We start from the raw sequence: 72,089 nt of genomic DNA on the forward strand, positions 1-72,089 counted from the left end.
TCTAATTGAGTGTCTGTCATTTTAAGACGTTCGTGTAGGAATCCTTGCTATTAACATTAACACAGTTAAAAGGATGCTGATGTGTGGATGCAATACATAACGTAGTTAGTTCAAATAACGGTTCGTTCGCACTTTTGAGTCTTGGAAAACACTTTTCCATTTACATTGGGATTTTGCAAACATTCAGATTCAATAAAATGAGCATGCTAAACTTGACATCCAAACAGTATTCTAACGTTAGCTTTGAGATACTGCTTGATTGCATACTGTAACTTAACTTAGTTTAGTCTCCTCAATGTACTATGTTGTGATAAGACCTTAGCAGAGTTTACTTTAACTTTAATGCAGCGGTTTTGAACAAATTTGTGCAGCATGGTCACGATGCTAAGCGGATTTGATAGCAATTTAGCCCACTGTGTTCTATGCAGTGCTTCTATGTGGCAACAAAAATCTTTTAACAACCGTAAATATTTTGTTAAATGCACATGCAGAGGAGGAGCAGCGAGCTCGTTACGAGAGAGAGCGGGCGGGGCGAGGAAAGGCTGTGTGAGTAAAAAGTGCAGCTCAATGAAATTATTTTATCTTATCTTTAATTTAAATAGTAGGCCTACAACATAGAACATCAATGTGTGGTGGCCGGTTTTGATTTCGTGGTGCCCAGCCACAGATTAGTCAACGTATGGAAAACACTGAAGGTGTAAAATTAAAAATATTTAGCAGCACACGTTACGCTTGACGAATCGACGCTCATATTTTGCGTCAACGTATTTTTTGCGTCAACGTCATCGATTACGTCAACGCGTTGTCCCAGCCCTAATGCAAACAGAATAATGCTGGTAATTATGCAGTGTGTGGTGATTTTATCTAGACATAATACTTGTGTGTGTGTGCATGCTGGTTTATTAGAAACATTCCATCTGATATAAGGATTTTGTTTGTGCAACTGTTATGCAACATTTACTGGAAGTCATGAGACTGAACTGTCAGAGACTAAGAGTGAAACTGAGGAGGAATAGCAGTGAAAGTAAAACATATAACCAAAACAAACACACACTCTGCCTGGCAACAGATTACACATAGGACCTGGTCACATGTATTCTGCCTAGCAACACACATTTTTTAATGTTTAAATGAGAAGGGCTTTCCACCAATATCTCAAGTCCCAAAACGTTCTGATTGGCTAAAAGGGGCCTGGTGACGTTCCTGGTGAGAGGAACGCCTCCCAGGCCCCTGAGAGCATAAAAGGAAGAGCTCAGGCACATTCAGATCAGATCTCATCGGGGTAGCAGCTGCAACTCATCACTCTATTGCCTGACGGTTCAGTCCTGACGCTGTTTGGATTGTATTCTCACTGCAATACAGTGAATAAAGGATCAACAGTCTCCAGCATTTCTCATCTTGGTGTTCTCCTTCGGGTCTTTGACATCAGAGTGCTAGTTGGATTGGAGGTTTCGGGAAGTGGATAATTTCCACGACAAGTGCTTACAGGTTTTCATGGGCTCTGTGTTGAGGGCAACATCTTCTGGCTGAGGGGCATCACAATGTAGAGTAGCTTCCTCACACTCAGAGGCGTCCTCCATGGAGATAGAAGCCATCTCCTCTACATCTGAGTAATAGCTGGTGGAGGGGACAGGGGGATCTAACTCAGGAGGGGCATAGCTGGTGGAGGGGTAAGTGGCTTCCTCAGTCTCCGAGGCATCCTCTGTGGAGAAGGAAGCCATCTCCCCCACATCTGAGCCATAGCTGGTGAAGGGAACAGGGGGATCTAACTCAGGAGGGGCATAGCTGGTGAAGGGGATAGGGGGATCTAACTGAAGAGGGGCATAACTAGTGGAGGGGATAGGGGGATCTAACTCAGGAGGGGCATAACTAGTGGAGGGGTGAGTGGCTTCCTCAGTGTCCGAGGCATCCTCCGTGAAGGAAGGTATTTCGTCCACATCTTGGCCATAGCTGGAAGACGACACACCTACATGGCCATTTATGTGGAACCCGCTGTGTGGGCTCCACATATGCGCACAACTGGTCGAATGTTAACCTTCCTAATTGTCTTGCCTTTTGGAGTGATGAGGTCAACACTTTTTTCCCTCCACTGCAATAATAGTGTACGGGCCCAACATAGACGATTCGAGTTTCCCACCTTTCCGTTGCTCTTGCCGGATATTTTGATGCAGTACCTTGTCGCCAATGCCAAGGTGTTCCTCAACCCCTTCCTCTGCCTTTTTTGACTTATCCGCTCTTGGGCCCTTAACGAAAAAACTGTCGCCTGGAGGTGTTCATCCCATGTTTTGGGCTTATTGCCCACCAGCTTGGTCAGGACTCTGTGAAGTACAAATCATTTTTCAATGTGCTCTGTAAGAGAACAGACATTTAAAGGAGAATTCCGGTGTGATATTGACCTAAAGTGTGTTGAAACATGATACCAAGTGTGAACGTATGTCTCATAGTTCACCTCGGCTTGTCCCCTGCACTCAGAAATCTGGCGCTAGTTAGCCAATGCTACTAACACAGTGTTTCGTTGTGGTGCCTCGGGCATCGGCCTAGCCATGCAAATAAATCACTGTTTTACACCATTTACGAGGCTCAAAGTAGCTCCATACTTCATTGGTAGACTTCCGAGGGCCTTGACATTTAAAACGAGACATGGAGAACTTTGAAAAAGCACTGGTAGTTTATTTACAAGACGATTTATACAGACAGTACCTTAAGGAATTTTACCGTTCGACGCCATCTTGAATTTAGTCACAATAAGTCGAGCGACGAGTACGAACGAACAGGTATGATAAGGGATCAGATCATTCCAAAAATAATTCAGTGGAAATGCATGGATTCAGTTTCTTCCAGTAGCAGCAACTGGAATCCATGCATTTTTACGGATTCTTTTTTGAATCTGATCCCTTATCATACCTGTTTGTTCGTACTCGTCGCTCGACTTATCATGACTAAATTCAAGATGGCGTCGAACGGTAAAATTCTCAGACAGATATAGAGTTGTTCTGCCACGTGGAATAGCCGACTAATAATTTATAAGAAATGAAATAGGCTACAGCTGTCGCCTATTTTGGCCCTTTCCTGAATTTTGTTAGAATTATGTCAAGACAATGTTTACATGCTTTGATGTAAAGATATAATAATGGCCACAGCTGAGCTTAAATATAATTTGAGTATTTTATATCTATTTGCCAACTGGCACTGCAAAACGTCATTCCCATCACAACATCAAAAAGTCTCGTAATTCAAAGAATGTACCAAGGAGATCATTTAAACTCATTTATCTTAAGATTAAAGTAAATATTGTTAGCCTTCAACAATAAGTATAAAAAACTAAATGTTTCCATTCAGCGAATTACATATATTTTCTTGTTCTTACCATCAAAATGTGTTTTTCTGTGTTCATCAAAGCACACTTTTGTTTAATTTCTGGAAAATTAATTTTATATTTGTTTTCTTTGAATAGGTGGATGAATATTTCATTAGGCTTTTCATGTAGCATCTCAACATTGAACATAAAACGGTTTTAAACGTATTTTTGCTGTAAATTAAGCAACGTGGCGGTAATGACATATTGTTCTGGTAATGACATGTGAATGAAAATGAATGAAAAGTGCACTGATACATAAAGCAAATTTAAAGGTTTAAATGATGACTTCTGGTGAGTGTTATTGAAAGAAATGGTCAGATGTGAGGAGATATATATAAATATGTTTATTTCAATCATGAAGAAACCCATACAATATTTTCTGAAGAATCAATTGTCACAATGGGATAAAACAGCATTAAAATATCCTTCATAAATTTCAGAACTATTACCATTAGGTGAAAGATTATATGTTTGGGTTAAAAACGAACAACTCCATAACAGTGGTATTGGTTTAAAACTAACAATGCATAATGAAATGTGTTTGCTTTCAAACATGTATTTGAACATCCAAAATGTGAATTTGAGATGATAAAGGGAGATGGATGGGATGTGGAGAGAAAGAGATACTGGGCCCTAGTTTAAATGACAGGCATAGGGCCCGTCCCATTTCTCCCCCCTTAAAACTTCCACTTGGTTTTGATTGCCCTCAACATTAAAGCCCCCTCGACAAGGGAAGTGGAGGTGAAGATCTTTCCCTATGAATTGGGACACCACTAAATGCAAATTAGCGTAGCGAACGTGCTCACCTACGTCACGCGCAGCGCCGACGTGTCTACCGGTAGTAGCCTGCTACTATTTTCATTCAGGGACATGCCCATTCCAGCGGTCGTTGTTGTGTGGGCTGTGCTGGTTTATCTACGTCTAGTTAATCAACAAAGATATTCGTGTTCATGTGAACGCCAGAACACCCACCTTAAATATTGACGAAACTACCCAGATCAGATATATAACGTTATTTGATGGGCAGACTCTCTCAAAGCACTCAGCAGATATCATGAACATCGTCAGATAGCTTCGTGAGATATTTTCTAACATTAGTGTTCAAAACCCAACAGTCCATCAGATGTGCATCCAGCTAACATATTCCAACATATTCCGAAATTTGAATATGCTTATTTGCGAAAATATATGAAAAATGTGGCCGGCTCGCTGAGCTCGCACGGTATCCAGGGTAATTTCATCTCCCACTTCGTTTTAAGCCTGCATCGGTCCTGGCTATGTTTTGAGGGTTGATTTTAAGGGGAAAATAGCACTTCCCCTTGCTCCCTAAAGTAATGGGACACCCTAGCCCTACACGTGCACGCGCAAAAACGAGGGTTAGGGCAAAAATCTAGGGGTAGGGGAGGTATTGGGACGGGCCCATAGTGTAGTCACTCAAGTGTCCTGAAGATTAACTCCAGCCATGCCATTGTGTGTCATGTGGGAGTATTGTGGTGACCCAATGTTTTTGCTTAGGATCTTGCTCATGGTGTTAAAATAAGCTAATTTAATTTAATAAAGAATTGTCCTTGTTATAAAATTAGGTTTTATTTAGAATTTAGACTTTGCACTTTTCCTGCAATTTAAATTAGAGCCCACTGACAGAAAAAGAGGTAGCAAAAAAGTTGAGGGAGAAAGCACACAGATCTAACATGGATATCCAGAACTAAATATCTATGAGGACCGCCCTCTTGACAGATCTCTTATCAATGGGAGAACAATTTCTCGCAGACATCTACTGGCAGCATCATGTGCCTTTTCGTCACCGGCTGAGGTGGTGGGATAAGACCCAGAAAATCATGCGGCTGATACCACAGAATATCATCCCTCATAGGCCAAAAGAAGCGGTTCTGGCCTACACGACTCACCGTTTTAACAAGAATGCAATTCTCTGCATCCACATCTTGAACTATTCCTGGATATACATAACAAAATTTCAGTTGGTCTGTGATTTCAGTGACCCTAGAAAAACCTGTTTGTGCATCCATCAGAGGCACATCTACTGTATGTTTGAAGCTCCGTTGGATGTAGTGGGCCCTTTGCACATTGTCACCGACTGTGGACCATAGCATTTGCATTCATCTGGAGCTGAGCAGAAACAGCTAAGTATTCGCCACTTGAATTGTGCTGGAGTGTTGGTGAAAATCTGTTTCAGAGGGGGAAGACAGTTAGTGTTAAATTTCTGATTATCCACATTATATTTAAATAATTTTACCTGCAATTTACCTGATGAATCTTCATGGTCCCACGGACAGTGTCCAGTTGTTGGGGAATTAAGTCATCATTGGCTGCAATATCATCTTCTTTGATATAGAAGAGCTTTATTTTTGTTTGTTGTTCAGACAATGCTTCAAATAAGACCTCAGCAGATGGCAGATCCATTCCCCGTGAAACAAGGGCATCTGCTGTTCTTTTAACAGCTGCCCCTACCCCATCCGCAGGGCCCTTTCCATGTCCAGCTTCAAGGAAATTCCAAGTCAATTTTTTTAAATCCTAAATCAAATGGCACAGTGGAAAGTAAAAATAAATTATTTTTGGATCTGTACTGTGTTGTGGGGCCATCACTAATGACATGAAGTGTGGTAGCCAGTAGCGTGCGGTGACCATACATTTTGGTAGGGCAGAAAGCCTTGTCTGACTTTTTTGGGCTACATTAAAATTACATATTTTACAGGACTTTGTTGTATGCTTAAATCATGTCACAGTCAGAAATGTAAGTGGACTAAAATTGTAGATCAGAACCCATCAGTTAAGTTTGCATCGTCCTCATCACGTTAAACCAGCGAAGCATGGGTAAACAAAACTATTTGTTGTGTTCTGTCTGGCCTGTTAACTATCTAATATTTTTAAGTAGTTGGGTTTTATAAATGCAACTCAACACAGTTGGGTGTTATGGATAATTGTCTGACCACTCGCTGTAGAACTAGGCTATATTATAGGATATATAGTTCATTATGAATGCAGCAGCCTATACACGGGTTTCCTGTTTACAAACATTACTGGGTGCGTGCGCAACCAGGAGGCAGAAAGACAGATTGATGACTTGGTCCACTACTGTAATAACCTTAAGTATCAAGCTTTCCTTGTTGTTTGTATTGCATTGTTGTATTGTATTGTAACTGCTGACTCAATAAAACGTGATTTTAGTTGAATCTGTTTGTCTGTCTTTAATTTTGCAGTGTTACTGTGATATATGGCTATAATTATCATGTTAGGCTAGTAACATTAATGTTATAGCAATTTTAGCAGCAGTATCAATCGGACAGCCCAGATGAGCTTTTAAATAAAAGTTACAAAACCTTCGTTTTTCTTTAGCCACAGAGCTTATATGGCTTGCTCACATATAATGAACATTTAGATGAATTTACCTTTTTATAGATTTTGAGCTCATCTGTCCACGTCTGTCCACCTCTGACGTGCAGGCTACTTGCTAAGATATGTTGGCTAATGTTTACGTGACTTTACGACCTGCCACATTTAATAACTGCACACATACAACATACTGTACATAGGCTACTGTATACAGATTTGATCATGGATTATGTGGGAAGCCTTAGTACCTCCGATCGTGCCGATTATATTCAAAAACTCGCTCTCAGCAATGGTGAGATTTTGCCAGATCCCTACGCTATACAGGACGATCTGTGGATTGTGGATGACCAGAAATGGCCAGCAATTGAATGGCCTGATATATATAACTATCTCATTCAGACACCAAGTGTGTATACTAGAGAAAGAATTAAAGCGTACAAATCCCTTGATGCCTACAACTACGTGCTCTGTGGTCATGTGAAGCTAGTCAAATACTTTGATGCTGCACCGGATTTTTGCGTGTTGAGGTCAGGTGTGCTCCCTAGCCAAAAGCAAGGCATTAAAGCAAAGCCTTATGATGCCTGGGTGTATGTCCACAAGGCCCTTGGGTACATACTCACGGCTAACTGCACATGCATGGCAGGGTAAGTCTACCTATCAAAATGTATCTGCAATCACACAAAATAATGTATGCTAATTCTGCTTTTACTCACATTACCTTGTCCATCACAACAGCCTCGCCTCTTGTTGTAGTCATGCTGCTGCCATCATGTGTCAAGTTGAACTGTCAGGATGGAAAAATGCTACTGAGGAGGAGGTTGCATGCACCTCCAAGCCCAATCAGTGGAAGGATATGTCCCGGTCAAAAGCTGAGCCACAGAAACTAAAACTGATTAACTTTAGTCGTCCAAAAAGGCATCTAACCGAGTTACCCCAATCTCGTCGTGTTCCAACGCTCCAAAACGTACCAGGTAGGTTTCACACAGCGCCACGAGTGATATCTCAATCCTAGTAGGGGTTTTTTGTCAGTGCATCCTAATGGCTGATGATTGAACCAATCGGAGTACTTTCTGCCCTCAAGACATCGTTCAGTAAGCAAAACTTGCCAAAAGGCGCAACATTATGAGAAATAGTTTAACATACAACTTCCTCCTACTGTCCCACTCTTCCATTTGCCTAGATTTGGAATTACTTGCAACATGTAGGCCTGTCACGATAACAAATTTTGCTGGACGATAAATTGTCTCAGAAATTATTGCGATAAGCGATAATATTGTCGTTCTGAGATAATTTTCTTTAAGCATCTCTTTAACAATGAAGCGAACTACACTGTCTGTGAGTGTAATCCATTTCGCACTGTCCTGTTTGTACTTCGTTTGTCGACTAAACGCCCCAGTGACTGTGCTGTGTCGGGAAGAGGAAGACGGCCCACTTGTTTTTTTTCCCCAACTGGGAAAACTGCAGCGGATGATTGTGTTTTAGATGCATATGCATGTTTGTTGTGTTGCCGCTTTTAATTGCGACTGTTTTCCAACAAATGCGACACTCGACTCGCACACGTTCAGTGGTTCACCACGGGCATTCGGTTTAAATCCGAAATGCTCCCACACTGCAGCTGTCGCGTTTGGCTTAGAAACCAATTCCATCTTTTTTGTCTTTATTAGGCGTAGCATACTTGAACTCGCAACTAGCTTTCTCTCTGCCCATACTTCTCACGCGGCCCTTTAGCTGCACTCTGTGGTAGGCTACGCCAGTAGTCCCGCCTCCCCACACACCATGTGACTGACATGTGACTGACATGAGGGTTCACAAATCGTTACTCTAAGGACCCGAGAGAGGGAGAGAGAGAGACGAAGAAAACAAACAAGCATGCAAATGGCATTTATCGCGGCCAGAAAAATTATCGAGCTAATTTTAATTATCATGCGATTAATTGATTTATTGAATATCGCGACAGGCCTAGCAACATGTATAATTTCAATGAGCAGATAAACACAACAGATAGGCCTGCATGTAAATAAATTAAGAGTTTGGTTCCAAAACGCTATCTCAATTTTTAAAACCATTAAAGAGTTGTTTAAAATGTAAATATATATATATATATTGTGACCAGACGGCCCTCAAGTCGGTGTCATGCTGGGCTCACACCACCAAGAGTCGCTTCAGCACCCTCTGGTGGGCATGCACGGCTAAGACACAGGGTTTGTCAACAGAAGCACATGGCCAACACAAACGGCTTCAACGAGGCACGGCTGGCAGCCAATCATCGCCACCCACACCTGCATCGCATTCGACCTCGTTTGTCCAGGCACAAAAGGAGCAGTGCCGTCGAGGAGAGGGGAGTTCTTCTGGATTTTCTAACCCTCACTCCCACATCTGTTTTCCACAGAAGGCGACTAAACAAAAGACGACCCACGGACGACTGGAGCCCCGACTGGCCAAAGCTTGCGTACAGTGGTGACCTCCAGCCTCCCTTCCTCTCCTCAGTGGTGAGCCCCTCATCTGCACCTTGCCTGCCTGGCTGATTTCCCCAAGAACCTTCTCCCCACGCACCGGACCACGACGAGGGGTCTTCACTTTCACCCACCAAGCTACCACCGTGTTGAACACAAAATAAACACACCCGCGTTGTCGGGTTTTCACTTCATTACTGCCTTCGGTTCATTCTTGCCCTGCTACACTGGTGGAGAATGCGGGCATATTAAGAATGGACCCATCACAGCAACAATCCCCAAGGCCGGCGTCTCGACCAACTGCTGCTGCATCCCCTGGAGACCCGATGAATACGCTGCTCCAGACACTTGCTCAAAGCCAACGAGACTCCCAGCAGATAGCAACTGCAATTGGAACCTTAACCCAGCAGCTGCTGCGCATGCGAGACCCCGGAGGACCCCTGGCTCCTCCGACCGCCCGTGAGGCTGCAAGGACCCTCCTCACCAAGCTCACTGCTGATGACGACGTGGAGGCATATCTCTACACATTTGAACAGATCGGCAACCGTGAGCAATGGCCTCGAGCTGACTGGGCAGACATCCTTGCTCCCTACCTTACAGGGGAGGCCCAGCGAGCCTACCAAACCCTACCCTGGCCCAATGCCAGGAACTATGAAACCCTGAAACAGGAGATTCTGCTTCGGCTGGGTCTTTCTCCAGTGGCCGCTGCCCAGCAATACCATTCCTGGACTTACTCCCCAGACACGCCGGTTCGAGTGCAGATGACCCACCTCATCCGTATCACCCAGAGATGGCTACAACCTGACCGACTGACGGCGCAACAAATCACCGAGAGAGTTGCCATGGACCGCTTCCTGAGGGCTCTCCCCAAGCCCGAACGTCGCATTGTGAGTCAGTCTACTGCTGAAACCCCTGCTGAGATGGCCAATGCCACCGAGAGAGCCATTGCAACCAACTCCCTGATGCGAGATGGACACCCTGAGCGAGGAGCCACCTCTACAAGGTCAGTGAACCGGGACCTGGGAACCCTAACTCCACGGCCACCTCCTAGGAATCACCTTTCCACTCCACGTGGCCCTCCACAACCTCGAGATGAGCCCATGCCCACCGATCCAGGAGTCCAATCCCCTGTAAGAGGATGGCTGGCGGGCTGCTCCATTCACACCTCCCCGCCAGTGCAGGCACCCACCCACCTGGTGCACATCCAAGGCCAGCCGGTTCAAGCCTTGCTTGACTGACATCCTACCCAGCTCTCCTGAATTGAACACCACGCTTCCCATCTCTTGTGTCCATGGGGATGTGCGAGAGGTGTCGGCCACTCAGGTATGGGTCAAAGATGCGTCGGGGACCTGGCCGTTAACCGTTGGAGTGCTACCCGAGCTTCCTGTGCCGGCTCTCCTCGGACGTGACTGGCCCGGTTTCCCTGGTGCCTGGGACCGACCCCGAGGCAAGCGCACCGGGCGACGTCAAAGACGACCTCCACGGGCCCGGCTCCTACATCCTGACCACCACGTCCTCCTGGCACAAGACGCCGCTTCAGACGCAGATGAAGAAGGTGAGCGGGGACAGGGGGATGCTAACCTTTTTTCTGAGCTGTTCCATCAGATCACAAGAACAGACCAGTTCTCTAGGGACCAGAAGGAGGATGACAGACTCAAGCATGCCTGGAAGCAGGTCCTGGAGATTGAGGGGGAAAAACGGATTAGGGGTCCCCTTCCAGATCAGTACTTCAAGGTGCACAAGGGGCTCCTGTACTACAGGTCCATCCGCCGAGGGGTCCGCCGTGATCTACTGGTCATACCCAGGACAAAGATCGATGTCGTCCTGTCTCTGGCCCACACCCATCCGATGGCTGGACATCTCGGCGCCCAGAATACAGAAGCCAGGATCCGGGACCGCTTCCACTGGCCAGGGCTGACTGCGGAGGTGAGGAATTTCTGCCAACGTTGCCCCACCTGTCAACGCACCTCGCCTCGCCACCCACCTCCGAGCCCACTCATCCCTCTTCCCATCATTGATGTGCCCTTTGAACGGATTGGCATGGATCTGGTCGGCCCACTCCCAAGGTCAGGACGAGGACACGAGCACATCCTGGTCGTCGTGGACTACGCCACCCGGTACCCAGAAGCCATACCCCTGCGGAAGGCCAATGCAAAGAGCATCGCACGAGAGCTGTTCCTGTTGTTCACTAGGGTGGGCATCCCGAAGGACATCCTGACTGACAATGGTACTCCCTTCATGTCCAAGGTAACGCAAGCTCTCTGTGGTCTACTCAAGGTTCATCACCTCCACACCTCAGTTTATCATCCCCAAACAGACGGGCTTGTGGAACGATTTAACCAGACGTTGAAGAGAATGCTCCGAAGGGTGGTGGATGAAGATGGACGCAACTGGGACCTTCTCATCCCATACGTTCTTTTTGCCATACATGAAGTTCCCTAGGCATCGACGGGATTCAGCCCCTTTGAGTTGCTGTTCGGCCGACAGCCTAGAGGTCTCCTGGATGTAGCTCGGGAAGCCTGGGAGCAACGGCCATCACCGTTCAGAACCACCATTGAACATGTCCAGCAGATGCAAGAACGTATTGAGAAGGTGATGCCACTGGTGCGCGCCCATATGGAGGAAGCCCAACGTGCCCAACAGCAAACCTACAATCGCCCAGCACAGCCCCGGGAGTTCAGGACTGGTGACCGAGTACTGGTGCTGATACCCTCTGCAAATTGTAAATTTCTTGCAACCTGGCAGGGACCATATACAGTAGCTGAACGAGTGGGGCCAGTCAACTACAAAGTTCAACAACCAGGTCGACGACAGCCGGTAAAGACTTACCATGTCAACCTCCTCAAGCAATGGATCGAGCCTGTTCCCCTGCTGTCAGCCTGTGCCCGTGTGGAGGAAACCCCAGTCCACCTAGGTGAGCTCACCCCAGCCCAGCTTCAGGAGCTTCGGGAGCTGGTTTCCCAACACCGTGATGTCTTCTCCTCCACCCCTGGCCGGACGAATACCATCCAACATGAGATCTGCACACCCCCTGGAGTCATTGTCCGACAACGGCCTTACAGGATCCCTGAAGCCCGACGGCAGTTGGTGGAGGAAGAGGTCAAGAAAATGCTACAGCTGGGGGTAATCGAGCCATCTCACAGCCCTTGGTCAAATCCCATTGTGTTGGTACCAAAGCCTGATGGGTCCTGGAGATTCTGTAATGATTTCCGCCGCCTGAACGAAGTTTCCAAGTTTGACAGTTACCCACTTCCTCGTGTGGACGAGCTAGTGGAACGTCTTGGGAAAGCAAGGTTCATCTCCACCCTAGACCTCACTAAGGGGTATTGGCAAGTCCCCTTAAGCCCTGATGCCAAACCAAAAACAGCCTTCAGCACAGCTAGTGGGCACTGGCAGTACAGAATCCTCCCTTTCGGGGTGCATGGGGCCCCCGCCTCGTTCCAGAGGATGATGGACCAGATCCTGGCACCACACCGTGAGTATGCCGCCGCCTACATTGATGATGTGGTGATACATGCAGAGAGCTGGCCAGATCATGTCCTGCGGCTCAGGAAAGTTCTAGCTGCCCTCCGCCTGGCCGGCCTGACAGCTAACCCTTCCAAATGCCACCTTGGGCTCACAGAGGCTCGCTATCTTGGTTACAAGATTGGCCGCGGACTCATCAAACCCCAAGAAGCAAAGATTGCAGCAGTGCAGAACTTCCCTCGCCCAACCACTAAACGGCAGGTACGAGCCTTTTTAGGGTTGGCAGGGTACTACAGACGGTTCATTCCTGCTTTTTCATCTACAGCTGCAGTGCTCTCAGACCTGACTAAGAAGGGGTAGCCGGAGAAGATCTGCTGGAGCCCGGCTGCGGAAGCTGCTTTTGGTGAACTTAAAGACGCCCTGACACGTAAGCCGGTCCTCTGGGCCCCAGACTTCTCTAAACCTTTTCGCCTTTACACAGATGCTTCAGATGTCGGCCTGGGCGCAGTCCTGTCGCAAGACCAGGAGGGAGAGGAACATCCGGTCCTTTACCTTTCCCGCAAACTTAACTCGGCTGAAAGAAGGTATGCTACTGTTGAAAGAGAGGCCTTGGCAGTAAAGTGGGCCATACTTGAACTCCGGTACTATCTGTTGGGCCGGAAGTTCACGCTGCTGACAGACCATGCTCCTCTTAAATGGATGGCTCGTGCCAAGGACACCAATGCCCGTGTCACCAGGTGGTTTTTGGCACTTCAAGATTTTCAGTTTACTGTCGAGCATCGCCCGGGTACTGCCAATGCCAATGCTGATGGGTTGTCTCGGTGCTGGTCAGGGTGGGCTACCTCTGCTTGCCGGACGTGTTCCTTTTCACTCTCACCTGCTGCCTCTTCTCCTTATAGAGCCTCTCTTCACCCCGGCTCGACACCTGGGGGGGGGGAATGTGACCAGACGGCCCTCAAGTCGGTGTCATGCTGGGCTCACACCACCAAGAGTCGCTTCAGCACCATCTGGTGGGCATGCACGGCTAAGACACAGGGTTTGTCAACAGAAGCACATGGCCAACGCAAACGGCTTCAACGAGGCACGGCTGGCAGCCAATCATCGCCACCCACACCTGCATCGCATTCGACCTCGTTTGTCCAGGCACAAAAGGAGCAGCGCCGTCGAGGAGAGGGGAGTTTTTCTGGATTTTCTAACCCTCACTCCCACATCTGTTTTCCACAGAAGGCGACTAAACAAAAGACGACCCACGGACGACTGGAGCCCCGACTGGCCAAAGCTTGCGTACAGTGGTGACCTCCAGCCTCCCTTCCTCTCCTCAGTGGTGAGCCCCTCATCTGCACCTTGCCTGCCTGGCTGATTTCCCCAAGAACCTTCTCCCCACGCACCGGACCACGACGAGGGGTCTTCACTTTCACCCACCAAGCTACCACCGTGTTGAACACAAAATAAACACACCCGCGTTGTCGGGTTTTCACTTCATTACTGCCTTCGGTTCATTCTTGCCCTGCTACAATATATATATATATATATTAGGGTGCATCAAATTTGAATGGGAAATTTTAATTTCAAAATATCAATTTGGCTGGAATTGCATTTTGTTCCAATTAACATAAAAATGACTTTTGCACAGTTTTGAGTAATTCCATTGAGATTTAGGGGTGCCACCTAACACATTATCTTTAGTGAATTTTCGAAAAATGTGCAATTTTTAGTCTAATTGCCAAAATTTGACCTGGAAATGTTGAGTAGAGTGAACTTTTATACAGTAACATGTTCTATAGGGTTATCAAAGTAAAAGTTGTTTGTTTGCCCTTTGGGTAACTTGGGCATTTCTCAGAATTCAACTTTCAAGATTCTCCATTCACTGTCCTATAGACAAAATGAATGGAGGTCAATGGGACATGTTCACGTGGCCTTACCCTAAATTATGTGCAGCAGTGATGGATGTCGGACACACATATAACATTTAATTGACTTTATTGTTAAACACAAAGGGCGATACTGACAAACTTAAAAGAACAAACCCTCTCTAGTGGCTAACTCACTGACTAACAGGGCCTAATGGTAAGAGCTGACACTAACTAAACTCCGAACTTAACTGCTCAGTCTGTGCCAGAGTCTCTGCTCCACTGAGCAACATCACCAGGGAGAAAGAGAGAGGGAATGGAACCTGAACTCTGAACCTAGCCAGTGTGTCTCCCCCCAGATATGTCTCCCCCACCCGCCACCCAAGAGTAACCGTCCTATTCAGGGATTAGCTTGGGTTTGCAGCGGCAAAGGTTTGGCTGTTGGTTGCGGTCATGTTCAACTCACACACACACACACACACATACACACAAACACACACACACAGACACACACACACACACACACACACAAAGACACAGACACACACACACACATACAGACACAGACACAGACAGACACACACACAGAGATAGACATACACACAAAGACACAGACACACACACACACACAGACACACACACACACAGACACAGACACACAAACACACACATACAGACACAGACAGACACACAGGGCCAGACGTACTAATGCTTTTGCGCCCACTTCAGGCGTATTTGTTTCGCAATGTGCGTGTAAAATCATTGCGAGGTATGTACAAACACGCCGCAATGATGTAAAAGCGCAAACTGTATGTCGCGGGAGCTGAAAGTGGCAGATTGCGTTTGTCATGTCATGCATATGCATTCATGGGAGGATCCAGGGGAAAGTGGGAGTTTAGCGTAAAAAGATGGGAGGGGAAGAGTAAAGAGCGCCTAATTATATATTACGCGGTATGTACAAAGACTCCTGAAAGCGAACGTCTATTCTGCGCCTAAATACTTCCGCCTTGTAAAAGCAGGTGTTAATCCAAATTGCAGTTCAATGCATCAATAAGAGAACATTTCAAAGACAACAGAATTGCTATTTAGAGCACCAGTTTTTGTGGTGAAAGTATTTGTACTATCAAAAGCAACCTCAACTTTCCTTGGCCTTTCGAATGTCTTACTTTCACCTTCACGTCATTCACTTAAACTTTCCTACTTGCTAGATTTGACCAATCGTCCATAGCCTACGTGCACAAGTAGTTTGAGTAGAACTAGCCCACTGATCTTCATTATCTCCCTGCTTGTTTACATCTTATCATGTATGGTATTATTTCATGATTGCTAGACGTTTGATTATTTTTAATGTTGTCATCAGTTAACTTCATTCAACTGCGCTTGTATGTAGGCGCTGCAATTCAGTTGTGGACGTTCGTAAATTGCGTTTATGGGCGGAGAAAGGCAGAGAAAGGCGCAGTTTACACTAAGGATTGAACGTTTGATAAATACGACGGAAACTTGGGTCTGACAGCGTTCGGAATCTGCGGTGTGTCCATGACGCTGATAACGCTACGTTCGCAAATGTACGTACATCTGGCCCACAGAGAGAGAGAGACATACAGTACACACAAAGACACAGACACACACACAAACACACACACACACAAAGACACACACACAAACACACACACACAGACACACACACACACACACACACACAAAGACACAGACACACACACACACACACATACAGACAGACACACACACAGAGAGAGACATACACACAAATACACAGACACACACACACACACAGACACACACACAGAGAGAGACATACACACACACACACAGACACACACACACACACAAAGACACACACACACACACATAGACGCACACACACACACACACACAGACATACAGACACACACACACACACAGACACACACACACACAGACACACACACAAAGACACACACACAAACACACACACACAGACATACACACACACACATGTTCTCCACAGCCAAAGAGATAAATAGAGAGAGAGAGAGAATAAGGGATACAAAGGAGAGAAGAAAGACACACCCAGAGAAAGCGGATGAAAAAAGGAGAGACAGGGCCAGATGTATGTTTTTGTGCCCACGTCAGGCATATTTAATTCGCAAAGTGCACATAAAACCATGGCGAGGTATGTACAAACAGGCCGCACTGAATAAAAAGCGTAGACTGCCTGTCGTGGGAGCTGCAAATGGCTATTTGCGCTTTTCCGTGTCATGCATATGCATTCATAGGAGGGTCAGGGGTAAGTGGGAGTATCGCGCAAACACAGGAGACGACAAGTGCTAATAGCATTGATTAGGTATTCCGCCATATGTATGAAAACATCGCATGTCTGTTTTGCGGTGAAACACTTGCGCCTGTTAAAAGCAGGTGTAATCAAAATCGCGGTTGAATGCGTCAATTAGAGAAACTTTTAGAGACAGCTGAATAAGTATTCAGAGCATCAGTTTTTCATTGTGCAATAAATAGTTCAAGTATTTTTAAGTAGATTAGTAGAACTACTAGGCCTACTCTGTATGTCGCTGCTCGTTGACATCTTATTATCATGTATGATCGCTAAAGTTTGATTCTTTTTAATGTCACAATTGGTTAACTATTCAACTGCGCTTGTGGTTCAGCTGTGGGCACGCAATTAGCTTTGCAGAGGGGGCGGGGAAACAACTACAGATATGATAGTAATATGTAATAACACATCCAACACAGATCAAGATCACCTCAGACAGAAAGATCACCTCAGTTTTCTTGAGCTGTAGTATTGTTTACCTCAGATCTCCATAGCGACCATTGAGCACTGTTAACCACTTTATCCAACAAAAACAGATGTGCGGTGGCACCCCTAAATCATAATGTACTGGAAAAATATTTTGCATGTGTTGTTTCTACATATATTGGAACACTTTTAGCACCCAGCCATATCAAAATTCAAGAATTGTGTTTTTTGATGCACCCTAATATGAAAAATGCGTTTTGTAACCAAACTCTTCGAATTATGAATACAATGATGGTGTTGCATTTTAATAATACAATACATACAAACCGTAGTAATAAGTTCACTGAAAAAGTTCTATTAAAAATATACAAATATACTGTCTATTAAAAAATATACAAATCTGTTTCCTACACACAGCAATTACATCTGATGATCTTCAGGCTCTGAAAACAATATGCCCAGATGCTGCTTTGTTTACAGCCATCAACATAGACATGGACTCTGACACAGACACAGCCTCTGAAACTGAATATGAACTCCCTGAACCTCTGACAGCTATGTATGATCCATCTGCAAGGGACCTGTCACCAGCTGACCTAAAAGTTAAGTGTGAAGTCAGCTTTGAGAAAATGAGAGGAAGATGCACACTTACTAAACTGGAACATCTACAGGATGTGACTAAAGATCAGGCAAAGTGCACAACATGGAACATACACAGAGTAGGACGTATAACTGGAAGTACTTTTAACAGGGTTGTTAGCAGGGTTGTAAGCAGTCTTCAGTTGAAAGTGTGGTCAAACATATAATGCAGTATGATGCCCAGGAGCTCACTGTACCAGCTGTCATGTGGGGAAGGCAAATGGAAGATACTGCACGTCAGTGTTACGAAACGGAAATGAGGAAGACACATACAAATTTCAATGTAAAAGCAGTGGGGCTAAATTGAGCGTCAGCGTCAGTTCTGGCAGGCCAAGTAGTCAAGACGTTGCTAACCGCTATGGGCGTCAGCTGATCAGCTGTCAACTCCCTTCGCACTCCCCTCGCTTCTAAATGGCTACATCCAAACAGGGCGCCTTATTTAAAGCTGCTTTAGTTATTCCTAACTGCTTGCTGCTCGCATTTATGCAACACAACTCGTTAATGCATACCAAGCTCATGCTACTGTCATTATCTAGAAACTGTGTGGTCTTACTCACCTTTCTGACGGCCATGACTTCCACCACTGTCGACGAGGATCTAACCTTACTCGAAGTCATCAACGACACCCCGCCATCACAGATTCAACCAGGCCAGGGCGAGGATGACAACAACACCGTCCGTTGAAGCTCCCGGTTGGCGAATAGAACCCCGAGTGCCATTAGCCTCGGCGACTGGCCGGTGTCCAGGATCCTGGAGACCTTGTTTCAGGCCAACATCCAGCCTCCGATCGGCGCCTCTCATGAGGATCTATTTGTCCTCTTCTGCGACTCCCAGGACATCCCACCGGCTGCCGACATCCTGCTTGGGCTTCCTCCGCCCCAAACATCCGGAAGAAAGCAAACTCAAAAAAGGAAACATATCGAGCCAGCCGGTACTGCACACAAACGGGCCGGTGGCCAAGTTCGTCCGGGTCCAAGCGCACCTTCAGCCAATGACCCAGTGATAGCAGCGCTATCTAATATCCAAGCTTCACTCCTTGACATGACGGCCAGGATTTCCACGCTGGAAAGCGACTCCATCAGACCTTCGTCTTCACCGACATTTCCGCATCAGGAGTCTCCACCGCACCTGAACTGCGTCACCTCCAGCACCAGCATCAGCGTGATGACGTCACTCCAGAGTTAATTCCCAGAAGGTCCCTGGCCACCGCTGTACCCCTAACCACTGGCTCGTCCTTCTTCCCACCGTCTTCTGCCATCCCTCATCACTTGAGGAGCCAAATATTAGCAGGTAACGATATTAATCTCGTGAAAATTCTGCTGGGCTCTGAATTGTGCGAGCGGCGTGTCGTAGACTGTGGGGACATATCAGTCGCGTTAATGGATGGGGACCCTAGACTGATTAAGACTCTGACCTTTCCCGAGTTCTGCGTAGCCTTTGGGGTATACAGGGACGTAATTTGCGAAGTCTATCCAGCTCGTAGAGCCGAACTTGATAATAATCTTGCTATTATTTCCGACCTAGCTCTCTCCTATGGGGGAACATTGTTTTATGAGTACCACAAATCATTCTCTGCAAAGGCCGCAATGTTCATCCAGCGCTACAATCAAAGACTGGACTGGTCCGCGGTCGACCTCGCGCTGATAAGTAGGCACTTCACAGGCCACCAAGTCCTGTCTTGCTCTATCTGTGGCTCTCTTGCGCACTCCTCTTCTCTGTGTCCAAAAACTGCCTCTCGCCCTTCCCATCCTGGCCCGAGCCGCAATCCTGGCTCCCAGGTGAATAGCACTCCTCTCTGTTTCAATTTTAATGAGAATGTTTGCAGGATGTATAACTGTAAATATCTTCACGTCTGTAGCTACTGCGGGGATGCCCACCCCAAGTCGGTGTGTCCGAGGAGAACTCGCTTCATGAAAGAGCGAAAGAAATAAAACCATCAACGCCTGTCAACGTCCATAAGCTGGGTCGGGCATTGAGAAAGCATCCTAACCGCTGTTTCGTGGATTATTTATTGACTGGTCTTGTTCAAGGTTTCTTTGCTGGGGCCTCATGTACAAAGCTTGCGTACGTACAAAAATGCTGCGTACGCCATTTCTCACGCTCACGTCCGGATGTACGAAGACTGACTTGAACGTGAGAATGTGCGGTCCTCCACGCAAACTTCATGTCTGGCGTACGCACATTTCCAATGTGTATCGTCAGTTGGCGACACTTAGAGGCAATGCAGCGCAACAACATTAGTTGATCGCGAGTCTAGGCCTTTATTTGCACAGTAGGCTATATTGTGAAACGTGGGTTATTAAAAATGATAACACTTCGAAAATAGGCCTATGTTTCTAAATTTGGACATGCAACATGCGCAAATTCTACTAAGTTATGCAACAACCTATCTATGATGACAACTTTAGACTTATTAGAAGATAAGAATTAAAAGGGAATGTGAAACAGCCTACACAGCCCCGATATTTGGTTACGCGATTGTTGATGACTGGCTTCATTTCAGATTCTGAAGAGCTTTCCACAAAACCTGTGATAAATGGGTTCGGCTTCACACATTTGCCCATGCCTTAACATTTGCCGAGTGTTTTCCCTTCATATCTCCGATAGTTTTTATTTGAAAAGAAATACATATGGGACAGGATCATGCATGTGAATAGATAGGCTGACTAATAAGTGCGAATATAAGATATTTCCCTGATTGACTGCATGGCTACTTTGACTTTCCTTGTAACGACGGCCGTAACGTAAGCCTCCGACGTAAGCATTCGCATTATTGTCACACTTGTGTGCAAATATAGGGATCCAGAAATCGTAATGTTGTGGCGAGGTGGCCTGGATCAACTGAGTTTATTCCATTCGGGTGCACGATGCGTGGTAGGCTACTTGGACACGATTTATTTAATGATTTTTTAATAAATGCAGTTATGTTGTCATGGTCCAAATGCATTCAACCCAGTTATGCGAACCCTGTCACCTACTTGCAGACTGACCAATAATTCTGCCAGTCTCAGCCTAGCCACTGCCACGCTCTGCCACTACTGTTTTCGTTTTGTTATTAATTAATTACAGATGATAAAGACATACGATTCTTGCCATTTCGTCAGATAAGCACTTCTACCTCGCATTCGCTGAAAATAAACTTTTTTATTCATTTGATGATTTCAATTATTAAACTTTGCAAATTGCAACAGATTTGAGTATGAATGGATCCACAGATGAGTTTTCATTGTTATTAATATTGCGGGATAGACCATTTTGTCTTCGCGGAGGTCTGCGCTCTCGAATGGCCTTCTAGTTAGCATATTAAAATGAGTGTGATTGAGGGAGGAGAGAGGGTGGAGTGTAATGCTCGTGCATGTACGCTTAATTTCACGTTAATTGGGATGTACAAAGAAAAGCTGCGTGGAATGCTGCGTACGCACAGTTTCATACATCAGGATTTTTTTGTGCGTACGCTACTTTTCAGGTTTGCGCGTACGAAATGTTTTAGTATGAAATCCACGCAAGTCTTTGTACATGAGGCCCCTGGTCTGTTGCATTTCCCTGCCGTGTCATTCAGCTCTAAAAACCTGTTGTCTGCGTCAAAGGAGCCTGAGATAGTGGATGCCTTGTTGGAGAAGGAAGTCAAAAAAGGTTTTATGATCGGACCGTATGAGTAATCTCCTTTCCCAGTTTGTAGGATAAACCCCATAGGGATCGCCACTCGGAAATATTCAGGAAAAAAACGATTGATCATTGACCTTTCGGCTCCCCATAACAATTCAGCTGATAGCATCAGTAGCCTCATTCCTTTAGCCCCTTTCTCCCTATTCTATAGCACCGATTGACGATGCTATTAAGTTCATCAAAAAGGCAGGACGAGGAGCTTGGCTTGCTAAGGCGGATATTTCAGACGCTTTTAAAGTGATGCCATTGCATCCTTCTCAGTGGCATCTGTTTGGCGTTAAATGGAGAGGCAAAACCTATTTCTCAGTTAGACTCACTTTTGGCTGTCGTAGTAGTCCAAAAATGTTCGATACCTTATCCGAAGCCTTGTGCTGGATTCTCCTCAATAACGAAAAATTACAGTTCGTACTTCATCTTTTAGATGATTTTCTTCTGGTAGACTTCCCATCAGCCAAGTCAGATTTTTCCATCTCGGCACTCAAGCGAACTTTTTCGGATTTGGGTGTTCTTCTCTCAGAGGAGAAGACCCTAGGTCCCGTTAAGGTTCTAGAGTTTCTGGGCATCACCCTGAATTCCGACCTAATGCAAGCCTCGCTTCCCCTCGAGAAATTATCCCGCATAAGACAGGTTATGCATGCAGCTCAAAATTCAAAGTCATTCTCCAAAAGGGAACTGCTCTCTCTTCTAGGCCATCTTAATTTCGCGATGAGAGTTATTCCTCAAGGCAGGTCATTCATATCCAGGCTTCTTGACTTATCCAAATCGGTTAAAGATCTCAATGACGTTGTTTCTTTAGACGCAGGATGTAGATCAGAGCTAAAATTTTGGTCTTTGCTCTTGGATAATTGGAATGGCATTTCTTTCTTTCATAATGATTTTCTGGAATCATCTCCAGCGCTCCATCTGTATACGGATGCTGCGCCCTCCGTAGGGTTTGGGGGGGTCTTCAATAACGAATGGTTTGCAAGCGCTTGGCCGAAAGAATTAGTCAACTTGCCTGCCAATGAATCCTCAACAGCCCTACTAGAGCTGTATCCTATTGTTGTAGCTTGCATTCTCTGGGGTAAACATTGGGCTAGGAAACAAATTCTGTTTTTCTGCGACAACGAGGCAACTGTTAACATCATTAACAAGATGCGCTCATCTATTCCAATCATTAATAGATTCATGAGACGTCTTACATGGCTGTCAATTTTGGGCAATTATACCTTTCGCGCAGCTCATATCCCTGGTCTAAATAATCAAGTGGCCGATTCTCTCTCTTGATTTAATTTACAGAAATTTCATCGCCTGTGTCCAGAAGCAGCCCAGTCAAGCCTGGAATGCCCCCCGTTCAGCCAAACCATTTTAGATTAAATGATCCGCTGCAATCTCATGTGCGCGCTGCTGCGCAGTACATGCGTGGAGGTCTGTCTAAATCTACATTAAAAGCGTACGACTCAGCTTGGTCTTATTTCACCACATTTTGTGCTACTTTATCTGTACCCGCTCTGCCTGTGAATATATCCTGTGTTAGTGCATTTATAGTCCATTGCTTTGAGTCTCGAAAAATGCAGCCTTCCTCCATCAAAAGTACTGTTGCTGGCATCCAATTCCATCTACGCTGCCTGGATCCATCCGTTACCAGCATTCTGGAAAACCCATCCATACGCCTCCTGCTGAACGGCCTCAAAAAGGAGTCACCTCGAGGCAACGATAAACGTCTCCCTTTCACATTACCTTTAGTTAATACAATTATATCACGTTTGAGGGAAGGGTGTTTTGGGCCTTACACAGATCAAATGTTAGAGACAGTCATTCTCACAGTTTTCTTTGGGTTCCTACGGGGTGGTGAAATCTCTTCACGCACGTGTTTCTTTGACCCAAATCACGATCTCACCATTTCTGATGTTTCGATTAATGATCACCATTTCACCTTGTTTCTCAAACACTCCAAATCAGATAGAAATAGTGACGGTGTAGTTGTTTATATATCAGAGTCTAATACTGTCTTTTGTCCTCTATCATCCATGCTGACCTACTTGAGGAGCCGTCCTCGTGCTGGTCCGCAGGAGCCGCTGTTTGTCACTCAGGAGGGGAAACCAATGTCCAGAGCCTGGTTTGCATCTCATCTACGCCTCCTCTGCCAATTCTGCGGACTGCCTCCAGACCGCTATACAGCCCATTCCCTGCGCATAGGGGCCGCAACTACTGCGGCGGCATCTGCTCCTGTTTCAACCCTAAAAGCCATGGGCCGATGGACGTCTACTGCATACGAACGTTACCTTCGTCCTGACGTTCGCGCCATTCTTGACGCTCAGAAAGCTATGAGCTCTGCTCCCTGATCTGCTTCTTGCCCTATGTGCTCTGCTCCCTGCTCTGTTTCCTGACCTATGTGCTCTGCTTCCCTGTGCTTAAAGGCTACTTAAATTCCATCATCTTGTGTTGATTGGTCACAAGAGGATTGCCAGGTACGGTCTGTTTGGGGGGAATAGTTAGCTCGCTCAGTGTTAAACTGTGTGAGCGCCCCCTAATGCTGCTGCTGTCCGAAAAAGGTCTGGGGACCCCTCTGAACAGAGCCATACCGCCAAATTTAATTGGTAATATATTCAATAAAATTGCCTAAAGAATTTGTAATGCCTGTGTTGTTCTTGACTTAATGGACCTGACAGAAATTGAGCGTCAGCGTCAGTTCTGGCAGGCCAAGTAGTCAAGGCGTTGCTAACCGCTATGGGCGTCAGCTGATCAGCTGTCAACTCCCTTCGCACTCCCCTCGCTTCTAAATGGCTACATCCAAACAGGGCGCCTTATTTAAAGCTGCTTTAGTTATTCCTAACTGCTTGCTGCTCGCATTTATGCAACCCACCCCCTCCCCTGCTCCACCCTGTCGTGTATAACATGGCATAGGCTTTATGTCATAGTAGCCTGCTCTGTTCATATGGGGGAATAGTTAGCTCGCTCAGTGTTAAACTGTGTGAGCGCCCCCTAATGCTGCTGCTGTCCCCAGGCTCACTGCTCTTTCATGGTGCTCATGAAAAGTCTAGGGACCCCTCTGAACAGAGCCATACCGCCAAATTTAATTGGTAATATATTCAATAAAATTGCCTAAAGAATTTGTATTGCCTGTGTTGTTCTTGACTTAATGGACCTGACAGAACTGTGAAAGCAGACAAGCCATATCTGGCTGCTTCTCCTGATGGTGTATTCTCCTGTGACTGCTGTGGAACAGGTTTACTAGAGATCAAATGTCCATACAAATACAGAGAGGGACTACAGGGGTCTGAGGCTGATGCTACCTTCTGCCTAGATGAACATTATGAGCTGCGCCATAACCACTCATACTACTCACAGGTTCAACTGCAAATGCATGTTTGCCAATTGAATATGTGCGATTTCATGGTGTGGACAAAGAACTTTAGCATCACCCGCCGGATATGGAGGGATGAGCGCTTCCTTGAAGAAACCCTTCCAAAGGCCGAAGTGCTCTTCATGGACCACCTCCTTCCAGAGCTGGTCTGCCGCTGCCAAGACCCCCAGTTGGCTGCAGAGATCAACTGTCCTCGTTGCAAAAGACCCGGCTTTGGCAAAATAATCACATGCAAAGACTGTTGCCAACAGTTCCACTACAAATGTGTGAACATTTTCAGAAAGACAAAAAATTGGATATGCGGATGTAAAGACATATAAATATTAGCCTAGGTGTATGCTGTACTCATTTCATTTTGTTTGTTACATTACATCATATTACAAATATCATTACACATCATCACACATACAGTTATACGTTTTTAACATTCTCTTGTTTTTACAATCATTCCATTGTACACTATGTTCAAGTTGTCACAACATCAAGCAGTGGTCCTTAAACTAGGGGTCAGGAAAAGTTTTTGTTTGTGTGTGTGTGTGTGGGGGGGATATAATGCATAAAAGAATTAAAGGGACTGAGGTCCAATCTCAATCTCTACCTGCACTATCTGAGACTCTATTTCCGGGGGACCACAGACCTCTTCAGGTGTCATCCAGCATATCAACCTGGCTTATAGGTATGACGCTGTTCAATATATGAAAATTCTTTAGCTGACCAATGACACGTTCTACGTGTATACGAACTCTTGATAACTGTCGGGACGTGTCAACGCACAAACCAGACAACTGTGACTTACCCTTAGTGAAGCTAGGGATTTTTAAAGTTGCCCCCACACTCGCCAACTCTTCTCTGATTAAGAACCCTCTATCTCAGTGGTCTCCAACACGGTGCCCGCGGGCACCAGGTAGCCCGCCGGGAGCCTATGAGGCGCCCGCGGTGGATGTTCTAAAAATAGCCATTGGTTGACACAGAGTTCTAAATCACATATGGTACATTTTTTTTAAATAATATTTTTTAATGTTTTCATGTTTTAATACGAGTTTAGCTATAGAAGAAAACAACTTTTAAGATTTCCTACAACATTTGAAAATGAATTTAGTAAAGTTATTTAAAAAATATATAATTATACCGCCAAAAGTTAGCCTATACCGCCACTGCGCAGACTCCCCTTGACATTAATTAGAAGAAGAATGTAAACAAGAAAGAATTCTGTATGTGTATTTCGCGATGTCTGAAATCAAGAAAAAGAAATCATACCACTTCCAGGAAGAATGGGAGGAAGAGTTCTTCTTTACTAAAGTAAAAGACAAGAGCGTATGTATGATTTGTGGAGCTGCCGTAGCTTTGGCTAAGAGACACAATGTGGAAAGACATTTTTCTACATTACACAGAACGTTCAATGCTAGCTACCCACCAGGCAGCACACTGAGGGCAGAAAAGGCGCGTGAGCTCAATGCAGCTTTGGGCAAGCAGCAATCATTTTTCATAAAGCCCGTGAAACAGTCGGTAGCTGCAACTGAAGCCTCATTTAGGGCAGCACAGTACCTGGCTGTAAACAAGAAGGCGTTTTCGGATGGTGAGGTTGTGTGTGGAGTAATGTCCGTGGTAGCAGACACCTTGTTCAAAGATCACAAGAACGGAAAAGAAATCATTGCTGCTATCTCGGATGTCCAGCTAAGTGCCAATACCATTGCCAGGAGAGTGTCAGCGATGTCCACAGACTTAACGCAACAGCTTAACCGTGAACTGGGTACATGCAAATGGTTTAGCATCCAGTGTGATGAGTCTGTGGACAACAGTAGCACGGCGCAGCTGATGGTCTTTGTTCGAATGGTGTTCAGCGATTTCACCATAAAAGAAGAAATGCTGACTTTGCTACCCCTGAAGACAACAACAAAGGCTGTTGACATCTATGAAGCCATGAAGCGGTATTTCACCGAAAAGAATATCCCGTTGGAAAAGTTGGTATCGGTGACGACAGATGGAGCCCCCGCGATGACCGGCCGTCATTCAGGGTTCATTGCGCGCTGCAGACGAGATCCAGATTTTCCACGGTTTCTAAATTACCACTGCATCATCCATCAACAGGCAATATGTGCGAAAGTGATGGGTTTTGACCACGTCATGACTCCGGTCGTAAAGATTGTGAATAGCATCCGCTCCAAAGCCACACAACACAGGTCATTCAAACTTCTCTTGGAGGAGCTGTCAGCTGAATACGGTGACCTCTTGCTGCACACAGAGATTCGCTGGCTCAGCAGGGGTAGAGTTTTGCAGCGTTTTCTGTCACTTCTGGGTGAAATAAAACAGTTCATGGATTCTAGAGGTCAGGACACTACTTTGCTCCAAGACACTGAATGGAAGCTCGACCTTGCCTTTCTAACGGACATCACAGGGAAACTTAATCATTTGAACTGTGAGTTACAAGGCAAAGACAAGAATGTCACTGACATGATCAGTGCTGTGAGTGCATTCAGAGCCAAGTTGAACATTTTCTCTGTGCATTTGCAAAGTAAGAAGTTCCTTCACTTTCCATCTGTGCAGTCAATTCTAAATGTAACTACTCCTGCATCTGGGGCATTGGACAGGGCTACAGAAAAGTACACCCAGCTCATATCTAGGCTTGGGCATGAGTTTGAGGAGAGATTTCAGGACTTTGACAAACTGCAGCCATGTGTGACATTCATTTCCAATCCCTTTTTGCAAGTTGATATCTCATGCATTTCAGAGCAGTTAGGTGAAACATTTAACTTAAATGCAGGTGAGCTAGAAATGGAAATCCTCACGTTGCAAAATGACATTACTCTCAAAGCCCACCAGGGTTCCCCTCACTTTTGGTGTCTTGTGGACTCAGAGAAATACAAAGGTGTGCATACAGCAGCTTTAAAAGCTGCTTGCTTATTTGGTTCAACCTATCTGTGTGAGTCAGCCTTCTCTAATATGAGCTTCATTAAAAACAAACACAGAACTCGTTTAACTGATACTCACCTTGAGGATTCTATAAGAGTTGCTGTGTCAAGCTACACCCCTAACTACAGTGCACTGGTGGGCTCCCTGCAATGCCAGGCTTCCCACTAGCATTGCATATAACAGCTTTAAATGTCATAGATGTGTTGTGTGTTAAAAGGGCATATTTATCACCTTTTGTTATTGTGCCTCTGACATTTCCAGAAAAACACTTTTTTTATTATTTTATTTTTCTATTTTTATGTTACAGCTATTGATGTGGAATTTGTATATTGTAATATAACAGCTTTAATTATCCCTATATGAGATTACTAGAAAAAAAAGAATATATATTGGATTTCTTTACTGATCTTCAATTTTATGTACATTTTGGAATTATTGAAAAATAAAAGTTATTCATATTATTGAGTAAGATTGTTGAGACTATTAATAATTCATTGTTCATGTTTAAATGTCTGTCTTCATTGATTATTAGTGATTAACACAAATAGTCATAGTTTTATAGTGAAATGAATACGTTTATTTTATTTATTTATTTATTTATTCGAATAAGTAGCCCTCCGACTAATTTTTCACCCTCGGGTAGCCCTCGACCCCAAAAAGGTTGGAGACCCCTGCTCTATCTGCAAGTACAACATCCCCATGGTCAAGTTTGTTCAGAAAGTTTGAATCTAAGGTTATTATTTTGTCTGAGGCCCGATCACCCCACCCATCAGACAGAAAGGATATGGAGCCTGCCGGTGTTATGCCAATTAAATATTTTATTGTGTTCTGGTGTTTGTAATTGGACCAAGTTTCAGCTCTGGCTTTCAAATTGTATGTTCTCTCTATGAAAATTTCGGTACAGTCAATTATGCATCTACAGTTTTTGAATTTGGGTTTAAATGATTTAGGCAAGTTTGCTCTCACTGCTTCCTTACACTCTAAAAAAAACTGGGTTATTTTCCCAACCCAAACGCTGGGTTGAGGCTGTCAGGGCATTTTGTGGGGTTGTTTTTACTCATGTTGGGTTATTTTCTGTAACCCAGCTTGTTGGGTTGATAGTTTAGGAAAGTGCCCCTCCTCTCTCCCACCTGACGTGGACTACACTACCCAGCACCTGGGTGACTTTAACACAGCTGCATAGTTATTTGAGAGTTCGAAAAAACATCGTTATTCTTCCAACCGTCCAGTCCACCAGCTGTCAGCATGCAATGGAAATCAGGCAATTTCGTAAGGTATGTATCTTTAACTTTTTTAAAAATGTTTTATCCAGACGGATTTTAAAAGTCCACCCAGAGATGTAGAAGCTACCCTTCATGATATGAATGGATATTCTGCCTGCCAATTTCGTTCAGCCTCAAACAGGTTAACAATTGTGTCATTCATGCTAACTAACGTTAGCTAACATGATCTTACAATTACTGTTCATGTTAAATATACACAAAGACAGACTCATAAAAACATAGTTCTTTGTTCACTGGGTATGAACTGCTGACAGAAACAAAACGAACTTTTACAACGAACTAAAATGAGCATACCAAGCTGGTTAACATTAGCAGACCATATAGCTAGCATCAATGCTCTTCGTGGTGGTTGTAGCCTAGACTGGTTGCAGCTAACGTTTGTCAGCTAATATTAGCCAACACAGTTGAAGTAATGTTAGTCTCTTCACAAGCCACACGTGCGGTAATAATAATGGCAAACAACATCTTATTAATTCATTCAGGGTAGCTTCATATTATAGCCATGTAACGTTACTGGGTGTTTTTGGTTGTAGTATCAGACAGAACTAGAAGCTACAAGTTATTGGTCATGGTTTCCATTGGTCATGGTTTCCGAGTGTGTTGCGCTAATATTTTGTCTACTGGTGGATTTTTAATGTTTGTCAACATCATTCAATGATAATGGTTCATGAAAATCTTGATATAAAGTTCTGTAAATAACAGTGATTAATGCACTCTTTTTTTTTTCTTTGATTAACAGGGGTAATCCCCAAAACGGACGGTGGAATCTGCCTGCCTTCATGGAAGTATCACAAGCTTTTTCTAGCTATCTGTTCAAAAAATAAACTGCCAAATAAATAAATGTCGAACTGTTTTATTTCATTGCATGGCTATTGTTGCCCATTGGATGGATTTTAAAACATTATATTGTAACATTATTGATTTGCAAACATTTATTTGAATTATTATCAATTAATAGTGATTGGATTAAGGAGAAAAATAAGATACTTAGAATAACCCATAAATTAGGTCAGCATAACCCAGAAATGACAGTGAAAATAATATAAATCCTGGGTTGTATAAGATAGCCTACCCAACAATTATGTAGGTTTAACCTAAAAGTTTTGTTACGATAACCCAATGTTTGGGTTAGACTATCATCCCAACTCATTGGGTTGACCGAACAACCCAATTTTCGGGGCTAATATAACTCAGTGCTGGGCTCGACCACTATTTACCCAGTGGATGGGTTGAAATTGGGTTGTTTTTAACCCAATGTTTTTTAGAGTGTACTGGGCCAAATTACTAGAGGTTTTAGGACAGAGGACAGCAGGGGTACCCACTCCCTTAAAATTTTTGAAACAGTGGAGAAGGGAAGGCCGAATCTGTATGCTATGTCCTTATTGGAGAGGCCAAGCCTGATTTTCATCAGCACTAACAGGAGGTGGTTCTCCCATGTTAGTCCACCCCTCAGTGAAATAGCGCTTCTTTTTAGAATGCTCAAAAGCCATAAAAAGACCTGTGCTGTTCGGAGACCGGTGAAGAAACAAAGTGCAGGGTCTGAAATGGAATCAAACCTGAATTTCGAGTTCCTCAGTTTCTCTTTCAGCTGCCGGTTTTCCTCTCGTACGGCCTCCAGCTCTTTTTTCACTGAGGAGTAGTCCTCCTGCAGCTCTCTGTATTGCCTTTCCAGTGTATTCTCAGGGTCAAGCTTATCTAAAGAAGGACAGAGAGAGAGAGAGAGAGAGAGGGAGAGAGAGAGACAGACATACATACAAACACACAATAACATACAAGTTGAAAGGGATTTTATTAAGGAAAGGTAAACACATTGTGCAACAAACTAACAGTGACAGTTTATGAATTAATCAAATTAGGAGTTTGGCATACCTGCAGATGATTCCAGATCAGGCATGACACTAGGTCTCTCATCAGGAGCCCTTGACTCTTCCCGTCTTCTCTGTCGTTCATACCTATGACAAACAGCAGGGGAAGGCATATCAACGTAAAAATCAACATAAAAATATTAGCAAACCACTACAGGTTTTTCGTGAGCAAACAATATATACAGACAGGACACAGAAACTATAGATTAAACTGCCAACCAAATGAGGTCAAAACATTCAAAATAACTGAATGGTTAAACAAAAAAAACTGACACAGACCTTGCCACCTTTGCAGTACTGTCTGTGGTGATGCTGCTATGAGGGAATATGGAGGGAACAAAGTCTGGACTATCACAGTCAAAGGATGGCTCCCCTGATAGAAAAAAAACATGACTGATTAGCAATAATTACTTTCTTAATATTAACATTTACTCATAACGACAGAGACAGAGTAAAACCAAACCACCAAACAGAGGCAGAGACCAAGCACATCTTCCTACCCACCACCAAGACAGTATTCAGCGCAATCTGCTCTCTTTAAAACTAGTTCTGAATGATAAGAAAACAAAATACATGGTCTTTTCTAGGAAACATAAATGTAAATCTTCTCTACCACCTCTTTACACTTTGCAGGGCAAAGCTATAGAACTGGTCTCCTTCTACAAATACCTAGGCTTTGTGTTGGAGGAGGACTTATCATTCAAGTTACATGTTAGACAATTACTATCTAAGTTAAGGCTAAAGCTGGGGTTTTATTTTCGGAATACTGCCTGTTTTTCACAGTCAGCCAAGAGAAAGTTGGTGGAAGCTACCTTCCTACCTGTCTTAGATTATGGAGATGTTTTTTACAGAAACACCACTAAGGCTCTTTTACATTCATTAGATTCTGTTTATCACTCTGCTCTAAGATTCATAACTCGTACACATTACTTCACTCATCACTGTGCACTGTACGAAAGGGTAGGTTGGCCCTCACTTTACTTAAGAAGGTACAAGCATTGGCTTACATTTGTGTACAAGGCCATAGTTGGCCAGCTTCCTCTGTATATGACTAGTCTTTTAACTGTCAATAGTCAAGGGTATAATCTGCGTACAAGTAGATATATTCTTTTAAAAGTTCCTTCAATGAAGACCGAGTTTGGAAAAACTGCTTTTATTTATAGTGCATCAACTGCTTGGAATGACATTCAAAGATCGTTGAAACTTACAGTATTTATTTCAATCAATGAATTTAAGTCATATCTCAACCAAACATTCCAAACTGTCTGCACCTGTTCCTAACTTTTAATTTTGTTTCATTGTCGTATTGTTGTGTGTGTGGGTGTGTGTGTGTGTGTGTGTGAGCGTGTTAGTGTATGTGCGTGTTGTGACTGTTGTTTATGTACTGATTTTTACTTTGTCTGTCTCTATTATGTTCACTGTGTGCTGCTACCTTGGCCAGGGCTCACTTGTAAATGAGATACCTATCTCAATGTGATTTTCTTCCCTGGTTAAATAAAGGTATAATAAAAAAAAAAAGTATTACAATACAACCTGTAGTAAATGTCAATATAAAACATTAAGAAAGTTAAATGCTTCCCTGCTATGAGGAAATATGGAGGGAACAAAGTCTGGACTATCACAGTCAAAGGATGGTTCCCCTGATAGAAAAAAAAAACATAACTGATTAGCAATAATTACTTTCTTAATGTTTTATATTGACATTTACTCATAATGATAGAGAGACAGAGTGAAACCAAACCACCAAACAGAGGCAGAGACCAAGCACATCTTCCTACCCACCAAAATATGAGAGAGAGAGACCAAACCAAACTTATCTTGCAATGCAAGCCTTTCCTATGCCTGTTGTACAACCTACAACAAGTCAACTTTTGATCCTTGAAAAAAAGGGGAAATGATAACACGAGACTTTTATTATTCAGCTAACAGCAGGATAATGGAATAAACAACACTGCTACACCGACTAAACAAGCTACCTAAAGCAGTAGCTGCTAAAGCTAGGTCTAACATTAAGTTGCTTAATGTTCCCAACACTACGTTGGGTCATTTAAAAAAATCACTCTGTGCATGCCCCATGAACGAAGCGAAGACAGTATTAAAATACAACCTGTAGCTAGTTAAGTTGAAAGGGGATATCTCCGAAGTAATGATGACCAGCATGCTATAACAACATTAGCACTCACAAAAGTGATATCAGTTAGCTAGCGCTAGCTGCTAGCCTGCTACTACCAGATTTACTGAACCAAAGAAACGTCCTTTGTTGATAATTGATGAATGAACATGAACATGGACGAGCATGCAGTGCTAACTCAAACTAGATAATTATAGCTCTAAAACAAAACACTTACCACTTATGAAATGTGCACTGCAGACACTCTCGCCTCCTTTTGGACCAACCGGACCCCAATCTGCCCTTTTTATGGCTTGAAGCCATAACCTCCTCCGGTTTTTGGCAAAATCATGCTTCCCCTATTAAACATCTTGCACCCATCACTGGTTCTGTTAGCACAATTAACCACACAACAACTCCTTGGCATTTTGAGTTAAAAGGTCTGTAAATACTAAAATAAGGTTCGCAAATACTGAAATAACGTTCGTCTTTCTTGTTAGTAGCTCTGCTTTATGCCCCCTGGTTGCGTACGCATATGTTCGTGACGTTGCATAGAAATCCATGTATATGTCATACCTTTGAACACCGTTGCCTTCTCGTTTTTGCGCTGTCAAAAGATGCTATTAAATCCACTAGAAGCTAGTTACTAAACCAAGGAAGACCCCAGGGTTAGCTAACGTATCTTCTAATTTCAACCTCTCATTGTTTTTTTTGTTTTTTTTTTACAGAAACTCAACACGGTTAACAGGTGCTACACGACTCACCATTTCTGCATCTTGAAATGAAACGATAGGCCTACTGGCGGAATAATTTGAGCAGTTCTAGAATATGACCATGGGGCAGACTACTTTACGACCATACATGCGTCTTTTAGCGCGGATTGCAATCCTTATTCAAGCCGCCAGGGTTATGCGATGAATATATTGAGGAATGCGATCGTCGAGGTGACCTGCCCCAACATTGCATGACACATTAAACTCAACAAGAATCGCCACCATCATCCAAAAGTTGATGTCAATAGACCAAAAATAGTTTGAAAGCCTACAGAAACTATAGATAATTAATGTGACAATCATATTATTAAAAGTAGACTTGGAGCAATGATTTACTGAGGAACTATTTTTTGTGGAGGCTGCTTCAGGTAGTTCGCTGCCCCACCTGCCCATATGGACCGCACGCTCCTGGTGGTAGCTGATGGCACTTGCTCCTTGAGGTAAGATAAAACTGGTGAGAGATGTGCCCAGATCCCTGATGGATCATGCCTCATTGAAGACAAAATCGAACACAGGGACAAAACTTCTTTGGTTGTGTAGGCCTGGGTGTAGGGTGATTTGTTTGTGTGAGTCACCAAAATGAGCAGCTTGCACTTCTGGGGCCATATTCACAAAGCCTTTTATCTTACCACTAAGAGTACTCCTAAATCGCACTAAAAGATTTTAGCTAGGAGTTTTCTCTTAAAAGTTATTCACAAAGCCTTTCAGATCTACTCTTAGTAAGGAAAAATGACAACTCCTAAACTAAGAGTCTTCGTTGCTATGGATAACGTCATTACTCATGCAGGAGCTTGACTGAAGTGACCACCTTGATTGGCTGATGATTGTAATGCGGGAATGATTCCAAACACCTCCCTTACGATGATGAGTGACAGTTGACAGGCCTGAGAATGTGTGCGCTACACAAGTAGTGCGAAGGACGGAAGATGATGAATAACTGAATAAAAAGGCCTAGGCTAAATGGATAAAGAGTAAGGCAAAACAAATAGCCTAGTAGCCTAATGAAACATAGGCCTATGGATTGATGCAGTAGGCTAGGCTATCTTTGCAACATTATTAAATTAATCTGTCACCATATGCCTACGTTTGCAAAGAGGACAACATTTTAATTTTATTCACAATGAAACGTTACATTTAATTTACATGTTGACAATGAGTAGTTTTGGTTGTTGTAGGTGGCATTATTGCGTCCCTTTTTTGCCTACAATGCAAAATTGTTCCCTCGCGATGAAGCTCCTGTAGCCGCATACGCAGTTCAAAACATCGCGACGTGAAATGCCACAAAAAGGGTTTGTGAATAGGTCTTAGTGAGTTAGGAGTCCTCTTGACTTCTTTTAAGCTGTCCCAGACTAAGGTGCTACTTTTAGGTCTAAAATACTTTGTGAATTACTTTTAGTGAAAAAAATTAGGAGTCCTAAAGTTAGGAGTGACACGCCCATTATTTTTAGGAGTTGCTCATAAATTCGCCAGTTAGGAGCTACTTTTAGCCTTAAAATTCTTTGTGAATACGGCCCCTGATGCATATTTGCCTAGGTAATTTTCAGCAAAATCTATCTGAATAATAATTTCATCCTCATGTATATTCTCCTTGAGATTATGTAGTGTGGAGTGCTGGTGCTGAATGTTGAAGATGTGTCGTCCAAATTTATCTTTTAAGGCACTGGTGAAATCATCTAGGAGAATTTTAAGTGTTCCATAAGTTTTTTCTTTCACTTGTGAGATGGACATTGATTTTTTTCTTTTAGCCCGTCTTTGGTTTTTCTTTCACGTTCTTCTACTTTATGCCTCCAACTGAACCAGTGGGTCTGCAGAGAACTGTCAAACTCTCTTGTTTCCAGCTGCTTCTCCTGACAGATGTCACACTCTCTGTACATGCATCTCTTTGTTGACTTGTCACAACACAATGACTCCATGAGCCTGTCAATTTTGTTTGATGCTATAACCTTATGGTGGAACAATTTGTCAGCCATTAGCTGAGTATTTGCATGTGTCTTACACAAGCAAGTTTCTCTGTCTTTTGCAGATGGTGCGACAACCCAGAATGGACGATTTTTGCAGAATTCTGCATATGAAAGTTTGGCAAATGAAAGTTTGGCAGTTTGGATATTCCCTCTTAAACTTCAGAAAGAGGTTATACAAGCTGTCATTAAAGAAACGCTTCTGCATTTTGATTTTTTTTCTGGTAATTGTCTCTCTTTTTCCTGTGGATGGTTGACTATTGTCATCTCGCTCCAGGAATTTCTTTAGTTGTTCCTTTGTATCTGTATTCACTTTGTTTTTGTATTCTCTCCTGTGGAATTGGAAACCTGCTGGCCTGTTTCTGTTGCTGAGCATTATTTTGTAAGAGAATCCAACCTGACGTTGTGCTTCCTTTAAAAAATGGTACTTCTTCAGTACCTTTCCAGCTAGAATCCTGGCAACAATCTGTTTGTTTTTCACTCCAGCTTGTTTGTATTTGTTTTTGAGTTCAGAGAGTACCACATTGTGGAAGAGCAGTGTCTTCCTTAGAGCCTTAGGCTGCAGTTTCATTTCTTTGTTTGTTTTTTGCTTTGGGGATTCTAGTTGTGAAAGCTGTCCAGAAAGCCTAGTGCATCTCTTTTTGTATTTTTCAATTTTTTTCTGTGCCATTTGTAACTTCTTTTGGATAGCAAAAAGATCACGATAGACTTTTGCTCTATTTGCCTTATGTTTCTTACGACCTCTTCTGCAAGGAGTTTCACGATTTGCATTTTCACTTTGCACCTTGTTGCACTGGAGATCTTGGGGGGGGGGGGGGGGGGCGGAGGGGGGGGGGTGTTTGAAGCTACATAGTATTGTACTTCCTGTCGAATTTTGTCATTGGCTCTTTTATTCTTTTGGTTAACTTTCCATTGTTTCCGTTTGTGTCTTTGGTCCCGTTTTGAAAGTTGTGAGATTACTTTAAGCTTTCCTGTTTATTTTCTTCTTTTGTATCTTTCCTTTTCTCTGTCAATGTACTGCTGATATTTCACAGGATCTTCCTTTAATTTTTTTCTATAATCTCTAGACCTTTCAGTGGATTTCTTGGGAGCCATTCTGGTTAAAAAATGAGAAAAAATAGTTTTATGAAGTAAGGCATCTCACTTAAGTTTAATTGTAAAATCACACTATTATGCTTCTTTAACTTAATTTATAAACACATAATATGATATAGATAGTGACACAGAACATGTCATTACCACAATCACTTGTCATTACCATCACAACAAGTTGTGTGTTGGTAATGACGTGTTGCGGTAATGAAATTTTTTGTTTTTTTTCAGGAAAAAAGGTCATGGATTTGCTAACATCACTCAACAGCTAGTACAAAATAACCTTAAATACATATAAATCATGTGAAAATATATATATATATTTATCAAAATATTGCTGCTACAGCATTTATGGTAATGACGCTGAATAAGTCTACTCCATGATCAGAAGGAATTCATCATTAAATTACTTACTTTTTCAGACATCAAATGTCACTGTTCTTTCATGGCTGACATGTGCTCCCCTGCTAGTCTTCATTTCCATGGTTACGGCATAAAAAAATCTTACCCTCAGAAATATTCTTGTTGTAATCATAGACTGTTGCGGTAATGACAGTATTGTTGGGGACAATACTAAATTGTTAAAAATGTTCACAAATTGTACATATATGAACCCAAATTATGCATCAAGTGCCTTTTTAAGTTACTGTTTAAACATGAATTGTGATTTTTTAACGAACTGATAAGATTTTAGCACATTTTCAGAGCAGATAAGTTTTAAAGTCTGGGTTGGGGACAAGGCCTGAGTAGCCAAATATTAGTGATGAAAACATTTTTAAAAATGGAAATCATACTGATTTTAGTGTATAACATTTTTTGGTGGTGCAATAAATATTATTTGAAATAACTAAACTATTTATTTTATAATATAGTATTTTTAACATGAATTTATAACCTGGGGACATAAAAGTTCCCCCAATTGAAGAATCACCCACACATCAAAGGAAAAAAAATAAAACAAAACTTAAATTACACAGATCCTACCTTCTTTAATCAAAATGTAATCGTAGTCCTTTCTCATGGTGGCCACAATTTTCATTCAATCCTCAGTGGACGGCAGATGAGTCAACACAGTGTTCAAATTTCATATGGCTACAATCTAGAAAAGTAGAGTGAAACCAAGGAAAAGTGCAGCACTGCCCTTACTGCAGTCTACCTTGATTTCACTTGCCCGTACTGCAGTCTGCCTTTGTATCACTTGCCCTATACTGCAACCTGCCTTGGTTCCACTGTGATACTGCAGTTGTGTCAGCATTCATTGTTGCTAACAGTTAGCAGAACTTACTGCAAGTGGCATGAAATCAAAATGCTATAAAACCTCTGAGAAGAAAGGACATTACTGTAAAACATGGCTTCACTGTCACGTGGAAAGATGCTGGTGGGTTGATGGGTTCTTTTGTAGAGGAGAAATTGCTGAAACTCTGTGGACTTCCACCTGTCTAACTCATCAAGTCCAAGGGGCTGTCACACAAACTCTGGGCATCTGGCCTTTCAGCAATTATTGTTTTTCTGGGATGTCTCACGACAAGCCTTTTAATTTACGACAGGACAGGACCCAAGCGCAAGACTCGTTGCAGGCAGAATCTTCAGAAAAACACACTTTATGGTAACAAACTATAAACTTACACATTGACAAAGTTACTTACAGTACAGGACTCACACAGGGTAAACAGAGAGACGAACCGACAAAGGATAGAAGAACAGGAGGGTAGAGATACAAAGACTAATTAACAGAATGACAGAGGACTGGACCAGACTAAGGTGGGTGGAGGGGTCTGGAAGGTGGGACTGGATTGGGCAGGTAGGAACTGGCAGACAATGACTGGACAGACTCGGGCAGGACGACAGACTCAGACGCAGGGGAAGGGACAGAAACGAAGACAGTGACTGGGACAGTAACTGGGATGGTGACTAGGATTGTAACAGGGACAGTGACTGGAACAATAACCATGGGACTGGGAACAGGGACGGGCACGGTGACTGGAACAGCCTTAAGAGCTTGTGGCTCAGGCTTCAAACACTTCATACAGTCGCTCTTTGCTGGTACAGTGCAAGATGTGATACAGCTCGTCATATGCCTTTACACCACCTGCTGCCAGGGCAGTTCCTTCTGGGTAGCTCTACCTTGACATGCTTGAGTGAGTGCTGGAAGTGAGTGCTGGAAATCCTATCGTTCTTTATCAGCATGTGAACATTGACAGGTTAAATAAAATTGTTGCACTATACCACTGAATAGATCAAAAATATTGATGGCAGCCAGTTGAATAAGATAGCCAAGGAGGGGTCTGGGGAAGCCAGTGTTTGGCATTCTTAATTTGCGTCCTAGATTGTACGTCTATGCCAAATTTGGTGCCTCTGTACTGCGCTACTGCCACACAGCCTTCTAAATTGAAGAAAATGTCAGACTTGTACCCCGATTCCATATGCCAAGAGTGTACCCCGAAGGCAGCCAGTTGAAGTTGCCAGTGCTTTTTGAGCCCAAGACACACTTATCTTTGGCCGATCGGTATGAACTCCAACTATGTCAAACAACGTAGAGTGACGCTGGTGTCGCTCGGACCATCCCGGAAGAAGTTAACCAAGGAAGGGTCTGGGGGAGCCGGCGTTTGTCGTACTTGATCTATGTCCGTAGATGAATCGTCTGTTCAAATATCGACTCATTTGAGCCATGTTTTCAGGAGGTACAAACCCTTGTACACTCTGACAAATGCCACAAATTCCCATTGATTTACCCTTGCTAATTTTTTGAAAAACTTCCAAGTCAAATTTGTGACAGGTGTCCCTCTTCCCGCGTGATAACGCTAAGCGCCAGAGGCTTAGGACAAAGATGCACGTGACCGCCGGACACCCCTGAATGACATATCCAAAGAACAGGTCTCTTGACACCTGTATTAAAAAAGCAGTACATTCTTTCCAACTATAGACATGGGACTGCATGAAGGTTATCACTGGCCTGAAGAAGAACAGCAGCTCTGTGGAGGGGGACCTGGACAGGGCGAACCAGTTGAACCACTTCTACAACAGGTTTGACTGCCCTGCTCCAGCTCCAATGGCGGTGGTCTGTCCACCATCCCCCACCCCCCCCTCAATACCAGTGCAACACTCACCTCCATCATCACAGGCTATCGTACCCCCACCATCACTGGATTTTGCACCCCTCCCCCACATGGCGATCACAAACAATGAGGTGACAACGACCTCAGTCAACAGCCATCAGACACACAGATCCCAGATGCACTCCTCCCCCTCCCCTCTCACCCCTCACCATTACAAAAGATCAAGTCACAGGCCAACTCAAGAAATTGCGCAGCAATAAAGCAGCGGGGCCTGACAGACTGTGTCCAAGGCTACTCAAGGCCTGTGCTGCTGAACTGGGGGAGCCACTGAAGCACATCTTCAACTTGAGCCTACGCCTTGGACAAGTTCCAACACTGTGGAAGACATCATGTCTTACCCCTGTCCCTAAGAAGCCACACCCTAGTGAGCTTAATGACTACAGACCTGTCGCTCTTACATCACATGTGATGAAGACAATGGAGAGATTGGTCTTAGGCATGCTCAGACCCCAGGTACGCCATGCACTAGACCCGTTACAGTTTGCATACCAGGAGAAAGTGGGTGTGGACGATGCCATCACTTATCTTCTACACAAGACACATTCCCACCTAGATAAGGGGAAAAGTGCTGTGAGAATCATATTCTTTGATTTCTCAAGTGCTTTTAACACCATCCAGCCCCTCAGATTGGGAGACAAGCTCTTGCAGATGGGTGTGGACGCTCACCTGGTAACCTGGATTACAGATTACCTGACCGAGCGACCACAGTTCGTCAGACTGAAGAACTGTCTCTCTGACACTGTGATCTGCAGCACCGGAGCACCACAGGGAACTGTGCTCTCTCCAGTCCTGTTCACCCTGTACACATCTGACTTCTGCTACAACACCGAGTCATGCCACATGCAGAAGTTTTCTGATGATACTGCAATTGTGGGGTGTATCAGGAACGGGCAGGAGGAGGAGTACAGGAGCCTGGTGGAGGACTTTGTGCAATGGTGCAAACTCAATCATCTTCAACTTAATACTTCAAAGACCAAGGAGATGGTGGTGGATTTCCGCAGGTCTAAGCCCACTCTGCTACCAGTCCACATTGATGGGGTCAATGTGGAGATGGTTAGCACCTACAAGTATCTGGGTCTCCACCTGGACAATAAACTGGACTGGTCAGCCAACACTGATGCACTCTACAAGAAAGGGCAGAGTAGGCTGTACTTCCTGAGGAGGCTGCGGTCCTTCAATGTGTGCAGTTAGCTCCTCAGGATGTTTTACCAGTCTGTTGTTGCCAGCGTCCTCTTCTATGCATGTAGTGTGTTGGGGAGGAAGCACAAGGAAGAAGGACGCGGGGCGAATTGACAGGCTGGTAAGGAAAGCTGGCTCTGTAGTGGGAAGTGAACTGGAGTACATCACTTCACTATCTGACAAAAGGACCCTGAACAAACTGATCAACATCTTGGACAATGAGTGTCACCCACTCCACACCACTATTGTTAAGCAGAAAAGCCTGATCAGCTGGAGACTTCGCTCACTGCCTTGCACAACGGACAGACTGAGGAAGTAATTTGTCCCCAGGGCCATTGAACTGTTCAATGCCTCACTTAAGGGAAGAGGAGAGATAGACTTCTCGGCATAGTCTGTCTGCCTCTTCACCCCCTCCATGTTTGGCACTGTCTGTCCACTAGCCACTTGTACCACTGTCTTTATGCCTCACTGTTTGCGTGCTATATTAGCACATTTGCACATATGCATAACCCCCCCCCCCCCTCCATGCCACAGCCGAACTGTGGACACACTTATACTTTTTCTTAATAGTTCAATATATAGATATATAGACTTTACTTACTTCTGCATTGTTGCACTGTTGGTCTTACTCATTTGCACTATCACCATGACCACTATCACCATTGCACTACCACCGTGTCACCATGTAGCACCTTACCATACCTTACTATGTACAGGAAATCACAGGATCAGTCCCTGCCTCAGTCATTGCCATTGCAAGCGCCTCTGATTGATTAATCACCACTATGTGGATACTGTTTTTAGAATTGATTTAGATTAAGTGTTAGTATAATTTGTATTTTTGTAAATTGTATTTTAGTATATTTTTTATATATTGTATTAAGTGTCAGTTAGTATAATTTGTATTTTAGTATATTTAGCATATTCTTTATCTTGTACTGTCCTTATTATATTGCTTAGTTGTGTTTTTATATTATATACTTTAATTACTCTTTCTGCTGTTAGAGAATGTGTTTGTGTTGTATGTATGCTGCTGAGACCTTGAATTTCCCCCGGGGATCAATAAAGTATCTATCTATCTATCTATCTATCTATCTATCTCTATCTATCTATCTATCTATCTATCTATCTCTATCTATCTATTACAGATTGTGTAGTGGGCTATGGGACTGACACCCCTATTGAGTGGGATTTTGCCAAAATCCCCTGAATGGATTAGAGGGAATTTGATCACGCAACCTTGTTCTAGGCCACTGACCCAACATTTCTGAGAAATTTAGTGGGAACTCCCTGTGCCGAGATATGAACATTTGAAATGTGCCAAAAAAATAGTTCCTTGAGACGCTGAAGCTGGATTTTGGGGTGTTACCATGCAGCAAGGAGGTTGAAATTCTGACTGTGACCAACATGGGGGTTTTCTCTTTTTTTTCTGTCTTTTTGTCTATCCTCCCTTCCTCCGGTCTTAGCCCCTCCTTCTAATTAATTTTGTGAAGGAGTTTGCGATAATTCCATAATGTAAAGGTCGTTTTTGGTCTATCTACTAGTTTATTGGCGCACATAAATCCCTACAATCTTGTTGACAAACGAGGGAGGGAACCTTTTACCTTTGACCAATGATCGCACAATTCCAACTGAAAATGCTTCCGCGTAGGGTACTCCTTGCCGTTTCCTTGCATATCAGGCCTTCTACCTCTCTCTTCATACCTGCAAACTCAGAAGGGCTGAAAAAGGTGGCATATTTCCGAAAGACGGCACCCCCCCCCCCCGCAGAAGATTTATGAACGTAAATGAATACATAAATGAAGGGATATCGGGATTAACCGACATTGCCATTACATGCATATGGGTAGACCTGCAATAATAAATATTGAATATTATCATATTATATTATAATAAATGTAGCCTGGAAAATCCAGACCCCGATAATCTAGAAAGATTAAGGGTCTGGCAAAGAGCAATGTAAGGCCATCCTCCTTAAAAATATTTTCGTTTGCCGTAACCCGACCGACCCTGTCAATTTAGAACCGACCCAAATATTTTTTTTTTTCCCCTTTTAGTCCGACCGACTTGCCGGTTGTAAACTTGCGTTAATACCGACCGATTGTTTTTTTTTACTCTAAACAACCAATACAAATGCAATAAAATAATATTTATTTTAGTAGGCCTAAGTATTGTGAATATAAATCGCCTATATGCAGAGCCGGACAGTAACGGAGTACATTTACTTGAGTACAGTACTTGAGTACAATTTTGAGGGATCTGTACTTTACTTGAGTATCATTTTTGGGGAGTACTCATGACTTTACTCAAGTACATTTGACAGGCAAATATTGTACTCTTTACTCCACTACATTTCTATCCATAACTGTGAGTACACAGGAAAAAAGAAAAATCAATTTGTTGTTTCCCTCTCAAACGTGATTGGATTGTGCAGGCGCCACTGATTGGGACAGCCTATCAGCAATCACCTTCAGCTTTCCGCCAAAGTCAATTCCATGGTCAGATTTAAATAAGACACGAAACCATGGACGAAACAATGGATGAAGACACAGCAGGTCCATCCCGGGAATGTGTCAACCTGTGGCCCCACCTCGCCAGACTATTTCAACTTTCTGAACAAGTTAATGATAGTTTTCGCTTCAAGTGTTTCAATTACAAAATAGTATTTTGTATTTGAAATATGTATTTCCCTGGCAACATGGTAAAAAGATGAAAATGACTTGATTTTACTTTCAATTCCTTTTACATTCTCCAAGGTATTAACATTTTTCATAACTCCATGTAGGACGTTTCTGTACATAAATGTAAGCACTGTGGCAGTAGTAATGCAATATTTCGAAAATGTAGGCTACTCTTGTACTCTTGATACTCAAGTACTTTTAAAAACAAGTACTTCAGTACTTTTACTTAAGTAGGCATCTGACTGTTGTACTTTTACTTGTACTTGAGTAAAATTGAGCAAAGGGTATCTGTACTTTTACTCAAGTAATAAAGCTGTGTACTCTGTCCGCCTCTGCCTATATGTAAATGTAGACTCACTTAAATAAAACCCTGTGGCGTCATCACTACACCATTGATTTTACGCATGTCACACTATGGCTTATACGCTTCGTTTCATTCACACAAACTGATAACGCTTTTACTTGGCACGAAGTTCTGGAAGAACTGTGCCCAGATCTTTTTCCATCCCTTCTCCCCCCTAGTCTAACGGTGAACGTGTCAAAGTATTGAAATTGGTTGTGGTCTATTCAGCATTTCTCAAAATATGGGTCCGCAACGTGGAGACTGCTGGTCCGCGGAGTCGTGGAGTGAAATTAGGTGTGTACGTAATCACCATGATCAAAATATTGACCTACCTACCGACCCATTTTATTTTTTTTTTTTGTGGCCGTTATTGCAAAGAAGAATATTTTTAAGGATGGCGGCAACAAGCATGCATTTAAAGGGACACCAGGCAAGCCTGATGCTTTTTCTCTATGAAACACCCCCTTTGCTCGGTCTGAAGCTCTTTTCCTTTTCTTTGCATCTTCCATCAAGGGTTTTCTCTGCTTTTTCACCAGCTCTGCCATTATACACACGTTTGCAACAATTGCTAGCGTTTAGTTAGCCTGCCTCTGCAGGATGTAATTGATCCTGCTACGGTCGGCGGCTAGGATACCCTGAACTTGCAAGCGGGATATTCTTCCTACAGGCAGTAGGGGCTGGCGAGAGAGTCTTCATTCGCCCTGTAATGAGTCATTTAACCATATACCGATTTACGAAGATGAGTAATTAACACGAAAATGTTGCCTGGTGTCCCTTTAAAAATCTCACTGCACGCAATCGGATAACACTACGACCAATGTGTACTGTCCTCCAACATTGCAGTGCTGTCTTTATCAGTTTACCTGGTTCCCAGAATGCAAGGGGAAAAAGTAACGTGCATCATTGCTCTTTGCCAGAGTGTCTCGCAGAGACAATTCCACTGTGCTCTTGCGAGAACTCTGGATTTCCAGGGTATAATAAACGTGCAGTAAGCATAATTTAAATATGGCTGCATTTGACACTTTTACATATTAAAATGACATAGTCCTAACACTAGGCCTACCAGCTGTTTTGAGTTAAGAGTGTGTCCGTGAGAGGAGCAGGCAGGGGTGATACATGCTACGTCACCGATTTTGATAAAACTTGCACAGTTTGAAGGGTCCACCTAAAAACTCAAAAAGCCAAAATAGTAAATTTTGGTCGCTATCTTGTCATGAATTTATGTATATAGAATTTATGTGTCCTAAATAGCTATGTTATAGCAGCTAGAGAAGCTACATGCCCTCGGCTACAAGTCTCTCTTACTATTGAGCAAGGGCCGAGGTCATTTAAAGTCCTCACCCCAAGGTGCCAGCTGAACGTCATGGCCACTTAACACCTTGGGCAAATAGCTGGGCTATTTGAATTTGTATGTTCAGGTGAGATGTACAGTATATGTTTTTCCCTACGCTATTAGAACAGATACGGTACTTTTAAATATCAGTTGATAGCTATTTGTTTATTTATGCATTCCAAAGCGAATAAAGTTGGTTTGCCATTTCAAAGACAGGGTTCCTACGCAGTATGGAAAACTATGGAATTTGATTTGAGTATTTACCAGATATGGGAAAAAAGAAGGATAAAAAGAATACAAATATTACTGTTTCCTGACTACTGCATCTACAGCACTGTGATGCCCTGAAAAAGAATGGTCAAAATGCACATAATTTATTTTTTTTATTGAATCTAGGCTGCAGTCTAAGTAAATGGGCAAAAATATTGTGTGCATACACATGTACACACGCATGCTTCTGTAGCTCTGCTATTTTCTCAAATCAAACTTTTACAGGTTGGTCCCAAACGTCCACAGACGTGGGTGACACCATCATCACCCTGTACCCTGTCAACGATTCTGCAGCCACTGTGGATGAGCAGGTGAGCACCGTGGAGCAGGTGGCCACCACCATGGAGGATGTGAAGCAGGTGGCCACCACCATGGAGGATGTGGAGCAGGTGGAGAATGTGGAGCAGGTGACCACCACCATGGAGGACATGGAGGATGTGGAGCAGGTGGCCACCACCATGGAGGATGTGGAGCAGGTGGAGAATGTGGAGCAGGTGACCACCACCGTGGAGGAGGAGCAGGTGGTCACCGTGGATGCTGCTGTTGGAGTGGAGCCAGCAGGTATCACAAACAAGCCAACTAACAGACTGGGAGTACATGGCTTGGTGGAACGTTCTGTTGGAGAACTTTTGGGAAGGGGTGGAAATACTGGTTAGCTGATTGGATAAACCATCTGTCTATCACCACAGGTATGTTGGTTATCAACGGGCCAAATCAACCAATTAGATGAACAAGGTGTTCTTCTAATGCCTTCGTTTAACATACAATTAAGTTAGGTAACGTAACTAACGTTAACATTTTTAACTTACCATTTGTATGTGACATGAACCTAATCAACGACAATTCCCATCAAGTTTTCACAGTAGGCCCTACACCTATATTACTCCATTATGAACTGGAATCGGCCGTAGAGGATGTCTGTGTCGTTCATTCCTCCCAGCTGCATGGCTGAGACTCATAGCTTCACAGCTTACCCGGGAATACTTTCTAATTTGAATAAAACTTGCGCGATAGCTATGCTCATCTGATCCGTGGATGCCGTCATGTTGTTCGTTGCGTCACACCAAACCCGCCTCAAAACCAACGCTGATTGGCCGTTCGTTTGGTGAACTGCTCCAAATTTTCTCTATCGGAAAGTTGCCAGTTGACTGATCTGCGAGTGAAAACCTGAAGCTCGCGAGATCAGGATGGTCTCACGAGGCTAACATTTTGGAAACATTTGGGACATTTGATTGCATTGGGAGTCACATGACCTGATCGGCCATTTTAACTCCTATATAAGTACATGTTGAGTCAGGGAGAGTCCATTCAAGACATCATGGCTACAGCAAGAGATAAGTGCTCAGCATTGCTCAATTTTGGGTTTTTCTCCAAGTTTGACTGTTTTAATGTTTCATCATGCATCATTAGTTGGTTTTGTTGTTCTTGGGGTGTCTTTTTGCATTTTTGTAGGTAAAACAGAGTTTATTAGAAGTTTTTTTTCTGTTTTCACACACCGATAACAACGGTGAACAACCCGGTGAGTACATTTTCCGTTTTATATTCATGATTTACATTCAATTAGCAAAGAATTTGCCTGCTCCTTATGATAAGTCTCACAAGATAACTTGTTTTATGATGCTTCAGATTGCAGAAAACACAAGATGTGCTCCAGCTCTGTCTCCGCCATGGAGGGTGGGGTTTCCTCCCAGGTGGTCCCCGACAGCACCGATGAGGACCCTGCCAGCGAAAATGCAAAAGCTGGATGGCTGAACTGGACGACCTGGTCAGGTGTGGTTACTGACCTGCAGCAGTGAACTACTACACTGTGTACCAGGTTGACCGTTTCCAGTCCTTCGAGGATCTGAAGCTGATTGATTCGCCAAAAGATGAGGGAACTTGGAAGATTAGTTAGCAGGCAGAGAGAAATCACAAATGGAGACAATGAAGGACTTCATTCATCCATCCAATTTCCCCCATGTTGTGGAGGCTGTAAAACGTCTAGCTGGTTTTAACAGTGATCAAAGGTCTTCCAAATACCATTACTGCCTTTGAAATAAGGTCACACTTACAATGGCAAAGATGACCAAAGGTCAGGCAATGATATCCAGGAAATCAGGCAAATCAAGTGATTACGCCATTTAGCGACTTTAAGGACAGCCTTGAGCAATCACTGAGGAGTTGTCAACACTGCCAGGTTGACCTTTTCCTGACCTGTCTCTGAATGACAACGGTGATATTTTTATGGACTGCATAAGTCCATAAAAATACATAAGAGGAGAGAAAACATAAAAGGAGAAGAGTATGTTGGCATTCTCACACACTTCAGACAATTCCAACATCTGTCATCCACAATGTTAGTGACACGATTGGCCTCCAAATGTGGATGGTTTGCCATAGTAAAAAGAGTTCAGCTTTGCAGTTGTGGCCAATTTTAGGCAAAGTGTCATTTGAGAAGGAACCTTTTGTCATTGGATTTTTTTTTGTGGCAGGACCAAGCCTCTGGATTTGGATCAGTATATGTCTGACTTTGTGGAGGAGGTAGCAAGGCTTCAGAGTAGCTTCGAGGTGGCTGGGAAGACCTTCGATTTGAAGATAGACTGTTTTATCTGTGACACTCCTGTGAGGTCCTTTATAAAGAACACCAAAGGGCACAATGGGTGGGTATTTTGGGTGTGTGCGATGCTCTCAAGAGGGAGTCTTAACAACCACATGACTTTCCCTGAAAAGACAGCTCCGCACCGATGACCAGTTTTTAGGAAAAGTGGATGAGGACCACCACAGAGGCAACTCCCCCTTTACACGGCTTAACGGTGGATTACATGCACCTTGTTTGCCTCGGTGTGACTCGGAAATGGATCCGATTTTGGGTGAAAGGACATTTTTCTTGTAGGCTAGGATCTCAGGCTGTGATGGCTATCTCTGCAAGGTTCACTCTATAAAATACTGGGTTATTTTCTCAACCCAAACGCTGGGTTGAGGCTGTCAGGTCATTTTGTGGGGTTGTTTTTACTCATGTTGGATTATTTTCTGTAACCCAGCTTGTTGGGTTGATAGTTTGGGACAATGCCCCTCCTCTCTCCCACCTGACGTGGAGTACACTACCCAGCACTGGGTGACTTTAACACAGCTGCACAGTTATTTGAGAGTTCAAAAAAACATCGTTATTCTTCCAACCGTCCAGTCCAGCAGCTTAGTCCACCAGCAGATTCACTGAACAAAAATGCTGATGTGGTACATTCAAATTTAGCTAAAAATGTGGAGAATGCAATGCAATCAAGCATTTTGGACGATATATATTGTCACAAGCTGGCAGAATAGGCAACAGGCCGATGTGCGTTTTATTTGGAGACTGTTGTGCGAGACAGAGACTGAGTTTGCTGCTGATATTCTGGGGATAGGCTACAACATAGCCAATGTACGACTTAAGCCTTTTAATATATTTGCTGCATTAGATCAGTCTTTCTAGAACAGGCAAGGGCTTTCTAGCCTCACGTCAGCAGCGCTGCATCACCCATATAGCCTACATTAAAACAACCAGCGGTGGGCGGGTGCGGTTTTGAAAATTGGTCAAAAGACGTTGGTGCTGATGGATGGCTGATGGATGATAAGTTTTGCTATGCAGTTATGGTTGAAATAATAGCCCATCAGCGCATCTCTAGTGTGTGTGCCTCTCTCTCGCTCAGAGGGGAGGGAGAGGCTGAGAGTCGATCCAGCATGGATTCTAAACTCTGTGGTGGATAGGATCTACAATTAGGTGTTAACAATACTACTACGCTAGGTCGAAGTACTCCCAAGTGCTATTGCGCCACACATTGTAGTTCTCCGGTTTATTCGCTTGGAAAATCGGCACGTTTCATGTTGCGTGGCCGTAGCATTTCTATCAACTACTCGTGCAACTGTATTTAAGTCGGGAAAACGTGGACGTTTTTGATTACTACCGTCAAAGCCCGCTAGCATAGCAACATGCTAACACAGTCCAGCCGCGCACCAGAGCGTTTGAGTGCACGTACCGACACGGGAGAGGTATGACTCAACTCGTGAAAGTTAAGGTAAGAACATATATTACTACTGACATTGGGTGGCGTGTTCCTTTAACCTAACAGTTTTGTTACAATAACCCAATGTTTGGGTTAGACTATCAACCCAATTTTCGGGGCTAATATAACTCAGTGCTGGGCTCGACCACTATTTACCCAGTGGTTGGGTTGAAATTGGGTTGTTTTTAACCCAATGTTTTTTAGAGTGTTGGTGCAGCTAAGGCAATACATCCCACACGAGTTTCAACGAAAGCCAAGAAGTTTATCATATTTTGACAGGTGGAAAGCCACTGAGTATCGCCAATTCTTACTCTATACAGGCCCAGTTGTCTTGCAAGACATCCCTTTGTCTTCCCACTACACTAATTTCATGAATCTCTCCATTGCCATGTATCTCATGCTCTCCCCTGCTTTCTGGAAATACTACTGTGACTTTGCTGATGCTCTTATTATCTACTTTCTGAATGAATTTGAACACTTTTATGGAGCTGATGAATTGGTGTACAATGTGCATAACTTAAGTCATTTGGCTGATGATGTCAGGAGATATGGAGCTTTGGATAGAATTTCAGCTTTTCCATTTGACAATTAAAGAAATTAAAAAAAAGTTTGTCGGAAAACCACAGTTTGTTCTACAACAAATACAGACACATTACTCTTGAAAGGGCCTATGTGACATCTAAAAAAGCAAAGAATGTTGACAACAAGACAATCACACTGAAAATGAAACACAAGCGGACCAACAATTGCCAACTTGTCTCACTGCATTCAGTTTCAAAAGGCAATCTTTGAACAGTTCTGCATTGCCACAACTGTTGGTGACAAGGCAATTTGGGACTGATACAGAACATCTTCGATGACCGGACAGATACAAAGTACATACTTTTGAAGCAGTTCTCAAAGCTAGAGTCCCTGTACTCTAACTCATATTAGTGGGCCGGATTTGTTGAAATGAGACTTTGTGTTTTTTTTTTATTTTATCTGTCCAATCAGCCCCAACTAGGAACATTCATGGTGCATTCATTGGCATGGGCGGACCAGGGGGTGGGGTGGTATACATCAAGGACTAATTTCAGCCAAAACATAAAGTACAACCTGGAGTTATCCTGGAATGATCGTGTTCTGAATTATCTTCATAATGGACAAACCCCTGAGTGACTCCAAAGTATTCTCTGCTTCCGTTTGGGACTGGATGTTGAACGAGTAGAATCAGCTAAATAACGCCGTCAAAAGCAGTATCAAAGTCGATGATTACCTTGCCATTGACGGTAAGCATCCGACCACTGGCCTCGAACGGAATCCTCGATAACACCAACAGGCTACATCATCTTAGCAGATGCCCTATTGGACTGATATCTGGTGATTGAGGAGGCCATTTGAGTATTATTTCATGTGCATTCATGTACCATGTGTGTGTGTGCCAAGAGCAATCAGCCTCAAGGTGCTGGGAGCAGAAAGACTGCTGTTTACAGTAACTTACTGGCAGCTGGATGGCAGTAATTTACTGCAACTGTAATTTACAGTAGCATTACTGTAGAATGATTTACAGTAGTTATCCTATTACTGTATTAGCATTTACAGTAACTTTGCACACTACTGTATCATAATTTACAGTAGTGCTCTATTACTGTATTTTGATTTACAGTAGTACGCATACTACTGCATGCATCATCTTAGCTAACCAAGGGATAGATGACAAATAATTATTTTCCCTAAAATGTGATGTTCCTTTAAAGGTGCCATGTGTAATGTCCGGGGTTCACTCTTTATTACGACATCACGTTATTACAACAACCCTCTATTACGACATACCGTTATTACGACATGCCTCTATTTAGACATGCCCCTACTCCGACTTTTTTTAGTACCGCTATTCCGACATTACCAATCCTCATTTTCAATTTATCTCAGTTCCTGTATCCTATCCTATGCATGGATGAGTCATGTCATCTGCACCTGCATCAACAATCCACCCGCCATCCACTCCAAACAATGTTTTTCCCAATAATTTATATCGGCACACATTTCAGTCAAAACCTTAGGTGATTTTGAACTGGCCATGTGAATAAATGTTACACATTATATGTAAAACACAGGTAGCTCTCCTCATTTTATTCTCTAAGCTCTCAGGGGAAAACGGTCGGAAACTCCATGCATCAAACAAACTCTGTGCGCGCAGGCCACCTATATTAATTCATTAATGGCCGTCAATCACTGGCCAATTGCGCAAAGAATTGCACATAACATGTATGCATATTTATTTAGTCTTCTTTCTCTCGACTCTAGGCTAGCGCATGCATTATCATGGCCCTATAATTGTGCAAAGACAGGCGGGATATCCAACGCTCCTCTTACAGTAAACCACTTCACAACGAACGTTCAAATAACCCCCAGAGTTCAGTGTCCATCAGTCCCAACATTTAGAAACATAATCGAAAAGTCCAAGCGTGAATTGGGTGTGTTTTGATTTTGAGAGAGACTGGAGAAGGGCCGTATGTCTCACAGCAACTGCGATAACCTTGTTTCTTTAAGGCTATCCTAACCTCCAAATATCCACATCTAATGAGGGTCGGCGACTATCCAATACCCAATACTATTTGCAATAGCCTACCCTCGATATGCATATTATTGGAAAGTTTAGTTTATGGCCGTTCGTGTGAGTACATGAGTAATCATCACCTAGGTTAAATCACCTAGGTTAAATCTTCTCTCTCTCCACAATCTCTTCCTCTGAGATGCACGCGCTATAGGCTATAATTTAGACTACCCGACATTTTAAATGTGACTCTCTAATCGACTTGTTTTAGCTCTTAAACACGAAAAATATGTATTGAACATTGATGTTCAACGGAGCTGGTGTGTGTGAGGCGCACTCTTAAAGACGCGACTAACCTTTCGGTTTCATTCGGTTAAAGTTCTTGTGCGTAGGCTATTACAGAATCCAATCCATGTCCGCCAAAAAATAGTTTCATACTCCACATTCCAGATGGGGCAGTATATTTCCAGTAAGTGAGTTGGTCCACCCTACAGTAACAACCGAGACGCGTGTATTGCAGTTTGGCTGGCGATTATGTTGCCCGCAAACTGGTATTATGACACCTGTCGGGCTGTGGCTAGTAATTTAGCATGCTAATTCAGGTTGATATCTCTGCAGCACTATACCTTGTCATTTTTTTAATGACATCATTGCCCTTATTTCTTCTCATTGTTTTGATGCTTGTAGCTCATTTTTTGGATATGCTTACCTCAATTCTTACACATGGCACCTTTAAGGCCTGTGATGTGTTACAGAGTCCATAATATGGCAGAATTAGCCTACTGATAATTACCAGTAATTCAGCCACTCAAAATACACCAACTCTCTAATAAAAGACGCCACGACGGGGTTGAGGGCGACCGTCTTCCTTTGAACCTTCTTCCCTATCTGGCGGCTGATTTGGCCTGACACTTCAGGATTAATCCTGAGAATGAATCTGCAGACATAAAGGGCCAATATAATCAAACCAATGCTTACCACCAATTTTCAACATAATATTACAATAAACTATTCATGGGTTTCATCAGATCCCTTTCCACAGGTGTATTAATCAAGCACCATGCAGTCTACATTCATAATCATGGTGCTTTTTTATGCACCTGTGGAAAGGGACCTGGTGAAACCCATGAATAGATGCAATTTGCAATTGCAGAGGTAATGCCGTTGCCTAGGATAACTGAGCCATCAGAAGTCAGGTGCATTAATCAACTAGATAGCCTAGGCAAATTGCAAAGCCAGAAATAAATGTGATGTGTCAATTCAGAATCAAGGTTTCCTTATGTAATTTTCACAGTAGCCATATGAGTTGAGTGGATGAAATAACAGGCCAAGCAGTCTTAAGGAATATGAGAGGCAAATAAAGGCAGCCCATTTTAGATTGAATTTAGGTGCAATTAATACATGTAGAGTAGAGAAGCCTAGGCAAGCTTAGCAATAGAGTCATAAAAGCAACTAGAGATGCAATTTGCAATGGCAGAGAGGTCATGCTAGAAACCGAATTGCCTGCATACCCAAATAAGGGTACGGGTATGCTTTAAGAGTAATGGGGCAAGGTCCTGGATTAAGAATATTTACATACTGCTGATTATTTGAGGCGTTCAGACATCTTGGTTTCAAAACTGTCCAGGAACACCTGTAAAAAAACAGGCTACAGATTAAAACTAGGTAAATTACAAACACTACCATGAAATGAACTTGAATGCTCTGTCAAACACGAATAATTCAAAAAATCTAAATCTATCGCATAAACCAAGGCATATCAATCATGTAGCCTAAGCTTCATAGCACTAGCAGCTAGTAGAATATCAATGGTGAAAAAAAAATTCTACTTCATAAAATGCATGAAAAAGATGTCTCCACGATTAAAGAAAAAAACAGCTACAATGTCATTAGCATGCCTTATGAATGTGAAGTGTGACCCTTTTGGGGGATTTTGACTAGCCTAGCACCATCCTCCTTTCCATAGTGAGAGGTAGCCTACACCACATAATCCCACAAACACAAAGCACTAAGGTGACCAGACAGTCCCAGTCTTTGGTTGTCCCTGTCCCCGGGAAAATACAGAAAAGCTTAATCTGCCACCCCTCCCTCGCCCACTCCCTTTTAATAACAAAGATAAACTGATAGCCAAACTACAAGCAAGCAAGCTAGCTACCGCAAGCTAACAAGCTAGCTATCGCGCCAAAAAGGGACACCAGTAGTGCTACCGAGTTGGCTAAATAAAATTCAGTTCAGATTTGGCCATGGGATTAGACACAACAAGTGTCCACAAAAGACTCCCCTTGTGAATTGTTGGTGTGCTTGTTGCTGAAGAGTAGATGGACTATTCGTGCAAATGTATTTTTTCTGTTGCAGCTAAGTGCTCTGTAAGTTCTCTCTCCTTGTTCGTTGTCTCCGTATGGTTGCCTCTCGTCAACCGTCGACTCGTCGTCTCAGTCATCCACCCCCCCCTTTGGAAAAAAAACTTTTCCAATTGGCTCTGTCCCCGCCAAATGTATCACTGTAAATTGATATACAGTAATCAACTACTGTAAAAAAGAGCTGATATTTTCCCACAATGCTTGGCGGTTGGCAGTACTGTACTGCATTTAATCATTACAGTATGTTAATGCCCTTAATGCAGTAAAATACTGTTACAATTGCAAAAAATCGTTTAGTGTATTGGAAGTAGCCTAGGACTACCATTCATGATTGTCAAATATTGAACTTATGGGAAGTGTACATAGCTTAAACTGTATTTATAAACTGTATTTTGAGTTTAATGTTGGCATGTTGACACGCCGAGATTAAAGTCGACACAACGTTTAAACTTTATTCTCGAAATTTCGAGTTGAATGTCGACATGTTGACGTTAGAGTCGACATGTTGAGTTTAATCTCATCTAGTGTTGCACGGTGTATTGATACTAGAAAGGTATCACGATGTCTTCACGCAAAAAACAATACGATTTCCGACATTTTTAGAATTGATACTTTATTAAAATAATAACGTTCTGTCTGTGTGGACTGCTCCCACTCTGTATGCTCCTTGCATCTAGGCAAGTGGGCATGTCAAGCAGGCATCTCTGTGAACTGATCTTCAAAAATGTTAGGATAGGCCTATGTCTGCGAGGTGCATAGCCAAGTTCTATATATCACGGATAGTGAAGGCAATCCATCAGGTACACATATGTTTCAAAGTCATTCAAAAGCAGCAGGCTACGCATAGAACTTAGCTAAGCACCTCGCAGACATAGGCCTATCCCAACATTTTAGGCCTATCCCAACATTCAAAAAACGACAGGTTAACAAATAGGCTATAGAAAACACCACTACATGATTAGTGCCAAGTTCATCTCTTCAGTTTTAGTCTAGCCTAACTGAAACGAGTACGGTTTTCTGGGATAAAGCAAACCTTACTTCTTCAGTGAATTTTGACGAGACATAACGACTGATCATATAGTGCGCTAACGTTATGAAAACCCAATGTTCACGCTAGTATAACATTACCATAACTTGCAATCAATCAGGGGCCGGTTCCCCGATAACGTGCACTCTTAGCGCGCTAAGAAGACTCGAAAGATATATCTTACCAAAGTTGTTTATGTTCCTATGTGTGTTCCCCCGAAGTGCTTCTTAACACGCCGCCTCTTACATTCGACGTTACAAAGGAGCTGTCCCAAGTGAAGGTGCTGAATTAGTTGGCATCGATAGCTCAGGAATCGATTTTCCACTTCACGCGAAGGTGCATTCTGTGTCTCATTGTATTCTGTGTACAATGACAATAAGGTATCTAATCTAAACAAAGGACTTAATCACACACAAATTACTATTTTACTGACTATAAAAAAAAATAATTATGTAGGAAGTTTAGAACCCAGAATTGACCTGCACACTACAAAAGTTCAACACAAATGACTCAATACACTTGGAGGAGGTCTGAGTCCTTTCTTTTCCAGATATGTTAGGATTTCCCGTGGTATTGTTTCAGTATCGAGCATCGAGATATGGCAGGTATCGAGATATGGCAGGTATCATATCGAAGTCATAATTTTGGTATCGTGACACACTCCTCATCATAGCAAAAATATTTTTTTTCATGTTTCAAATAATTATGTGTGGCCCTAATACTAGAAATCATGTGGTGTGATGTGAATACATTGAGCCAAACGTAGACTACTCTTGGCAGGGCCATACAAGATCTCCTTGTGAAACAGAATATTCTGACCTGAGTGTAGGATCTATTGTCATTACTATTATTACTATTGTTATTATTGTTATTATTATTATTGTTATTCTTCTTCTTATTATTATTATTTATTTATTGACTTTTTAATTGATTTATTTTTTATGGGGAATGCTTTATACTTCTTAGCTAATGTTGACAATGTGACTGATATCTTTAATCTCCTTCACTATATCACTTTTGTCTCTCAGAGCTATGTATTGAGTGTCGTACTGTAGTTTGTGGTGTGTATGTTCAAGTTAAATGTGACTGTAAATGTAACGTCTCATTCTTTTCTAATAAAAAATGTTAATCACAAAAAAAAATTATGGGAGAGTATTATTAAAAATGTTAAGTATGCAAATGCATATGTTTACGGGCATTTAGGTTTTACTGTGTTGTTTTGTACACACAGCTAAAAGCCAGGCTGAAAACCTGTGTATTCACCTGTGCAACTGGGAATGACTAGACGGTTTCCTGCCCCAAGGGACCCATGCTGCCAATAGACATAGTGTCTGTAGGCAGCGTATCTGTATTCCCTGGGAATGACTAGACGGTTTCCTGCCCCAAGGGACCCATGCTGCCAATAGACATAGTGTCTGTAGGCAGCGTATCTGTATTCCCTGTGGTCTGCCCCTGGCTCTCTGGCCCGTCCAAGAACAGTAACATCCTCTCTCTACTGCCTATGAATACGGAGGTAGCCTTCGTCCAGGCAGTATTGCTGGAAATGGGGAAGGTTGCTGATGCAATTGGCAGGTATCTGCCCACAACACCGTCTCTCTCTGTCTGTGGGCATATCTCTGCAATTTCCACAACTACACCAAGTAACTCCTGGCAGTCCAGCTGATGGCGGGGGACCCTGTCTATTTTGGTGCATGGCAAGGGCATCAAACACCACCCCTGGCTGCCTTTCCAGGAGGCTGGTGGTGAGACACGTTCAGATGCTGTATTATGTTCTGAAAGGTGCAAAGGAAAAGATGAACATACCATTTTAGTCATAATGCAGGTATTCTTTATGTCACATGAAATGTAGCCACTGTGACCTAAGAATGGAAAGTTGCAGTTCTATTGTTAGTTGTAGAGGATGATTGCGTAAGGGATAACGTTCTGTGAGGCGGTCATTATCGTGGCATATCTCCCGACAGAGTGGCTGCGTACTGCGTAGTACTGGCTACGTAGCAAGAACACCTGTGTTGCTGCCAGCCTCTCACGGTGACTGTTCTCCAAACGTCTCTGCTGGTCGGCGCGCTCTCTGGCTGCTCTGACAGCTCGAGCCGTCCCTGTACTGTTCTTTCCACGTCTGGGACTGACACTAGACACCCTTTTCTTCTTTGCCTGGACCTCGACGCAGGGGGGATGTAATCTTCGTCGTCAGTCTAACAGCACCCGAAAAAAATACCTTATTACTATTTTCAGTTTTATCCATCCATACAATCACTACTACAAGCAGGCTAGGCCTAGCCTTTGCTAAGACTAGCTTGCCAAATGCCGCTAGCAAATTTGTATTTATTTCTCAAATTTCTCATTACCAACAATACCAGTGTGAAAAGCAAAACGTTAATAAAAACTGTTATATGTAGTGATGTTTACAGGGTCGGGTAAGGGTGAACCGCTTGAAGAAGACATTTTCCGGATTTAGGAGTTTTTTTCCTAGGCGGAGACCATAGACAGTAGTGAAAACAGCAGCGAAGACGGAGACGGGGGAGGGAGGGGCTGAGGAGGAGAGGAGGGCGTGGGCTCTGGCGTGGGCTCTGGCGTGGGCAACGTGCGTTTCGTCGTTTCTACCAAATCATTGTGACAAATCATTGTTTTCCTACATGCTGCCCCCAACTGGTTTGGCGTGTGGAGTGTGAATTAAATAAACCGAAATCCTGACGGAGCGTGCCTTTAATGTTCACTGTGGTGGATGTTGAAAAGTGAGCCTCATTTTCATGCAGAAAATATTGAAAATGGCAACCGTGTGACATAATGACATTGATATTCATTCACACACTCCTCACACTATACATAAGGGTAAATATAATAGAAAAATATAATTGATCACCCTTTCTATTTGTTCCCAGGACCTTGCTCTTGAATCTGAACCTGTCAAAGTTCTAGCTACTCTGTTTAAAAATAAAAAAAAAAGTGCTCAAGGAAAATGTACACTGTTCACAGTGCTAAACATCTCATACATAAAACCATGTCAGAGCAACCAGGTTTTGCATTTGACAGAGTTCGAAAACATAATAGTGATTTCCAAGAATTTGTTGATGTTGACAGAAATGTAGAAATCAAGAACTTTGACAGATTTCAAATCTTCATATCAAGTGCAGAAGCACTACCCCAAACAAATGCTGGAGAGGCCTGTCAAATACAGGTATTTTATTTTTTAACTGTAAATGCATTGCTCATGTGTGTATTGTTCCATGTACCAAGTAACCATAAATGAAATTACAGTTAATTTTGAAAGTCCAATACATAAATAAAATACCATGTTGTAACCATGTTATCAACACATGTTTGTCTTTCAAGGTGTTATTAGTTGCCTTACATTCAGTTGAATTAAATGGGCATCTGGGCTCTATACTGAACATAATAGTATTTTTATGTTAAAAGTAATCTTTCCCTCTACTTTCATAGCTGGAAAGACAGACCAATTCATCAGGAAATGGGAAGCGAGCATCATTCCAAAGCTGAGAGCAGTTGCTGCCTTGGAAAAAGGTGGTGTTGCGTCACTTACAGAGGGGATGGAAGACCAGACAGATGGTATGTGGTGGTGTGTGTGAATGTGTGTAATGATATGGCATGCAATATCTCAAAGGTTAAGTTCAGAATATAGGAGCCCTTGCCTTATTTCCTACTTACCAATAATATTAATTAGTCCTTTCTCAGTGTAATCCATGTTGGTTGATTATGGATAAGCACCTCATACATAGCCTGGTTAAAACAGACTCATTTACTTTGTGAATGTAGTCTGAGGACTCATGATTGGGAAACATGTCCAATGCTAACATCATGACGGGGGTAGACTTTGGGTTAACTTTGAAATTATTGGTCCAGCCCAACCAATTACATTGATCAGGGATTCCTAATGTTACTTCCTACTTTACCTACATTTTACAAACTGACAATATACAGCATCAACGGTCAGGAAACAATGTATGTAGACCTACCTTTGCTGTACATAAATGTATACATTCTTCCGACTGCAATTTCTGATGTTTTCAGGCATTACTACTACTGTACTACTACTAACCCTCTCTGGGGTTTGATGGAAACAATTTAATCCTACTTGGAAACATTTGTTGTACCTTAAATCTGTTTTTGTTTAATTTTCAGATGAAAAGTGCTATACCATGCTGATTGTTCTGACACATCTTCTGCCACCAATGCCTGGGAGTCGCTGCAGTGTGAAATCAGCAATAATATTCCTTATTGATTTTGTACCGGTATGTTGCGAAATTATGTCTGTAAGAGCCAATGAGGGACCAGGTACGGTGGCCGACGGGTGCAAACGCCCTGCAATTTATGACAACTCATGTAGATAAAACACACACAACTTAAAGGAGAATTCCGGTGTGATATTGACCTAAAGTGTGTTGAAACATGATACCGAGTGTGAACGTATGTCTCATAGCCCACCTCGACTTGTCCCCTGCACTCCAAAATCTGGCGCTAATTAGCCGATGCTACCAACAGCTTTTTCAATGGTGGTGCTTCGGCATCGGGCTAGCCATGCAAATAAATCACTGTTTTACACCATTTACGAGGCTCAATGTATCTCCACACTTCATTGGTAGACTTCTGAGGGCCCTGACATTTAAAACGAGACATTGAGAACTTTGAAAAAGCACTGGTAGTTTACTTACAAGACAATTTATACAGACAGTATCTTCACAAAGTTTAGCGTTTGCAGCCATCTTGAATTTAGTCACAATAAGTCGAGCGACGAGTAAGAATGAACAGGTATGATAAGGGATCAGATTCCAAAAATAATTTAGTGGAAATGCATGCATTCCAGTTTCTTCCAGTAGCAGCAGCATTTCCACTGAATTATTTTTGGAATCTGATCCCTTATCATACCTGTTCATTCTTACTCGTCGCTCGATCAATATCACTATCAATATCTATCAATCGATCGATCAATATCACTATCGCTCGATCAATATCAATATCACAGGTCAATATCACACCGGAATTCTCCTTTAAGAAAACATCTTCATCAATTTGACAACATATGCACAGCATTTAGAAATTGCGCTGCAAATTCACCTGTTGTCATTAAAGGGTTCAGGATTTTGGACATAGGACCTCATTTCCAAGTTAGCAAGTGTGATATTTATCAGTGGAGACCGTTTTTAACACGTTTCATCCAGTCCTTCTAGAGTTTGCAGGTGCTAGGCTAGCGCAAGTCATTAGTATGTGTTAGCTTGCCACTAAAAACTGTCCCACTCCACAGTACACCCGAGGCAAATAAATTATAACACCAGACTGTTGATGTAAATGTTCGTGTTGATAGTTTTATTTCTAACATTATTCTATCCCTGCATTTCAATGATTGCATTATTGCATTACATTTTGAGGGACTAGTTTCTTAGCAGCGGTGGAATTATACTTGCTCCGGTTAGTAGTACTGCGCCGAAAAGTAATCAGAGAAGCGCACTCCAATCGGGATACCTAGTACAGGGTTCCTACGCAGTATGGAAAACCTGGAAAAGTATGGAATTTGATTTTAGTAATTTCCAGGTCTGGATAAGTATGGAAAAAAGAAACAAGGGTATGGAGAAATATGTGTTTCCAGACTATTGCATTTGCAGTACTAATCAATTCACTCAGGTCATAATGAACCATTCCTACTGTTGTGTAGCTTAACTGTCAGTCCCCATCGTCAAGATACAACTAAGATACAACTAAAAATGACCCAGCTAAATGGACGAATATTAAATGTCATTTTTTAATTCACTTCAGTTGTCCATACCTTTGTTTTCACCGAGTTATCCCAAACCAGATGTGGCCGCAATGTCGAGAATATGGTCAGAAAAATCTACCGAGAAGTTTGGAAATTTGAGTATGGAAAAAGTATGGAATTTTGAAATGGAAAATGTGTAGGAACCCTGCTAGTAGTAGCCTAGGTAATATCAGTCCACCGCTGCCGTTGCTTATTTGCCTACTACCAACTTCAGGGAACAAAGTATAACTATTGCAATGCGATGCAAGGGTAGTTTTATTTCTAACACTATTCTATCAACACAGACATTTACATCGATTGTCTGGCGTTATAATTTATTTGCCTCGGGTGTACTTTGGAGAGGGTAAGATTGTTTTTAGTGGCAGGCTAACACATACTGATGACTTGCGCTAGCCTAGCACCTGCAAACTCTGCAACTATAAGGACTGGATGAAACGTGTTAAAAACGGTCTCCACTGATAAATATCACACTTGCTAACTTGGAAATAGATAGATAGACAGATACTTGATACCCAAGGGGACATTCAAGGTCAAGGAAATGAGGTCCTATGTCCAAAATCCTGAACCACACCTTTAATTGAAGGTCGTTTGCACCGGTCATCCACTGTAACTAGGTCATTATTAAATATTTTTGTTAAAAAAGAAACCAGTTTAAATAGTTGTAATGATTTCATTATAATTCATAAATTGTGTAAATAGTCTAGACTAACTGTTTTTTGACCATGCCTATGACTATTGAATTTGATATTTTTTAAGGAAACAAGAGAAAGTTTTCTTGTCTTGTCGCCCGTGTTACAATTATTGTTAAAAGACAGGTTCGGTATTTTACACTTAAAGCCCTGTTTTCAGATAGTTTATGATTAAATAGAACGTTTAAGATTGAAATTTGGACACATGCTGCTGTCCTGAGAATTTTCGGTTTCTGTGGTAGCGCCCCCCCTCCTCCAGAACGCTGCATAGGTGCACTGGAACAATCCTTCCTAAAATGCATTAAACTTTCGTTTACAAAGACGTGACACTCACCGAGTGGTCAGGGGTGTTCGCTGATATGCTCACACAAAAATCGCTGCAAAAGATGCTTTCCAACAGGTGTTTACCATGCGTTGTAAAACTGTGGAGCTATTTTTCCAAACGCCTCACACCCGTACATTCTTCCATTGAGAGCTTGAATAATAGACACTCCAGCCCAGTTGGTGGCGATAATGCACCTTACACCGTCTTGCCAATTACAAGCAAACCACTGGCATTTCATTGAATACACAGAAGAAGCAGAAGATCGCTGTCTTGAAGTATTTTGCAACAGACAGCTAAAAGGCGATTTTGTGCAGTTCCGAATTGCGGGAAAATTCATAGCAAAAAAAGTTGTCACAGACTTCCTTTCAACGATCCAGAAAGGCTAAAGTTGTGGCTGGAATTTCTGGGGTTGGATGTGAGCACACCTGTTGAGAATCTGCAGAAAGCTGATCACCGTGTCTCTGCGGTCTGCATTTTACTGAACTTCGCTGGATCGCCCAAAAAGCTCTTTCGCCTGAGAAATACAGCGGTTCCCACATTACCTCCTGGGACGAAGGGTTGGAAGAACTTGGGGTAAGAACTTATTTGTTATGTCCATAACCTGTCATGTTCACATCATAAGCCTAACACTCACCCTAGCCTACATGAATAATTTGGCTACATGATTTTGTACGTTTACTATTTATTTGGCTGTGGAACTTTCATGACGAAAACGTAATGATTCAAGTAGGCAATCATTCACATCGTGCAAGTTCCAAGACATTTTAGCATTAGCCATGGTTGGACGTGACAATAATTTGGATAGCGTAGTAGCCTACGATACCGCGACTGCATAAGACTACAGAAAGAATACAAACAACCCCATATCCGTTTCCGGCAGCGGAGTAATACCGTACCTCACAGCACATCCAATACAAGTCAATGGAGTTGGACAAAAACTACGATAAAACCTGTTGGAAAGAATCTTTTGCAGCGATTTTTGTGTGAGCATATCAGTGAACACCCCTGACCACTCGGTGAGTTTCACGTCTTTGTAAACGAAAGTTTAATGCGTTTTAGGAAGGATTGTTCCAGTGCACCTATGCAGCGTTCTGGAGGAGGGGGGGCACTACCACAGAAACCGAAAATTCTCAGGACAGCAGCATGTGTCCAAATTTCAATCTTAAACGTTCTATTTAACCATAAACTATCTGAAAACAGGGCTTTAAGTGTAAAATACCGAACCTGTCCTTTAATGTAGCTGCAAGTGGTGACTTACAGAAGAATAATTACACCAAAATGTTACCTATGCAGTATAGTATGCACATTTAGACTTATTTTTGATGGTGTATTTTCAACTGTGTGTTTGATTGTTATGCAAGTGGTTTTCATACAGATGAACTATAGTTACTCTAAACAACAACCCTTCTGATGTGGTGTTTTTTTATTATTATCTCAGGGATCTAAACATGTTTCTTATCAAATGTATTCATGACTGTTATATGTTGTTACATGTCATCCATTAGTCATAACTGTGATTGTATCTTTTAATATGTATTCATGCTTCTGATATTATCTCTTGTTGAAATGGCTCACACATCGATTGTGTAAAATAACACATTTTCTGTGTAAAATTACCTGACACAATTTCTATGTTAAAATGGCTCACACATCTATTGTGTAAAATTTGACACAACATGTGTAGTCCCTGAACACACTCACCACATGTGTTAAAATTCTACACATGATGTGTCATTTTTAACACATCTCTTTTTGCAGTGTATGTTTGTTGGCGACTAAGAACCATTTTGAGAGCTTTGATTGCAAATAAAGGTGTTTCCAGTGATTATTTTAAAAGGGTATGAATAATTGTGGCCACACCATTTTTCATAAAAATGTAAAAAAAGATAATTTTTTCGATTCCATGTTTCTACCACATTGTCTTACAACCTTTTGCCATGTAGCAGTGTCATTTTCAGTCAGAACAAACATATTGGTCAAGAGAAAATCAACATTAAATCAATATTTGTCAGCAGTGGTTAAATTGGCTTTTGTAGGGAGGGGGGGGGCCTTATTTACAGTGAATGGTCATCATTCAAAATCGTGCCGTAAAATGACAATGTGTTTTTTCACCAAATGGGCTCTTTTTCCAGTATTAATGGCTCCTACACACAGTTGCGTTCCGTCAACGCATGCCAGTGGGTGTTCCCGATGGTAGCTATGCAAATGACTTGAAGTATAACCGTAATTTGATTGGTTGGTGCCATCTGTCGATTGGCTTGATTGGCCGGTGCTGTCAGTCGGTGCAGCAACAGCTGAACTTCTCAACGCTAGCTACGGGAGAAACGCGACGCAACGGACCCGCAATTCAGTTCGGCAACAAATGACGTAAGCCCATGTAAAGTGAATGGCATGCGTCTCCAGCACTGCAACACACGCAACTGTGTGTAGGAGCCGTTATTCAAACAAAGAGAAATACTTTACAGTTGACTTACTTTATTGTTATTTTTTATGTTAATGTTGTGCCTTTCTAGGCTTTTTCTACTAAATGCATAGTTCCATACTTCAAAATGACTGTGTCACGACTCAACACACAGCGTGCCCTCCAGAAGAGCAGAGGGCACTAAGGAGTCGACGCAAGGCCGGCTCAGCCAAGCCAGGGAGGAAGTGAGCAGCCATGCTTAAAAGGAACCCTGAATTGTTTGTCAGTGCTCATTCATGTTCGCATGCAACGGAAGCTACTCTTGGGGAACCTTATTCAAGACAAACTATTTGCGCTTGACCCTGTTTGCCTTTGGACTTTGGATTTCGGATCACGGATCGCGTTTTGGACTGTTTGCTTGGACTCTCTTTGTTTCACAGTATTGAACCCCACTTGTCTCTGAACTTCCCTATTGTCTTGCCCTGTCTGGAAACCTTTGCCTCGCTGACTGCTTTCTGTGCTTTGACCGTGGACTGTGCTTTGACCTTGAATTGGATTACCCTGAACAAACTGTTGTTTGATGAACTTTGAGTTTGCCTTTTGTTCTCTGTTGAAATTGATCCAGTGTTTGTGGTTCTACTTGATAACTGCTGAGTTTACTTTGTCTATTGACCACTTTCTAAGTTACTAAAATTATTAAAAACCTGAACTGCATCTGCGACTGTGCTCTTCACTCCAGCCTGACATCATGAATGAGCCAGATCTAAGTAGCACAGCGGATGTAGAGGATCTTCAAGCTTTTGTTCAGAGACTTGGGGTAACTGTACACAACCAGCAAGATGGTCTCCAGAAGATGGAGGAAGCACTTAACCAGATTGGTCATCGAGTGAGGACTTTGCCTGATCCTAAGGGCTCTCCTTCCCCTACCTCCTCCACCGTCAACCTGTCTCCTCCTCCACCTTTCTCTGGTGAGCCAGCTACCTGCAAAGGCTTTTTGACTCAGTGTTCTTTGATCTTTGAATTGCAACCAGCAAACTTCCCCACTGAACGATCTAAAGTTGCGTACATCATCACACGGCTAATTGGAAAGGCCTTGGATTGGGCTACTGCCTTATGGACCCATCGACATCCAGACTGCTCATCCAGTGAAAGATTTATGGATGCCATTCATCGAGTCTTCGAAGACGGCCTCACTCAACGACTGGCCGCGTCTCGTCTGTTCACACTCTCCCAAGGCTTACGGTCAGTCACAGAATACGCCATCGAGTTCCGAACCCTGGCAGCTGAGACTGGGTGGGAGAATGAGGCGCTGGTGACTGCTTTTTACCAGGGGTTAAGGGAGTCCCTGAAGGATGAAATGGTGAACCGAGACTGGGGTGAAGATTTGGATGACATTGTCACTCTGGCCACAGCTTTGGATAGACGCATGCGAGAAAGGCGCAGAGAACGAAGAGAGTTCCGCACTCTTCTGCCAAACCGGGCCCAAATGTCTCCACTACCGTTACCAACACCACCTCGGCCCAGTTCCCCAGTAGACCATAACGGTGAAGAGCCAATGCAGCTGGGCCGTTCCCGTTTAAGCCAAGAGGAGCGACGTCGCCGGATTCAACAGGGCCTTTGCATGTATTGTGGAGCTCAGGGTCACGTGCGCACTATCTGTCCAAACCTCCAGGGAAAAGATCGCGCCCACCAGGAGTCGGGGGCCTCCTGGTGAGCGGAGTCGTCTCCTCTGCTCCCACGTCTCGCTGCACCCTGCCTGTGTGTCTGTCCTGGGCCTCCAGCAAGGGATCTCAAGTAAGTCTACAAGCCTTGGTGGATTCAGGTGCAGCAGTTAATTTGATAGACCAAACTCTAGCACGGCAATTACAGATTCCGATCACTCGTTGTGAGACTCCAAAAACAGTACAGGCCTTAGATGGACGCCCCCTAGGGTCTGGACAACTAGAGTTCTATACTCAGCCCCTGCAAATGCTTACACTGAACACACTTGGAGAGCTGTGTTTTCTTTTTAATAGACACTCCTCAAGATCCTCTTGTCCTAGGATACCCCTGGCTCATAACTCATCAACCCTCATTTGATTGGGCTACCAGCACTCTCACTCAGTGGGGACCTGCCTGTACAGCTCATCGGCCACCGGAACTGCCCTCACTCTCTAGCGTTGCTGTTGCAGCTATCCCTACTCCACTGGCTGATGCTTCTGGGGTGCCTGTCATGTATCGTGACTTCAGTGCGGTGTTTAGTAAGGAAAATGCAGCCTCGCTCCCTCCACATCGCAGCTATGATATGGCAATTGATCTCCTGCCTGGCACAGTGCCCCCACGAGGTAGGCTTTACTCCTTGTCCATTCCTGAAACACAAGCCATGGATGCGTACATACAGGAGTCTCTCCAAAATGGACTTATCCGACCATCCACTTCTCCTGCAGCAGCTGGTTTTTTTTTCGTGGGCAAAAAAGATGGTGGGCTTCGTCCATGTATTGATTACCGAGGGCTAAATAAAATAACGGTGAAGAATAAGTACCCCTTGCCACTGTTGAACACAGCCTTTGAGCGTCTCAGTGGAGCGACAGTCTTCACAAAGTTGGACCTCCGGAATGCCTACCATCTCGTCAGAATTCGAGAAGGCGACGAGTGGAAGACGGCGTTCATTACCCCTCGAGGCCATTATGAGTACTTGGTAATGCCTTTTGGTCTTTCTAATTGTCCTGCCGTATTCCAAGCCTTGGTTAATGATGTGTTGAGAGATTTTTTGGATCACTTTGTGTTTGTTTATTTAGACGACATTTTAATATTTTCCCCTGATCTAGATACTCACATTCAACACGTCCGGCAAGTGCTCCAGAGACTACTCCAAAACAGACTCTTCGTCAAGCTGGAAAAAAGTGAGTTCCACACTTCTAGCACCACCTTTCTTGGCTTTGTTGTCTCCCCCCAGGGTTTGATAATGGATCAGTCTAAAGTGACAGCAGTCCTGGAGTGGCCTCCTCCCACAACGGTGAAGCAGCTGCAAAGATTTCTGGGGTTTTCAAACTTTTATCGTCGCTTTATCCGTAATTATAGCACGGTGGCAGCTCCTCTTACTGGCCTTCTTCGGGGTAAACCCACTTCCCTACGATGGACACCCGCTGCACAGCAAGCTTTTTTAGAGCTAAAATAAAGGTTCACCACAGCTCCAGTACTAATGCACCCAGACACGGAACTGCCTTTCATAGTCGAGGTGGATGCCTCTGAGGTGGGTGTAGGAGCGGTCCTCTCCCAGAGGTCCTCCCTTGACCAAAAGGTCCATCCTTGCGCTTTTTTTTCCCGGCGGCTCACCCCAGCTGAAAGTCGCTATGATGTAGGGAATCGTGAATTGCTGGCGGTCAAACTGGCCCTAGAAGAGTGGCGCCACTGGCTGGAAGGGGCCCAACACCCGTTTATGGTTTGGACAGATCACAAAAACCTGGAGTACATCCGTGAGGCCCGCAGACTCAATCCTCGTCAAGCCCGGTGGGCCCTCTTCTTTACACGCTTCAACTTCACACTCTCTTTCCGACCTGGGTCCAAGAACATCAAGCCCGATGCCCTTTCTCGCCAGTTTGCCCCAGATAGCCTTCTAGAGAAACCAGAACCGATTGTCCCTGACAACTGTGTCATTGCCCCAGTTCGTTGGGTACTAATGGAACAAGTGCAAGATGGCCACCGTCTAGAGCAGCCACCACCTGACACACCGTCCTCCAAGACTTTCGTTCCGACCGCACAACGGCCACTGGTGTTGGAGTGGGGTCATGCTTCCCGCCTGGTTGGCCATCCCGGATGCCACCGAACCATGGAACTGATTAGTCGTACTTTCTGGTGGCCGTCTATGAGAGATGATGTTGCGAGCTATGTCTCTGCCTGTTCAGTCTGTGCCGCCCACAAAGTTGACAACCAGCGGCCCCAAGGTCTCTTGCTCCCCTTGCCTATACCCCGTTGCCCCTGGTCACATGTCTCTCTTGACTTTGTTACTGGATTGCCCCTCTCCAATGGTTTTACAGTAGTGCTTGTTGTTGTTGATCGTTTTTCGAAAACATCTCGTTTTGTGCCCCTACAGAAACTGTCAACTGCGCGGCAGACAGCGGACATTCTAGTGAGAGAGGTGGTTCGCTACCAGGGCACACCTGAGGAAATCCTGTCTGACCGGGGACCACAGTTCATCTCAAGGTTCTGGAGGGCCTTTTGGCAACTTATGGGGGTAACTGTTCGCCTCACCTCAGGGTATCACCCCCAAAGTAATGGCCAGACTGAACGTATAAACCAAGAAATGGAGAAATATCTCCGGTCATATTGTTCTTCTAATCCTACCACGTGGGCCAGTTACCGGATGTGGGCAGAGTTAGCCCACAATCAGTTAGAATCTTCATCCTTAGGATTGTCTCCTTTCGAAGTTCTTACAGGATACCCTCCAGTTTTGTTTCCTGCTTCGCCGACAGAGGGTCCGGTGCCTTCAGCGAATGCCTCAGTCCAGCGCCTTCGACGACTCTGGAAAAGGGCCTGTCGGAACCTCGTCAGGGCCACAAACCAACACAAGCGCCAGGCGGATAGAAGAAGAAGGGTGGCAGTGTTCTACAACCCTGGTGACAGAGTTTGGGTGTCGACTAAAGGATTGCCAATGCCTGCAGAATCCAGAAAGCTCTCGCCCAGGTATGTGGGACCATTCAAGAGTGGCACGCAGAATCAACCCGGTGTCTTACATGTTGTCCATTCCTCGATCGATGAGGGTCAGTCCTGTTTTTCATGTCTCTCTGCTTCGCAAAGCTGTCTCTTCCCCTCTGTCTCCAGAATCCCGGAGCCCGCCCCCCCCCCCCTCGAAGGATTGGTGGCACTCTGACCTACACAGTCAAAAGGCTTCTGGATGTTCGGCGGCGGGGTCGAGGATTGGAGTTCCTGGTAGACTGGGAGGGCTATGGACCAGAGGAGCGGTCCTGGGTCTCGCGGAGGGACGTTTTTGACAAATCCTTAATCCAGGAGTTCTTTGACACGCACCCAAACCTTCCTGGACCGTCGGGTGCCGGCCCTCGAGGGGGGGGGGGGTTCTGTCACGACTCAACACACAGCGTGCCCTCCAGAACAGCAGAGGGCACTAAGGAGTCGGCGCAAGGCCGCTCAGCCAAGCCATGGAGGAAGTGAGCAGCCATGCTTAAAAGGAACCCTGAATTGTTTGTCAGTGCTCATTCATGTTCGCATGCAACGGAAGCTACTCTTGGGGAACCTTATTCAAGACAAACTATTTGTGCTTGACCCTGTTTGCCTTTGGACTTTGGACTTTGGATTTCGGATCACGGATCGCGTTTTGGACTGTTTGCTTGGACTCTCTTTGTTTCACGGTATTGAACCCAACTTGTCTCTGAACTTCCCTATTGTCTTGCCCTGTCTGGAAACCTTTGCCTCGCTGACTGCTTTCTGTGCTTTGACCGTGGACTGTGCTTTGACCTTGAATTGGATTACCCTGAACAAACTGTTGTTTGATGAACTTTGAGTTTGCCTTTTGTTCTCTGTTGAAATTGATCCAGTGTTTGTGGTTCTACTTGATAACTGCTGAGTTTACTTTGTCTATTGACCACTTTCTAAGTTACTAAAATTATTAAAAACCTGAACTGCATCTGCGACTGTGCTCTTCACTCCAGCCTGACAGACTGATTCTGTACACTGGTGGATTTACATCTTCAATCTCTACTGCCCCTCAAAACATCTTCCAGGGTCCGTTTCATTGTTATGGATCAGGGGCGTCATTAGATCTAGAGCTGGGGCACAAGCCCCCCCCAGGGGGGTCCGGGGGCATGCTCCCCCGTAAGAAAATGTTGTATATTTTTACGTTGAAATGCATCAATCTGGTGCACTTTGAATAGAAATTCAGAGGCTAGATTTAATAATTACATAATATTATATAAAATTATTATAAAATATATGGATGGAAATATGTGTAGCCTAAACTATTTTGTGGTTCAGAGTTTTAACCATGCACACACAGATTAATGATGATACTGCAATAAGTTCACCACAAAGCATATTTGCTGAGTATTTGCTGACCTTTTTAGAAAAGGTCAAACATAGTGTACATTTCAGCACTCCATGAAATGCTTAGCCTGTAGCAACCTGTCTAACAACCTGTGTTGTTCAGCTAGTTAATCTAAGTTAGTCCTATCGGTCATTAAGTTATATTGGTCATTGTAATGGGCATCTCATGCTATATCTTCCTTTTTCAGGACAGTCTGGGCTACCCATATCTGGGAAAGTAGATGTGATAATATTTGTCCTATGCATGATGTCTTATGTCAGCCTTTATATCAAGAAAAAAATAATTTGCGTCTCAGGACTTTTTTTTGCATTCATGTCATTAGGAAGCATTTGTATTATATTATATCATCTGGCAATATAAGAACCACAATGGCAGTGGTGGAGTTGAAAGCAAAATTAAGATTATTTAGGCTAGGATTTTACTACATTTTCACCTATTTACACTCACTTTGAACTTTAAAGGAGACATATTATACCTCTTTTTAAACAAGTTAGAATAGGTCTATGGGCTATACAAAACATGTTCATAAAGTTTTTTGCACAAAATCAATCTCACATAAAGAGATATCTGCAGCCTCTATTCTTGCCAGCTTCAGTCCCTTTCAGAATGAGCCGTTTAAGGTCACTTTTATGCAAATAAGCTACTGCTGGCCACGCCCACCTGTCAGATGTTTACGCTGTTCGTTTTCTTCACGTGAAAACCTCCACTGTTTGGGTGAAAATGACGGAATACAGAGGCACACTCTAGCCCAACATTTTCAACCCAGAGTCGGACCCAGATCAAGATGAAGAGGAGCCACCTGCAGAAACACCTTCACGAATGCTGCAAGCAGTTTCTAAATGGTTTGTTAACTTTTTAAATCAATGTATTTGCTATCTCTCCTACGTGCCAAATTAGTCTTGGCTATTAGCCTTTACCCTGTTCAGCCTGTTATGAAGTAAACGTAATGTAATTTTTCGTGACAAAGTCAGTCTTTTTACAATATTTAACATTTGCTTGTATTTGAAACTTCACTAGATTCACAGCACTTGATTAGCTTTTATTATTATTATTTTAATTATTATATAGGTGTGCTTGTGGAAATTGTTGGGCAATGCCAACTTGAGGCAGAGTATATGCTGCCAGGAGATTA

At 43.3% G+C, this 72,089-nt stretch overlaps 1 long non-coding RNA gene across 2 annotated transcripts; it reads right to left on the minus strand.

Moving 5' to 3' along the window:
• Nucleotides 1-30,616: 30,616 nt before the first annotated feature.
• On the minus strand, nt 30,617-33,428 carry LOC143124750 (uncharacterized). 2 transcript variants are annotated; one of them, XR_012987080.1, is made up of 3 exons: nt 31,221-31,387; nt 30,946-31,028; nt 30,617-30,771 (listed from the first exon to the last, which is right to left on the minus strand). It is a non-coding gene; the product is annotated as an uncharacterized LOC143124750 (long non-coding RNA). The 2 variants fall into 2 exon arrangements; XR_012987101.1 differs by lacking the exon at nt 30,617-30,771 and adding an exon at nt 33,290-33,428 and having other exon boundaries at nt 30,906-31,028; nt 31,221-31,314.
• Nucleotides 33,429-72,089: the final 38,661 nt, after the last annotated feature.

This window comes from Alosa pseudoharengus, unplaced genomic scaffold (genome assembly GCF_046254945.1).
Source record: "Alosa pseudoharengus isolate Yale_2024_CS ecotype anadromous, Long Island Sound unplaced genomic scaffold, YU_APseudo_1.1 YU_APseudo_1.1_scf_1, whole genome shotgun sequence".
Lineage (NCBI taxonomy): Eukaryota > Metazoa > Chordata > Actinopteri > Clupeiformes > Clupeidae > Alosa > Alosa pseudoharengus.